The 72,089-nt window shown below is 41.4% G+C and overlaps 1 protein-coding gene across 1 annotated transcript; it reads right to left on the reverse strand.

The window, feature by feature from the left end:
- Positions 1-23,231: 23,231 nt before the first annotated feature.
- LOC134620598 (interferon-induced protein 44-like) lies at positions 23,232-30,595 on the reverse strand. The gene is made up of 8 exons (XM_063466820.1): positions 30,592-30,595; positions 26,888-26,908; positions 26,748-26,781; positions 26,012-26,213; positions 25,731-25,889; positions 25,284-25,452; positions 23,541-23,641; positions 23,232-23,393 (listed from the first exon to the last, which is right to left on the reverse strand). Exons 1-8 carry the CDS (start codon positions 30,593-30,595, stop codon positions 23,232-23,234), a joined length of 852 nt encoding a protein of 283 aa, XP_063322890.1.
- Between the last annotated feature and the right edge of the window lie 41,494 nt (positions 30,596-72,089).

Below are 72,089 nucleotides of genomic sequence, written 5' to 3' on the forward strand. Positions count from 1 at the left end.
AAAACCATCTGAAAAATCAGTAAGAGTGTGGACCACGGAAGCCACCATGGCCCTACAAGACTGTTTCAATAACACGAATTGGAGTGTATTTGCAGAAGGATCAGACTTCGAGGGCCACACATCTGCTGTACTCTCATACATCAGCTTCTGTACTGAGAGCCTAACAACAACAAAGACTGTTAAAGTGTTCCCGAACCAGAAGCCATGGCTCAAAAGTGAGGTGAAAGCCCTACTAAGAGCACATGACAGCGCCTTCAAATCAGGAGACCAACAAGTCTACAAAGAGGCACGCCAGTCTCTGGTTAAAGGCATAAAAAAAGCCAAGCGCAAATACAAACAGCGCATCGAGGAGCACTTTAACACAAAGAACTCCAGAAACATGTGGCAGGGGATCAAGACACTCACGGGCTACAAAGACAGTTGCACACAGACCAACTCCCCAGACATCACCTTACCTGACACCCAAACCATTTCTTCGCACGCTTTGACCAAGAAAACAGGGACACCACCACCCATCTTGCCATTACAGAGAGGGACGACACTCCCATCCAGCTGGAGCAGCACCAGGTCAGAGCCACACTGCGCAGAGTCAACCCAAGGAAAGCAGCTGGTCCTGACTGTGTAGCTGGTAGAGTGTTTAAAGCATGTGCAGACCAACTAGCAGAGGTTTTCACCACCATCTTCAACCTCTCACTGCTACAGTCTGTAGTACCATCCTGCCTTAAGTCAGCCACCATCGTTCCAGTGCCCAAGAAGAACACAGTGAGCTGCTTGAATGACTATCGTCCAGTTGCTTTAACACCCATAATTGCCAAATGTTTTGAACAGCTCATCATGTCCCACATTAAAGCTGCCATCCCTGCAAACCTCGATCCATACCAGTTTGCATACAGGGCAAACGGGTCGACAGAGGATGCCATAATAACAGCTCTTCACACAGCCCTCACACACCTGGACTGTAGTAACACCTATGTGAGAATGCTATTTGTGGACTTCAGCTCTGCCTTCAATACAGTTCAACCCCACAAACTGGTTAATAAACTAAGCAACTTAGAACTCAGCAGCTGATGACAGGCGGCACAGAAACCTCTCCCACCAACTTATCAAGTTCACGACATCTGGTTCGTAGCTCCAGTTAAGAGCTAGTCCGCCGTCCGCGTTTCCTCATTCCCGCTGTTAAAAAAAAACGCTGCTGCTGATGATGTGAAGGTCACATTCCTTGCCTTCCATCTCACCTTTAGTGTGGCCAGGAACGACAGGGTGTAACGCGCGTTGTGTTTAGAGGTGACAGGGCTTTCTCCATTGCCACCCCGAAACTTTGGAACAGTCTTCCCCCTTTCATAAAACCGTCCTCATCCTTGTATTAAACCCCGATTCTTTTGTCCCCATGATAGAACAGAGAAAACCGACTCATAGTGTGTTAAAACATTTATATTTCATTTTATTCAACTATCTTCCGGAAAAGAGAGAGACCCCTGCACAGCTCAAACGCCAGTTGCAGGATCTCTAACATTAGAATCATAAGCTGTGCCTCATATAGGTGTTATTTTGGTACTTTACACGTCACACAGTCTCAAACATTGCTTCTGTGGAAAGTTCCTCTTTTCTGTGTCTTATCAATTAATATGCCTGTGCACTACAACTCCCTGTTTTTCAGTCTGGCTGAGCACTTAGTTTGTGAGTCAAAAGTGGCCTTGCACTACAAGCCTTCATTATTAAAGTACATAAAACAATATAATAGAATATATAATAATATAATAAAATAAGGATACTAAGGATATTGATTTCATGACAGTTCTCCCCCTTTTTGTGTTTTGTAAGAAACACAACATAATTCCTAATTTATCACATTAAGTTTACTGCAATGTAATCCAATTGAATTTTATTTATATAGTGCCAAATCACAACAAAAGTCGCCTCAAGGCGCTTCATAGATACAGAGAAAAACCCAACAATCATATGACCCCCTATGAGCAAGCACTAAGGGAGGATTTTTTTGGCGACAGTGGGAAGGAAAAACTCCCTTTTAACAGGAAGAAACCTCCGGCAGAACCAGGCTCAGGGAGGGGCGGCCATCTGCTGCGACCGGTTGGGATGAGAGAAGGAAAACATGAAAAACACATGCTGTGGAAGAGAGACAGAGATTAATAACAAGTACGATTCAATGCAGAGAGGTCTATTAACACATAGTGAGTGAGAAAGGTGACTGGAAACAAAAAAGTCAGTGCACCATGGGAATCCCCCGGCAGCCTAAGTCTATTGCAGCAAAACTAAGGGAGGATTCAGGGTTACCTGGTCCAAAAGTAGAGATAGTGTCTGTCTCCCGAATCCAAACTGGAAGCAGGTTCCTTAGAAGAGGGGCCTAAAACTAAAGACTCTTCCTCGCATTCTACTGTTAAATACTCTAGAAACAACAAGTAGGCCTGCAGTGCAAGAGCGAAGTGCTCTAATGGGGTTATATAGTACTACAAGTTCATTAAGATAAGATGGGACCTGATTATTTAATACGTTTATGTGAGGAGCAGGATTTTAGCCAAGACAGGAGAAATATCCTCTCTCTTTCTAGTCCCTGTCAGTACTGTTGCTGTAGCATTTTGGATAAATTGAAGGCTTTTCAGGGTGTTTTTAGGACTTCCTGATAATAATGAATGACAGTAGTCCAGCCTGGAAGTAATAAATGCATGAACGAGTTTTTCAGCATCAGTCTGAGACAGGATATTTTTAATTTTAGAGATGTTGCGCAAATGGAAAAAAAGCAGTCCTACATAGTTGTTTAATATGTACATTGAAGGACATATCCTGGTCAAAAATGACTCCAAGGTTCCTCACAATGTTTGTGGAGGCCAAGGTAATGCCATCCAGAGTAAGAATCTGGTTAGATACCATATTTCTAAGATTTTCAGGGCCGAGTAAAATAATCTCCTTTGTATCTTAATTAAGAAGCAGAAAGTTAGAGGCCATCCAGGTCTTTATGTCTTTAAGACATTCCCACAGGTTAGCTAATTTGTGTGTGTTATCTGGCTTCAAGGATAGATGCAGTTGGGTGTCATCTCCATAGCACTGAAAATGTATGCTTTGCCTTTTGATGATACTGCCTAAGGGAAGCATGTATAATGTAAACAGAATTGGTCCTAGCACTGAACCCTGTGCAACACCATAATTAACCTCAGCGTGTGAAGAAGACTCTCCATTTACATGAACAAATTGGAGTCTATTAGATAGATATGATACAAACCACTGCAGTGCAGTACCTGTAATACCTACAGCATGTTCTCATCGCTCTAATAGGATATTATGGTCAACAGTATCGAACGCTGCACTGAGGTCTACCAGCACAAGCACAGAGATGAGTCCACTGTCAGAGGCCATAAGAAGATCATTTGTAACCTTCACTAAAGCTGTTTCTGTGCTGTGATGAGCTCTGAAACCTGACTGAACCTCTCTAAATAAGCCATTCCTCTCCAAATGATCTGTTAGGCAACTACCTTTTCAAGAACTTTTAAAATGAAAGGAAGGTTGGAGATTGGCCTATGATTAGCTAAGACAGTTGGGTCTAGGGATGGCTTTTTATGTAAAGGATTAACTACAGCCAGTTTGAGGGCCTGTGGTACATAGCCGATTATTAGAGAAAGGTTGATCATATTTAGGATTGAAGCATTGAAGCGGACGTCTTTGAGCAGTTTTGTAGGAATGGGGTCTAAATGACACGTTGATGGTTTGGTGGAAGTAACTATTGAAGTTAACTCAGAAAGATCAATTGGAGAAAAAGACTCTAAATGAATATCAGTGGTACTGAAAGTAGCTGTAGATAATATTACATCTGTGAGATGATTTTGAGTAATTTTTTTATTTAACGGTTATAATTTTGTTTGTAAAGAAATTCAAGAAGTTCTAAATTTCTGACACACACCATTTCCTCTCCAGCATACGAGTTATCTGCTTTAGGCTAAGTGTTCGAGAATTATACCACGGAGCCAAATGTTTCTAATTGCTTTTTTTTTTTTTTTTTTTTTGCCTATCCCGTTTGGATCTTTGGCCATCATGTTGGCTGAAAGCTAAGAAAGATGCCAGGTGGCTTTACTTTACTAATTAAATCATCATGGCCTTGTCATATTGGTCCATTTGATTGACTTATTATAATTATGTATTTATTTGATTTGATTTTCGGTTGTTACAGACGGGACAGACATGACTGGGGGATAGAACAGGGAGAAAGAATGAAAGAAAGAGAGGGAGAGAATGAAAAATAGAGGGGAGAAGCGATGGTGAGAAAGGGGGGAATGAAAAAAAAGAAAAACAAACGAAACACCTGGATCACCTGTATGGAGAAAAGAAGAAACAAGAAAACAAACATCAAAGAGCAACATTATAAATACAACACCATGACAATAAACTAGCTAACAGTAGATAACAGAAGATACTAAATATTACATGTTATTGTGCAGTACGCAAGATCGACAAAGCACAATCTGCTTTGAGGTAGCAGCCAAGAGAGGTGCAGTTTGTGTCTGTGAACATCTGTGTGTAAACCTGTGTGCACACCTGTGTGGATCGGCACGCATGTATTCAAAAGGATTCTACATGTAACGATCTGCTCGGGAGTGTGGGGAGCCATAGCCCCGTCCCCCAGGGCATGAAGCAGGTATGTAGGAGATCCAGGCCCAAAACATCCAGAGGCCCCAGAATACGAGGACCCAAGGAGGACCACCAGGGGGCAACTGTGCCACCCTCCTGGGAAGAGCTGAGGAGAGCCCCAAAGGAGAGGTCACCCAGCAGCCAAAGAGCAGAGGCCAGAGGGGGTTGCAGTGACGTACCCGCGGGCTCTGCCGGCAGCCAGCTGTGCCAGAGTGACCGATTTTATTCAGGTTTGGGAAGCAGGGGTGGGGTTTTGTTTTGTTTTTTTCTTCTTTTCTCCCGTGTAGTGAAACTTCTTTTGGCTACACTGGTCTTGTAATACCACCCAGTGGGTGGCTTTTTTTGTTTTTGTTTTCCCGTGTTTTTTTTGTTTTGTTTTGTTTTGTTGTGTTTGTTTCTGGTTTGTGATATTTTGACGTTTATCCTAATTCTTATATTCTCATGCAGTTTGTTGTGTGTGTAAAGGTTCCTTTGCCATTCGTTTACGATGGTTTTGTTTATGTCAGCACGGCCAGTCCAGGCCATGGGTTAAATCTTTTACAGTGTGTTTATTATGATGGGTCTTTTTGTTTGCTTCGGGTTGACGATTTTTGTCCAATGACTGACAACTTTTACAGTGAGTAACATTAAAATTATAACTCTCAATGTCAAGGGAATTAATCACCTTATTAAGAGACGCAAAATACTTTCCTCACTCAAAAAAGATAGAGTGCAGATTGCATTACTGCAAGAGACTCATTTCACAGATTCTGAACACTTAAAACTCAAGCGTGATTGGGTGGGACAAATTCACTATTCCTCTTTTAACTCTAAAAGCAGAGGCGTTGCAATATTGATCCATAAAAATCTACCATTCATTCTAAATACTATTGTAAGGGATACGGACGGACGATTTATTCTGATTACTGGGCTTTTATATCGGGAACAAATTCTGTTAGGAAGTGTTTATGCACCAAATACTTTGGATAGATTGTTTTATTCAAACCTTCTGGCAAAAACCTCTTCTGTGTGTCCGAATCACATAATAATTGGTGGGGATTTTAACTGTGGTTTGAGTCCTGAAACTGATTATAGTCCACCAAAATCTCAACCACCTTCAAAAATGGCAAAGGCTACAATGGACTTCTGTTCAGATCTTGGTCTTTTTGATGCCTGGAGAGTTTGTAATCCACATGTGAAAGACTTTACATTTTTTCTCACGCCCCCATTTTTCTTTTTCCAGAATTGATTACATGTTTGTTTCTAGATCTGTGCTTGACAGAACTCGGGATTGTTTGATCAACACATGCGCTCTCTCAGACCACTCATCAGTCTCAATGGAGTTATTACCACCTTATTATGATCCCTTGTCTAGACACTGGCGGCTAAACCCAGCTCTCCTTAGTGACCCTCAATTTGCAAAATATTTAGAAGATCAGTGGGAACTTTTTCTTTCTACAAATGACTTCCCGGGGGTTAGTGCTTCTACTCTATGGGAGGCGGGTAAGGCATTTCTCAGGGGTCTATTATCTCTTTCACCTTAGCGAAAAAGAAGAGCACCTTAGCCAAACAATTAGTACTTGAACGCGACATTACTAACTTGGAGAGGGAGTTTAAGAAATCCTCGTCTGTTTCTGTGCTTAACCTCCTAGGACCTGGCGTCCACATATGTGGACATCACATTTTGGGTCATTTAGATCAAAATACTCAATTTTGCTCTACAAGGGCCTGATATACACTTATGAGGACATTATACTGCTATTGTTCTATCAAAATTTTAAATGAATATCCTCATATGTGGCTCTTATTTTTCTTAAAAACAAAAATAAGGTAAAAAAAAATCTGGTAATTCTTTGTTTTTACATTCATCGGGCCCCAATATGCCTAAATATCAAAGAGAAATTAAAAATGCATGCCGTGGAAGAGTTCGGGTCTTAGGAGGTTAAAAAACTGGATGCAGTCAGATCAGCCCTGGACCAACTACTAACTCAGAAAGCAGAAACTGCAATATTCTATGCAAAACATAGAATATTTGAGTCGGGCAACAAACCTGGATGCTTACTTGCCCGACTTGCCCAGGGCAAAAAAGGCTCTTATGCAATACCCTCTCTGAAAGATAAGAAAGGTGTTTTACAATTCGAGGCTAAACTTATCAGCAAAATAATGAAAGAGTTCTATCAGGACTTATATTCCCCCGAGTGTCAAAATACTGCAGATGCTAGGAAATTGTTTCTTGATTATGTTAATCTCCCTATACTATCAGAGGAAAGTCGATTAGATCTTTGCAGTCCTATTAGGGCGTAGGAGGTCTTAGATGCAATCAAATCCTTACAGAGTGGAAAAGCTCCAGGCCCTGATGGGTTTGGGCCAGAGTTTTATAAAAAATGGCCAAACACATTGTGGGTCCTTTATTAAAAATGTATGTAGAATCTCTTGAGAGGGGCACATTTCCACCCACCTTAAACCTTGCCCATATATCCCTGATCTTAAAGAAGGATAAACCTGCAGATCTGTGTACATCTTACAGACCTATAAGTTTACTCGGTGTAGATTGAAAGATTCTGTCCAAAATTTTATCTAGATGATTGGAGGAGGTTCTACCAGTTCTAATAAAGCCTGACCAAACAGGTTTTGTCAAGAATAGATACTCCCGCTCCAATGTACGCCAACTCATAAATGTTGTGCAGTTCTCTCAGAACACCAATTATAGGGCTCTTGCAATTTCATTGGATGCTGAGAAAGCATTTGATCGGGTGGAGTGGGAGTATCTATTTGATGTTTTGGAAAGATTTGGTGTGGGATCTAAATTTGTCAAGTGGGTCAAACTGTTGTATGGGGCTCCAGCTGCAAGGGTATTGGTTAACGGCTCGGTCTCAGATGTTTTCCCACCTGGTAGAGGAACGCGTCAGGGATGCCCCCTTTCTCCCCTACTGTTTGCACTTGCATTGGAGCCACTGGCAGAGGCTGTAAGAACTGACCCTGAGATATGTGGGGTAACCTTGTTGAATACTGAATACAGAATTTCCCTTTACGCGGATGACGTGTTGCTCTTTCTCACGAAGCCAGAAACATCTATTCCTGCACTGACACATATCATTGATCAGTTTGGCCTTTTTTCAGGGTATAAAATAAATTATGATAAATCTGAAGCTTTGCCACTGGGTGATGGGGGGAGGTGGGACACTCCTCCTAATTTTCCTTTCAGGTGGTCGACCACTGGGTTTACATATTTAGGTATTAGGGTGTCCACAGACACAACAGAGTTGTACAAATTGAACTTTCAACGAATTGTGGCCTCAATCAAGAATGACCTCAATAGGTGGTTTGACCTCCCCCTATCTTGGATGGGTAGAATAAGTTTAATCAAAATGAATGTTTTACCCAGAATATTATATCCCATACAAATGTTACCTCTCAGGATCAACAGAAAAACATTCTCAGAGATTGAGGGATATCGTTCTAAATTTATATGGCACGGGAAGAAATCTAGCCTAAAGATACAGATTTTACAACTACCTACAGATGAGGGGGGGGCAGGCACTTCCTAACCTTTTATATTATTACTGGGCTTGCCACGCACAAATAATCTCAGGGTGGTTACATTCCTTTCTATACCAAGGCGAGCCACCGGTAGATACTTGGTGCTGTGACCCTCTTTCGCCTCTTAGTCTTTTATCTATTGATCTGGCTGACCTTCCTCTTGGTGTCAGAAATAATTTCATTTTGATGCCTACACTTAAGGTTTGGCATAATATTGCTGCCCACGTCAGAAGAAGAGGTTTTTCTAGTGCACTACAACCTCTAATTAGGAATAAAGCTTTCCCCCCAGGTATTGGCATTAGTATATTTAATGATTGGCATTCTAAAAATATAAGATTTATTTGCGATCTGTTTGAAAGGGGTAGTTTTATGGCCTTTAATCAAGTTCACTTCTTTGGGCTCCTACAAGTAAGGCACTTTGTAAATTCCCTTAAATTTCCAGCCAATAAACCAGTTTTGAATCCTATTGAAAACTTTCTTCTTAAATTTAATGAGGAAATAATCACAAAAAAGAAATTTATCTCTCTTTGTTATGGGAAATTATTGTCTTTGAATTTTGTAACTACTGATAAAGCCAGGGTTCCGTGGGAAACCGACCTCGAAGATCAGCTTAGTGCAGAAGCATGGTCCAAAACTTTTAGATCTGCCAAGAAATTGTTTTCCTGTAACAGACTCCAGGAAAGCCATTACAGAATCTTACATAGACTGCAGCGTACGCCAGAGTTTCTAAATAAAATTCATCCTCAGATTTCTCCTCTTTGTGTAAAGTGCAATACGGATGTGGGGACCTACTACCATTGCATATGGCAAAGTCCTTTAATCACTAGATTTTGGAAAAATATTGCTATAGAGCTTCGCTCAATCTTTCTCCAGGCGATCCCACTGAACCCTGTGCTGTTCATTCTGGGTCTATCTATAGAAGGGCTCTCTCTGTCTTCTGTACAGATGCTTTTGTTAGGTAAACTTTTACATTTAGCGAGGCGATGTGTACTGTTTCAATGGATTCAGAGACAGCCCCCCACTGTTACACAATGGTACAGAGAAATGTTCAAGGTGCTGCCAATGGAGCTTAGTGCCATCATAAAGGGCAATTGTAATGCATTCTGTAGGATATGGCAGCCATTGCTTAATCACCTACCTCGTGACCTTGCTGTGCTATTACATAAAGGGTGATCACATTTTGTTTTTAAACACAATAATTAATGTCTGTATTTCCTTTTTTTTCTCTCCCTTTTTTTCCTTTTTTCTTTCACTTGACTTCAAATGTGAAACGATGTACATGTATATCTGTAACTCATGTACCTGTATGTGTTTTTTTCCTTCTCGTTTTCTTATTTGTATTTGGCTGTGCTGATTTGTTGCTGTTTGTGTTTTTCAAAAAATCAATAAATCATTGTTTAAAAAAAAAACAAAAAAACAGGTGAATCAAACAGACCATTACGGCAAGGCTGGGATGGTCCATTTGGTAAAGTAAATCCGTTGGGCATCTTTCTTCGCCTTTAGACAATAATTCTGATGGCAAAAGAGCCAAACAGGACAGGGAAAAAAAAAAGGACCCAAGCTAACATATACAGGGAGTGTAGAATTATTAGACAAATGAGTATTTTGTCCACATCATCCTCTTCATGCATGTTGTCTTACTCCAAGCTGTATAGGCTCGAAAGCCTACTACCAATTAAGCATATTAGGTGATGTGCATCTCTGTAATAAGAAGGGGTGTGGTCTAATGACATCAACACCCTATATAAGGTGTGCATAATTATTAGGCAACTTCCTTTCCTTTGGCAAAATGGGTCAAAAGAAGGACTTGACAGGCTCAGAAAAGTCAAAAATAGTGAGATATCTTGCAGAGGGATGCAGCAGTCTTAAAATTGCAAAGCTTCTGAAGCGTGATCATCGAACAATCAAGCGTTTCATCCAAAATAGTCAACAGGGTCCCAAGAAGCGTGTGGAAAAACAAAGGCACAAAATAACTGCCCATGAACTGAGAAAAGTCAAGCGTGCAGCTGCCAAGATGCCACTTGCCACCAGTTTGGCCATATTTCAGAGCTGCAACATCACTGGAGTGCCCAAAAGCACAAGGTGTGCAATACTCAGAGACATGGCCAAGGTAAGAAAGGCTGAAAGACGACCACCACTGAACAAGACACACAAGCTGAAACGTCAAGACTGGGCCAAGAAATATCTCAAGACTGATTTTTCTAAGGTTTTATGGACTGATGAAATGAGAGTGAGTCTTGATGGGCCCGTGGCTGGATTGGTAAAGGGCAGAGAGCTCCCACCAGTGCAAGGGGGGCCCACGCCCACGCCCACCCGCACCTGGGCCCACGGCAGCAGCACCACCCGGCCCCACAGAGTCTGGGGCAGCCCGCCAGACCACACTGCAGAAAAAACTGCACTCACCCCATCATCCAATCTTCTCCCAGACTACACAAGACAATAGACACCGAGGTTGAGTCATTCTCCACCTCTCCAATATCTCTTCCCCACATGCAGAGTGTGCTTTTTTAGAGAGGAGACCTCTTGCAAATACTTCTGATTTGAGGCCTTATTTTTTACTGGAGCTACAGTATCCAGAGTCATAAGTAGTGAAGTGGCAAAATTATTTACAAGATAATCGACCTCTGTTGGAGTAGTGTTAAGGTAGCTGCTTTGCTCTGTGTTGGCACTAGACGTTGAAGATGACAACAGTGGGTGGATATATATTCTTAAACTTAGTTACAGCACTTGCAGAAAGACATCTACTGTGATGAAGTCTACTTCCCACTGCTGTGTAATCAATTATTGTAAATGTAAATGTTATCAGGAAATGATCAGACAGAGAGGGTTTTCAGGAAACACTGTTAAATGTTCAGTTTCTATGCAATATGTCAAAACAACATCTAGAGTGTGATTAAAGGGGGTGGGTTCTTTTACATTTTGAGAGAAGCCAATTGAGTCTAATAATAGATTCAATGCTGAATTGAATTGAATCGACATGAGCTTGTAGTCTCTGTGTTGTCCACAGTCCACAGTTACCACAGAAGTCAGTGCAACGGGCCTGTAGTCATTAAAGAATGAGGGCTTGTTGTTCTTCGGCACAGTGATGATGGTGGATCTCTTGAAGCATGTGGTCACCACAGACTTAGCCCAGGACTCGTTGAAAGTGGCATAGCAACGTAGATAACTCCCGGCGATGGCGTCTGGCCCTGACGCTTTACTTGTGCTCACTCTCCTCAGCGCCACTCGGACGTAGTGCTCCACGATGCTGATTGCCGGTCCCTCGTAGATGACATCACCGTGCTCAGTCAGGCAGCAATTAGCATTAGCCACCTAGCTAACTTCAACGGCTGGAGGTTTCTTTCTGTTAAAAGAGAGTTTTTCCTAACCACTGTCGCCAAAGTGCTTTCTCATGAGTGGTCATATGATTGTTGGTGTTAGAGTTAAGTCTTTTGAAATTGTCATATGTGTATACATAACCACTGCTTGTATGAAAAATGTTTCTTCCTTATTAGATTGCAGCTTCTGTTTCATGCATAAGAAGAAGGAAGCTGTGGCTTCACTGTAATTTTCCGTTGAACATTTAGAGACCACAAGTTCCTGTTTGTATAAGTTTAGTAGGACTGCTCACATTTGTTTTGTAAATGTTGGTTGTTAAAAGGTCATGCCCTATGTAGAACGGCTGGAGATGTTGAGAAGTAGTTGTTCCCTATATGGTGTAACAGGAAGTGTCACACACTCATATGCTATTTTTGTGTGAACTGCTTTTGCTTAATAAAAGGACTGTGGAGGGGAGACTGGGGTCTAAAGTCCACTGACTTTGGGTGAGGAACTTACAACTCTGAGACCCCAACCTGGCTTCCCTTGCAAGTTATTAAATCCCAGTCCTTTAGTATTCTTTATACAGCCAAGAAAGACACGGCTCAAAAGTGGTCTTTTTACTTTAAAAATGATCTTTATTTTACGTATCCGGGATATGGAGACCTGAACACAAAACACACAACCCCAGGTCTGAAGCACAAAAGGAAGCCTAGTTGTTTATATACTTGCTCTGCGTCACACCCCACACAAGTTTTGATCAAACAGCCTAGTTGGTTTCACTTTCTGGTCCTATGCTCTGCAAAAGTATGCAGTTTCCTGTCAGCACTTTTGGCACAGAGTGTTCTCACAGTTGGGCCTTTCTTATAAAGCAATATAATCAGCATATAAGCATTTAATATTATAAATTTAAACCTCAACAAAGTAAAACCAGTTGAGCTCTTAGTGTCTTGCTTTGTTCGCAGTGATTGGTCTATGAGACAGCGAAGGCTGTGAGTTTAGATCTAACAGTTGGGTTTTACTCTGACTGTATTATTGTAGGGTCTACCCTACTTACAATATAAAGTGCCTTGAGGTGACTGTTGTTATGATTTGGAGCTATATAAATAAAACTGAATTGAAATTAAATTTAATTGAAAGGAATGTCAAACGCATTCAGCTCATTGGTGAAGGCAGATTTGATCGGCATAGGGTCCCTGGTTTTATAATCTGTGATTGTGCATAGTCCATGCCAAATGCTCTGTGTGTCTCTAGTAGAAGCAAGACCCCATGCGCTCCTGATACCGGTGTTTGGCATCCCTCACCACATGCTGCGCGCCGTATGAAGCAGCTTTGTAGGCGCTCATATCCCGAGTGGCAAGACCGGCTGTGTAAGTGGCAGTCTTGGTGTTCCCTGCAGCACGGATCGACACAATAAAACTATCAAGAAGAAAAGAAGAAGCTAGTTTGGCGAACTGAAGTTTGAACCTGCTGTCTGTTGCAGTTAGGAATAAAAGGTTCTAAAGTTGATTGCATGATCGTGTTACATACTAATTTTATTAGTCCTTTATTTATCCAGTTAAAAAAAAATCTAATTGAGATTAAAAATCTCATTTCCAAGAGAGACCTGGCAGAGACCTAATACCTGATTAATAACAGGTGGAATTCAGCTGTATATTTCTGATGCTGGTAACCTCACAGTATTTTGATATGTATAAAAGAACAAATATTAAAACAATTTAAATAAACACAACACAGTTTTTTATCCATTGTTTATTCATTAACAGTTTAAATTATCTACAGAGCGAGTGTAATGATCATTATACGACCATCAGTCTTTGATCAGCAAACATTTTTTTCTATAATTTTTAATTTCATTTATCCTGTTGAGCATTTGTCCAAAGCAGGTATTAAAACCAGTAACTGGCCCCAGATTGAAGAGTTGGTGAAGCTAGGTGAAGAAGAGAGGTGATGCTCAGTGAGCAGCAGTGTGGCTTCATGCTGAGAAAGAGTACTATGTGATGTCATGCTGGCTTTGAGAATGTTGATGGAGAAGTTTAGAGAAGGTCAGAAGGAGCTTCACTGTGTCTTTGTGGATCACACAAAGCAGATGATTGGCTGCTAAGAGAGGAATTGGAGTACTGCATATTTGAGGGTGGTGCAGGACATGTATGAGGACAGGGTGTTTAAGGCGGGGGTGTGTACATCAGGGATCTGCTCTGAGACCCTCCTTGTTTGCAGTAGTGATGGACAGACTGACAGATGAGGTCCAGCAGGAATAGGGAGCAGGTAGAAGAGAGCCCGGAGGAGAAGAGGAAGACTTCAGAGAAGATTCATGAATATAGATGGTTGGTGCGGCAAGGGAGAATGCTTAGGACGGGAAGATTATCTGCTGTGTAGACCCCATATGAGTAAAGCTGAAAGAACAATTAGAACAAGACCAAGAGAAGTAAAAAAAAGAAATGTAGACAGAATCCATCCAGATTTTCTGTGAAGCTCTTTCTGTATTTTTTTGACAGCCTGCTTGTTTGTGTCACACTGCAGTAATCCCCCCTGAGTCTCATGGAAAAGAACATCAACCTGCAGCTTAATGTTTGGATACTTTTCAGCCAAGTTGCTTACTCCAGTTGAGTACTCGACATTTCGGGTGTGATGCATCAGAACCAAAATGATGGGTTTATCACTTGATGTCACTAAAGGAAAAACAGGAGAGATGAAACCAGGTTTATGTACTGCTTTTTTTTTTTAGCATATTCAGGTAAAAATATTGTTTCACTTAAAGTATAAACATTAGATGGTTTCTGCCCAAAATTTTATAAAAAACTAAGTCATCTTCTTGCTGGACCACTGACCGATATGTTTTTTGACTCTTTTAAGAACGGATATCTGCCCCCAACATTTAGACAGGCTAAAGAAAAATAAATTACCAGATAGGTGTGAATCATACAGGCTAATCAGCCTCATCAATGTCGACGCTAAATTTCTCTAAAGGTTTTTAGAGAGGAGACTGGATCACATTCTCCCATTGCTTATAAACCCTGATGAAACAAGCTTTATCCAAAATAGTTTCTCATTTACAAATATTAGATGATTATTAAATATTATACATATCTCGAATCAGACAAATTATAAAGCCTATGTTATATCTTTAGATGCTGAAAAGGCTTTTGGCAGGATCGAATGGACATACTTATTTAATATGTTAGAAAGATTTGGCTTAGGCAACAGTTTTATTGGATTGATTAAAACTATCTACAAACTTCAAGTAGCTTGTGTTATAGCTAATCATTAGCCTTTCCACTGCAAAGAGGTATGAGGAAACCTGTCCTTTGTCCACTCTCCTCTTTGCATTAGCACTTGAAACTCTAGCTGAGGCCATTCGCCAGTACCAAGATGTGCATGGTACAACAGTGGGTGGAGCAAATCATAACATAGCATTGTATGCTGACAATATTTTGTTGTTCCTATCAAAAGCAGAACTCTCAATATCAGTTATATATGAGTTCAGCTCATTATCTGGTTACAGAATTCATTTTGAGAAATCAGTGGTCTTGCCGCTGGGTGACCAGATTATCTCTTTGCCAGATATTTGTAATCCCTTTCAAGGGTCCTCCAGCAGCTTCACATACATTGGGCTAAAAATTCCACCAGTCCTTAAAGACTTATGGAAACTGAACTCATCCCCAGTTTTGATAAAAATGTAAAAAGATTTAGATAGATGGCAACAATTGCTGCTTTCTCTTATGGGGCCCATGAGCCTAATTAAAATGAATATTCTCCCGAGTTTAATATATGGATAACCCAGATAGTTTCTTGTGATATAGAAAAAACCTTTTCAACATTTTTCTGATGTGACAAGAAACCTAGATTAGTAATAAGAATTTAACAATTGCCTACAGATAGGGGGCATAGGGTTGCCAAATCTATAATTGGGCATGTCATAGCCGTTTTTTTATGGGAGTGGCTACATGCTTATTGCAATTCTTCTCCCACCTAGACTCTTGGTCTGCTTCACCTTCTTCTCTTTGGAGCCTAGTTGTCTGTGACAAAAATAAACTACTAAGAGAGATTAAGAATAACCCAATTATTTATAATACAATAAGAGTTTGGAGGGAAATGCGTAAAAGATTGGGTAGAGAAGACCGCACTTCATTTCTGACTCCTTTATTGAGAAACAAAGACTTTGTTCCAGGAATGTCTCGCAGTATGTTCAACATGTGGCATAACAACGGATTAATGGTAATTGGCGACTTGTTTCAAAACAACACACTGATGAACTTTCAGCAACTGCAGTCAAATTTTAACATCACTAGAAACCATTGTTTGGCTTTCTCCAGGTTCATAATTTTATTTATTCCAAAATTTCTTCAGAAATAGTTTTAGAGACTTAGAGCTTTTTATTGTCATTGTGCAGTTTCTTGCAAAGCGAAATTGGGTAATTGGGTTTTATATGATGAATTGGAGATATTTCTTATTAAGCGAAAAGACAGAACTCATTTTCTTTCTGCCTTTTCTTTACTTCCTTTTCTCTACTTTATACTTTCAGAAGCAGCACATTGCGTACTATTCATAAATGGGAGAGAGATCTTGACCCTTTAAGACCTACCATAGAACCAAGTCCGCCAGAGCTTATCTCTATATTTTTACATGCTGTAGTGCCATTTTGGGAGCATTTCAAGTTGCTATACATCAATACAACCATTATAGCCCAAATTTTAATAATATGTGTGCATTAAGTCCATAGTAACTACATAAATTGCAAAAAAGTGCAATAAACTACTTTTTTTTGTTGTAGTTTTTTTTTTTACATATAGTTCTAGTTAGAGAAATTTAAGAGGTTTATCCCTCAAAGCTGTAAATACAAAAAAGTTGCATAAAATATTTTCCAACCACAGGAATTTTTTTTCGAGTGTCTTCATAGTTTTATTTTTCAGATACACCAATTTTTATATACTGCAGCAAAAATGAAAGTAAATAGCATAATGCAATATTGCAAATAAAGAGCATGTGCATCTGTTAGGAGAATTTTGAGTTTTCATTATTGTTTCATTATTGTTGATCTTAATGAAAGGTTGCCGGTTCAAGCCCCGGCTTGGACAGTCTCTGTCGTTGTGTCCTTGGGCAAGACACTTCACCCGTTGCCTACTGGTTGTGGTCAAAGGGCCCGTTTGTTCCAGTGTCTGGCAGCCTCGCCTTTGTCAGTGCGCCCTTGGCTACAGTATAGCTTGCTATCACCAGTGTGTAAATGTGTATGTGAATGGGTGGATGACTGGTTGTGTAAAGCGCCTTTGCGTCCTTAGGAACTAGAAAAGCGCTATACAAATACAGGCCATTTACCATTTATCATGAAAGAATTGCTGCTATCTTAGGAGGAAATGAGGATCTCTTTCTCAGTGTTTGGTCCCCTCTGCTTATTGCCAAATGGTCTGTCCCAACTGTTGACGGGGTGGTGGTTGTTCTTAAGATGTCGTCCGGTAATTATGAAGTGAGAACAAAGGATGACAGTTCACTCTTGTAAAATATTTATTTTTTTCTAAATCTGTGGGTAACGGGTGTAAAATATTTTCTTTTCTTTTTTGTCTTGTTCTTTATTTTGTTTCTTTGTTCTCCTTCCAGAGTTTTTCTTCCTTTCTTATTTCCCCTATATGTGTATTTGTAAATGTATGTAATGACTTTAAATTATATGATTTCCTTTTTTCTTTTTTTCTTCTTGTTTGCCTTTTTATGCTTGTATGCTTATCCTGATAATGATTAAAAACTGTAAAAATTGAAGATCATTTTCTTTCAGTTTGATCACTTTTGGCACAAAAACGACTTATACATAACAGATCCCTGGAATTAGAATGAGAACAGCTGGAAGAACATCTCTACTAACAGAAGTCAGTACATCCTCCTTCAGAGAGTCAACTGGATGTACACAATCTAACATCTTTTCTTACCTTCCTCTCTGCTCAAGGCTGCTTCCCCATCTGATTGAATACGGGATGTGATTGGACAGAAGACCATGATGATGTTACATTCGTCCGGGTTAGTGATCTGCACTGCAGATGATGTTATCCACTTTTTGTTCTTCACTTGTTCCAGTATGGCTTCATCAGCACCAAAGGTAGAACCAGCAACGATAACATAAACCTTCACCTTGGGTTGCCACCAAGAGCATGATGACGAGGTTGGTTGGATATTTGCTGAGAGAGATTATTAGTTTTTTATTCATTCATTATTTATCACTGTTAATCTGCTGTACATTTAAGACTTAGAGGAACCTGGTAATAAATGCCTCACCTCTGACAATAGAATCTATAGCCTTTGGTAATTGTTTAGATGGTTTCCTTCCTGATAAGACATAGATTTTCTTAGACTGATCACAAAAAATAACATTTCATTCTGCAGCTGCAGCTGCAATTTTGATTTATTTTTACTTGTCTCTGTACCAAAATCATTAGTTCATTGTGAGTAGGTAGTTCATTTCTTCGCCAAATCTTTATCGAAAAAATCACACATATATAATTAATAACCTTTATATAATGATGCTATTTTTCGAAAATGTTAAAAACAGAACAGGAGATTTTCTTTTAACTCTACAAATATGAATAACTGTACATACGGTGAGAACATCCTGAAGTTGGAAAGTCTTCCGCCAGTTTTTTATATTCCATATCTCGAACCACCTGCATTTAAAACACATGATTACATGCATGTTAAATCAGAAACAAGCAGAAAGCACTTGCAACTATGCCTGCAGTATAGTGGAATACTTTCATTTGTTAGTTTTATTGGTGAAGTTTGAGAGACTCACGATGCTTGACCCTGACTAGTCCTTATTACTCAACCCTGAGTCCAAACTATGGAACAGTTAAACTCTAACTTTCCATGTTTCAGTTCCTTCCAAAGATGCTCAATAGGATTGAGGTCAGGGATCATAAAAGGCCACTTTAAAGTCCAATGTTTTCCTCTTAGCCATTCTTTGGTGTTTTTAGCTGTGTGTTTTGGGTCATTATCCTGTTGTAAGACCCATGACCTGCAACTGAGACCAAGCTTTCTGACACTGGCCAGCACATTTCTCTCTAGAATCCCTTGATAGTCTTGAGATTTCATTGTACCCTGCACAGATTTGAGACACCCTGTGCCAGATGCAGCAAAGCAGCCCCAGAACATAATCGAGCCTCCCCCATGTTTCACAGTTGGGAAAGTGTTCTTTTCCTGATATGCTTCATTTTTCCGTCTGTGAACACAGAGCTGATGTTCCTTGGCAAAGAGTTTAATTTTTGTCTGATCTGTCCACAGGACATTCTCCCAGAAGCTTTATGCCTTATCAACATGTATTTTGGCATATTCCAGTCTGGCTTTTTTATGGTTTGTTTTCAACAATGGTGTCCTCCCTTGTCGTCTCCGATATAGCCCACTTTGGCTCAAACAACGACGGGGTGGTGCAATCTGACACTGATGTTCCTTGAGCATGAAGTTCAGCTTGGATCTCTTTTGAAGTCGTTCTGGGCTCTTTTGTTACCATTCGGATTATCCGACTCTTTGATCTGTCATCAATTTTCCTCTTGCAGCCATGTCCAGGGAGGTTGACTACAGTCCCATGGATCTTAAATTTCTGAATAACATGTGAAAGTGTAGTCACAGGAACATCTAGCTGCTTGGAGATGGTCTTATAGCCTTTACCTTTAACATGCTTGTCTATGATTTTCTTTCTAATCTCCTGAGACAACTCTTTTCTTTGCTTCCTCTGGTTGACTGTGGTACACACCATGTTACCAAACAACACAGTGGCTACCTAATCACACAATTTGGATTAACGTGTCCCTTTAGTCACATTATTTTCATTCTTTTCTAGCGATACCATCATTTTTGTCCAGGCTTGTTTCATGCATTTTTTTTTTTAAATAATTCAGTTGAAGCATGGTTGAAAAGCCATGTCTGACATTCATTGGTTAGGATTTATAGAATTTTAATTTATTATTACTTTTGTCAGATTAAAGTTATTTATGTGATCATTGTGAGTTTTTCTTTCATTGACCAAAGGGTACCAACAATTTTTTCCACGTCTGTATTTTGGGATCTTCACGTTTTTTCTAAGGAGGAAACTAAAACTAACACAGATTTGCCAGTTCATGGGCCCAGCTATGAAGAGACTGTTCATGTTCACGAAGTAAATAAGATTGAGAATTTGCCTGCCAACTCTCCCATGGACTGTTTAATCCCTCTGCACAGTTACTTAGCATCTCTGTGTATCTATCATGCTACGAACTATTTTTCCAAGAAGCCAGGTTATCAGACTGTTTGTACTGGAGATGCTAGCCATGAGGCTCAGCTAAGCCCCTGTGGGACTGATACCCAGGCCAGGTTGGATCCAGAGGCTGGGGTAGAGGACTAAGTTTGCTCTGGAACCCCCGAAGAGCCTGTTGCAGCTTCCATGGGGGTCACTGGGCAGTTTATTCAGCCTGGAGGTTCAGGTGAACCACTCCAGCACTCTGCGGCTCCCACTCCACCATCAGTTTATGCCGAGTGCTATGGAGAGCCCGCCCAGCCGTCTGCGGTTGCCGCACCGCCACCTGCTTTGTCTCTCAGCCAGAGGTCTCCGCACCTACTGGCTGTGCTTCATCTCAGTTCGGCCGAGCCCGTCCAGCATCCTGCCACGCCAGCTGGAGGTTAAGCCAAGCCTGTCCAGCATCCTCCTACATCTGCTGCAACTTCACCACCTGCTGCGTCGGCTGATGGCTCTGGTGAGTTCATTCAGCTACCACCCACTCCATCATCTGCAACTTCCACGCTGTCATCTCCAGTGCAACCACCTGCTCCATCGCCTGTAGCCGCCATGCTGCCACTAGGTTCCTTGGCCGCTGGCCGTTAGCCAAGCTCTCCAAGTGTAGTCAGCCGTGCCCACTTCGCCACTGCAACTTGCCACCTGGCTGGCCCCCAATCTGCTCCGTTGCCACCGTTGGACTTGTGGCGGGCCCCCTGAACATTTCAACTATGGAGTGTTTATCCATAGTTCCTGAATGCAATTGAGGTTGTCAGTTGCATTTAGGGACCAGTTGATCAAATCCATAATTCGTCTTTTAGGTTTTAGAGAACAGACTGTGGGAGAGTATTCCAGGGAAAGAGAGAGAAAATACATAAGACAGGGACACAAGGCACTAAGCATGGAAGATAAGGGAAGGGAGAGGAGAAAAGTGCGACCGTCTTCGCAAAGAGTATACTGTCCATACTAGACATGAATGCAAATATGCAGGAAGTGCAGGCCGTGCAAATGCCTGAAGGCTCAGGGACAGCTTGGCAGAAAGCTGGCATGCAAAACCAGATGAGGTAGTACCAGAGGATGCACTGAACTCTGGCGGAGATACAGCTGGACCAGACAGCAGCATGACAGTTGTAGGTAGTTCAAATGGTGGTGGCATGGCAGCCGTAGATGATTGAGATGGTGGGTGGACCGGTAGTTAACCCTCTGGGGTCGCTGGACGCGCCGGCGCGTCAAAATCACATGACCAATTTAAGACGACACAGCTACAAGATGCAGCACGTCAGAGTCTCCATTTCAACTTGGGTCGAACGTGCGGACTTCAAACTACATACCAGTTTTTGAATTGTGTCGATGGACCACGTAAAACCAGAGTTATGATAAAAAATACACGCGGTGTTTTTTTCTGAACAAAACAGTGGTGTTTACAGCGGGAAGAACGGTAAAAACGGTGTTTTCTACAGACAGCGCTAGCAAACACTCTCCCTTTGAGAGTGAAAAAAGAAAAAGAAAAAACACCCCTTCCCTATTGGTGTTAGAGTTTACCATGTCAGCCAATCAAAAAATGATATGGCAACATGTGGCACTCGGTTGTTTAGGGAGAAGGGGAAGTTTTTAGGAGTGACACCCGCGAAGGAAAGCGGGCGAGTGAAAGAAAGAGAGAGAGCGATGGAGGGGGGTTGGCTCTGATGTTCTTTGGCAATTGGTCCATCAATCACAAGCTCATGTAAACTTCATTTTTAACTTAATATAAACCCAAATGACTGATTGAGCCCATCACCTCAACATTGACTTCATTTTTCCCATAAGGAAACTACATCCATGTTTTACACTGTCTGCAATGATGGCCAAAACAGTAAACAGTGCGTTTACAAACCTCATTTAACTGAGGCACCTCTCAATCTGCTAAACTAATGTTTTAATAGTCTGAGATCACAGGAAAGCTTCAATTCCTAAAATGTAAACACCACAAAAGAGACAGACTGATGGGCACTGCGTCGCTACCATAGGTGAGAAGTGAATAACTGCTCTACTCTCCTATAAAATCACATGAATGAAGTTAAAGAGTAACATGAAATGAGCAGATCTCTGCAGATAGATATGATCTGACAGCATGCACGTTCATATACAGCCAGTACAGAGGTGAAGGTGAGGACAGAAAGATTTACCTGCAGCCTTCAGAAGCTATGCTCTTCTACTTTTGTGGTTTTCCAACCGCTGATCTTTTTCTGTTCAAAGTTACTCAAATTATCTTCCTATACAAATAAACCTGACTCCACCCCCACACACGTCTACCACATGATTTACAGTAAATCCTGTACTTCTCAGCAGCACTGTTTACTTTCACTTTCAGTGTGTGTGTGTGTGTGAGAGAGAGAGAGTGTGTGTGAGTGTACATGTGTGTGTGAGCGTGTGTGTGTGTGAGTGAGTGTGTGTGAAAGAGTGTGTGTACATGTGTGTGTGTGTGTGTGTGTGTGTGTGTGAGGGAGAGAGAGAGAGAGAGATTTCCAGCGCTTATTCTCTGCCAATCACCACCTCAGCTGTTTGGGTAATATGCCCAAGCCCTCAGTCCCCTCAGTCCATCAGTCCCCCAGCCCCCCTTAACAGTGTGACGTGACAATTAAGTGCTACAATTCTTTTGTGTTTCATTCATTCCCACAGTCGCTCTGAAGCACTAATTCTCTTCTTTCGCCTTCAGATTTTCCCAGATAAACCCGTATCATTCCTCTCTGGTTAATTAATTTGCCTCTGTAAATAAAGTTTGCATTCATTTAAATTCTGTGTTTTTGAGGCTTCTCCTTGGGTTCACCCTTTGCCTCCAACTGATACTCTGTATTATTGTAGGGTCTTTGCCTTACAGTATAAAGTGCCTTGAGGCAACTGTTGTTGGGATTTGGTGTTGTGTAAATAAAATTGAACTGAAGAACTGGGAACATATGCAAATTCCACACAGGATGAACCCAGCTAGGCTTCAAACCAGGAAACCTCTTTCTGTGAGGTGGTAGTGCTAACCACTGTACCACTGTGCTACCCCAGTGAAGCAAGAAAACGATCAAACACTGTAAGCACAGACAAACAATGCTACACTCAACTGAAAGTGTTTACATACAGTTTATTATGTTTTAATTGTCCCATATCCTGAAAAAGTTGTGAAAATATAAGTCACTGGTACAGGCAGTTAAAGGAGATGTTTTAATCGTACCAGCATTCATGAAAATAGTCAATGTGTCAAATGTTAAATACAACTTTATCCAAAGACCATTCATAATAATAAGCCATGTCCCCAATCACAAATGTCAGACATGTCTCTCCACCTCATTCTCATATTTTGCTCTAATTCAGAACTGTGTTCTGAATTGTTGTGGAGGACATTAAAATGGAATATTGAACTCATATTGTAGGTGAATGGTGTTTCTCTGTTTTCTGTTATATCTGAGGGTAGGTGTGTTTTTTAGACAAGCTCACATGATCTCTTTTTCCATATATTATATTGTTAGACAGTGAAGAAGGGAGTAAAATTTGTAGTTTAAGCTGCAAAGCTTCCAAAATTAGACCTTTACAGTTTCTCAATGAAATCATCTCCAAAGTCAATAATGTATTTGAGCGCGCTCAGAATCAGTGTGTCAACATCCAGCTTCAAGTTGATTTCACTGTGGTAGTTCTTCACGGGAAAGATGCAGTTTACTGGGATTCCCACCTCTGAGCTGTACTCTTCCATCTGAGAATCAAAGAAACACTACATCATGTTCAGGGTTTCAATTCAATTCAATTCAATTTTTATTTATATAGCACCAATTCACAACAACAGTTGCCTCAAGGTGCTTCTGCTTTGTCATCATATTCCTGTACAGTCACAGATGCTCACCTTCTTCTTCAGGTATTTGCTCTTATACACATTCTTCAGGTCCTTTTCAGTTTCAGGACAAGCCTCATCAATTTTGGTAACTATCATCACATGAGGAATCCCTGCAGGTGAAAACATTTTGTCAACCATTGAAAATCTTTATGTTCCTGTTTCCTTTCTGCTGTTTGTTTCCTTATTCCTGCCTGTTTGAGACTTAAACATGCTAATCATTTTATTTTTAACCATGTTTGGAGACATGTGTGCCATTTCTTTGGAATTGTTGGTTTTGCATGAGTGTGTTTGAATAGCAGTATAAAGTCTCAAACTTGGTGGGCTTTTTATCCCATACCACAAACCTCTAGAGGTACTTCACATATTTATGTGAAAAAATGTCTAAGAAATCAATATCATGTGGTATTGAATAAGCTAACTAATATTTCACATAACTCAGGCCCAAATCTTGCAAACCATGAGGTTTACAGAGAGACTTATCGTTAATGCCACTGAAGAGCCACAGGAGAGACTACAAGCACAATATCATTATTGGAGATCCAGTGGAGATGGTGCAGTCCTTCAAGTATCTCTGTGTCCACATCTCCTCAGACCTGACATGGTCTTCCCACATTCAGGTCTAGTACAAAAAGGCTAGGCAGTGGCTGTACCACCTACGTCAACTCAAGAGTCTCTCCACTGATCCTCAGGACTTTCTATACCGGCACTGTGGATAGCATCCTCACACAGAACATCACATCCTGGTATGGGAACAGCTGTGTGAGGGATAAAAAAGCTCTTCAGAGAGTGATCTGTACAGCAGAACGCTGCTGCAGGGCTGCTCTCCCCTTCCTACAGGACATCTACACCAGGAGATGCTGGACTAGAGCAGCTAGGATATTGAAGGATCCGTCCCATCCCAGCAACACACTGTTCCAGCTTCTGAAATCAGGCACAAGGTCCCTCACCATCCAAGCAAAAACAGAGAGGCTCAAGAGGAGTTTTTATCCTCAGGCCATCTGTGTGCTGAATCACATACACAAAAGACCCATTACTATCAAATACTGTTCACAAATCTGTCTAAATCTGTGTTAGTGAGAACTTCTCGTTTGCCAAGATAATCCATCCTACCTCACAGCTGTGGCATGTCAACATGCTGATTAGACAGCATGAATATTGCAGAGGTGTGCCTTCGACTGCCCACAATAAAGGCCACACAGATTTCTGGACAATAACTGATAGTAATGGGTCCTTTGTGTATGTAGAAAATGTTTCAGCTCAAAATGGGAGCAAAAACAAAAGTGTTGCGTTTATATTTTTGTTCAGTGTATTTTATCTTTATTCATATAATGTACATAACTCACCCACTTGCTGCACATAATGTCCTCTATATATATACTCATTCACTGTATATAAAGTTCTGTCTCTCTCTTTTTTGCAGTTGAGCAGTGTATCAAGTCTGACTGCGTGTTATATCTGTCTGCGTGTTATATCTGTATAAACATGGACGTGACAAATAAAGAATCTTGAATCTTGAATGTATATCTTATTCACATAACTCCCACTTATTTTTAGGCCCCTGATTTATCACAGTCTTCAGTAAACTCAGAACATGCCATGTTTGGTCTGAACTTTGGCCAAATATTTGACTAAATATTTCACATCTTTTTCCACAATTGACCAAGAAATCTTTTCCTATACTTGCTATAACTCTTGGTTCTCTCCAGATTCGTGAGTGGAAAGCTCTGAGAGAACATGCTGATGAGCTCTTACCAAGGTCACTGGCCATCTGTCTGACTCTGTACATCTTCTTCAGAACTGAGTCCTTAATTTCTGACGCATTGGCAGAAAGCACACAGACCAGAACATGAACTTTATCTTCTGCCGAGGGGGTCGGGTTGTATTCGGGATGTTTTTCTGACAGTGGAGCCACTGGGTTGAACTAGAAAACCAGTAAAAAACATTAAAAAATAGCCAGGAGTTTTTCTGTCTCATGGATGTTTGAAGTTACAGATAAAAGCTGTTTATTCATCTTATTCATACTTTAATGTTTAAAGCAGTTAATTCATGAAGCTGTTAGAGTTTAACTGTACCACAGGACTCCTTCCAGTCTGTTACTGAAGGTAAGTACTATCACTAGTCTACTGAAAACTCCTAATGTACATAGATCACAGCTCTCACAGCTTGTCATTGAATGAAATAAAGAAAAGGCAGATGTACCAAGTGACCCTCCTTCACGTGTCCCTCCATGGCCAGTTTGATGTCATCAGGATGAACACCAGAGTCAGTCCCCTCCTCCAGACCCATGACATCATTGAAGACCACAGGGTAAACTGTAGCTGAGTTTCCTCTTCCTTCTTTTATTTTATGAGTTTGATACTAAATGAGAAACAGATTAGATGTTGGTTTCTTGACAGTGAAATCTATTGTTTCTCCCTCTGCAACAAAAGTAAAGGAACAGTTTGAAGAAGCAGTGAGCTGAAGCTTTGAAGTTTTCTTACCCTTGTAGTGAAACTTCTGTCAGAAGTCATTGCACTGGCTGCAGCAGGAATCGCAATTCTGCCTCGCAGGACACTGCTGACAGAGCTGATGAAACTGGACTTTCCAGATCCAACGGGCCCGTACAGAAGAACTCGGAGGTGTTTGACGCTGTTGTCTTCAGGCTTGTATTCCTGCACATACTGTAGCGCTTCCTGGTTATTTCTGTTCAAAAGAACAAAATAACATGATGTAATCTGGTTGTGGTGTGGTTTTTAGCTCAGCTGCAGGGGAGGGGTGGAGCAACGCTGCCAGCCATCATCTAATTGTGCCTCTCCTATTTCACACGGTAGCTAGCTGGGACAGAGGTGTCTGTTTTTCACTTATTCTGGAGACATATAAGGGAAGCAATGTTGGCGTGTTACAAAAAGTAAAGTGGGAAGCTGCAAAGCAAAGAAAAATTAAACCTGTTTGAACTACAATGAACTCTGTCAGCCTGCTCATGCGCTGGGATGTCTACAGTAGCATACAGTGTTCTCTAGGAATACAACATGAAGGCTTCAAGTTTTAATGGCTGCCTAGTAAAACATGCTATGCACTGCTGTGTGAAACCCCTGAGAGTTAATGCTGGAACACTTTTCTCTGTGCTGCATTGAAAGAGGATGAGGAGTAAGTGATATTATTAACTAGTCCTCAGCTGATTCCAGCTGCTCATTCTGCATTAACGATGTATTCAGTTATGTGTGAAAAGAAACTCACCCCCAAGAAACTGTTCTCCATGGTTCATCCAGAGCTAAGGGGAAGCCAAAAGAAAAAAGAGACAAATTAATTCATATTATTGTTGAGCGAGAATAATAAGAGTATTTTATCTGAATACTGTCAGAAATCATCTCACTCACCGAGAGAGGGTGCAGTCTCAACTTTAGGTGAGAGAAAAACATTAAGTCAACATTCTTGCATACAAACTCTGCATGTTAATGAAACTTATCCCAGCCATGAAAGTACTGCCCGCTTGCAAGCAGAAACACCCCCCCCCTTTCCTATTGGTGGAAAAATGTGCCATGTCAACATATCAAAAAATGATATTGCAACATGTGACATTTGGTTGCTTAGGAAGAGGAGGAAGTTTTAGGAGGCGGTGAGAGAGCAAAAGAGAGAGAGAGTTTTGAGAAGTGAGAGATTTGTGAGGTTTAGTGTGTTTGGAGTGTAGTTAGTGTGTTGTCTTGTGTTGTTAGTGTGTAGTGTAGTCCTTAGTTTTTTTGTGTTTGTCAGAACAATGAGGCGAGGGATGAAGAATGATACACCTGTTGTCAGGCCTGCTTCTTTGTCTTATAGTGGACAGAAATACTTTTGCAGTGGCACAGATAATTTGTTTGGCATCTTATTTGATGCCGAACACTTGATTGTTCTCCAAATAGTTTGAAATGGTTACAAAACCCTCCACCTTGCCTGCATTTTAGGGTAAATAACTGCATATAACTTTGTTGTTTGCAAAACTTGTGCCTAAGTTTTTAAAATATACAATTTATATTTGAATTTCAGTTATGAAAATCATTTGTTAAACATGTTTGTTGTTTTTTGTCTGATTTTAGATCAATCGTGCTAATACAGAATGTCAAAATAAAAAGTAACAGTAAACTGAGACATGTGAGGTTGTGCTGAAAATAAGGATACCTAACAAGGAAAGGTAAATAGATTTAAAGGTCAAACGTAGGGGTAAAATCAAAAGTAGTCAAAAACAACCAATTTTACCCTGGACTCCAGAGGGTTAAATGTTTTTTTAAAGTAATGCAACAGTTACTTTTCACAGTAAGTAGTTACTTTTTTAATATTGTAACTCAGTTACTAACTCAGTTACTCTTTTTGAAGAAATAACTAGTAACTAATTACTTTTTCAAAGTAACTTGTCCAACACTGCTCATGTATAGTGTCACGGTCCTGGGTCTGTGACTCAGTGTTTTGACTTTGTATTATTATTGTTAATCTGTGATTTCATGCCAGTTTACGATCACTAGTGTTTTGGTTTCTGTTTTGTATTTCGAGCATGCTAGTTAGGGATGGGAATAGATAAGATTTTCACGATTCCGATTCCATTTTCGATTCTGTTTAACGATTCGATTCTTTATCGATTCTCTTATTGATTCTTATTTTTAAAAAAGGAGAACACTAAGGTCGATTAGCTTAGAACTTTGTTTTATATATTCTCTTTGAACAAGATAGAAATTTAGGAGTAACATGGCCTTACAAACCCAACAGTGAGATCTTAAGAGATCCACAGCCTACGGCTCTTCGATGGGGTGTCAAAGGGTCCCCAGAAAAAAACAATTGTGAATGTAAAATATTAATAAAATAAATATTCTTCTGTAGCAGTAACAAAGTATAACATAAATTATTCTGTAGCAATTACTCAAGAATATCCAGTAACCTATAATTAAACACATTCACTTACTGAAAATCGGGGGCATCTGCTGTGGCAAATGGGTGCATGCCTTTGACCACAAACTTAGTCACTGCTCGGTGACATTCGTCTATCCTGGACTAAAAGGAGACAGTAACGGTAGACTGCAGCGAGAACTGCCAGCATCTGAGCCAGCCAGACTCTGTCTGTCTCTCTCATCATGGTCACCTAAATGCACAGTAATGGCAGGTTTTCTAATAAGGCAGATAGCGCTAACATAATAGGAAATGTTAGCTGATTATTTACCTGTCGTATTAACGGAAGAGGACGTGCAAACGTTACCGCTGCTGCTGGGTAAGTGAGATTCACTAGTCCGGAGCGGAATGAAAAACATGACATTCATTTAAGGTTATCACGTGTTTTGTGAGCAAATGCTTTTGCATATTCATAGTGTTTCCTCCTTTAAATGAAATATCTATTTTGCAAGTATTGCAAGTTGCCCTGTTGTCATCTGTTCTCGTAAAGTATGACCAAAGTTTTGAGTGTTTCAGCCACTTAGGCACCATGTTTCCTTCCAGGTAAATGACACTCCGCAACGTGGTGACGTCGAGGCGTCTGGAATCGGTAGGGGAATCGTTTGCAAAAATGACAAAAAATTCCAATTAATTGAAACAGTGAGAACCGGTTCTCAACAAGAACCGTTTTTTTTTATTCCCATCCCTAATGCTAGTTCTTCTTTACTCTATAAATTCTTGTTCTTAGGGTTTTTTCCTGTGTCCTCATGTTTAGTGTAGTGTTAGTTCAGTCTTCATGTTCATTATTTTGTTCCCCAGTCAGTCATGTCTCATATCACGCCTGTCTCTGTGCTCCATGTTCCCTTTGTTCACTGTCAAGTCTGTGCCTCTGTCGTGTGTCTAGTTTTTCTTCCCCTTGTCTTGTTATGTCCAATTACTCCCAGCTGTGTTCTCCTCCTGTGTCTCATTCCCTTGTTTTTCCCTTAGTGTATTTATGCCCTGTGTTTCTCTCTGTCAGTGTCACATCGTACCCTCTCAGTGCTTTGTATCTCCTCAGTGCTCCTTGTATTTTCCCTAGTTCTCAATCCCAGTTTAGGTTCCTAGTTTTCATGTTCCTAGTGTCTTGTGTGACAATCCAAACATAAGAGCCATGTGCTCTTATGTTCTGATTGTCTGTGCTACAGCAATAAAGCTGGCGTCCTAAGTTCACTCCTAGTTTCCTGTGATTCCTGCTGTTGGGTCGAATCCTGCCTGCCAAAAAGCATAACATGACATGTAGTTGGCTTACTGAAGGAAAGGGACACAGCACCATTATTAACTTATTGATTGAAGATTCAATAAACTGAGGAAAATTGATACTGTGAGCTCATTGGTCTTTTCACATACGAAGAACCTTAAAATGTTTAACTCCTACTTCCTTGTTTTCTACTGGCCTGTGTTTTTTGCATTTTTGAGTTTCTGAGCATCTTCTTACAGCAAGTGAAGCCGCCTCCTCTAGTTAATGTCTTTGTCTCAGAGTCCTGCATTTGGGTCCCGCATTACTGACCATACAGCCGTGTATGACATATAGTCAAACTCAGAGGTTCAAAATGCACAGATTTGCACTTTTCAGGTACAAAAAAGCTGATTTCATTTCTTTTAACCAGCCTAACTAAAGACAAATAAAAATGTCTTATAATCTGAATTCTATTTGTTTTTGTCAGTTTGCAAAATAAAAGTGAAACTGTATGTATATCATTGAGACTGAGAAAATGTCACTTTGTGCCAAAGGAGTTTGCAAAGAAACTTGTGCCACTTACCAGAAGAAGTACCCCCTGTAGAGAAAATGTCAGATGATCAAATGATTCAATTCAATTCAGTTTTATTTATACAGCACAACAGCTGGCTCAAGGGACTTTATATAGCAAGTTAAAGACCCTACAATAATCAGGCCCAACATGAACTGTCCTGACTGCTGTTTATAAAGCAACAATTACTCCAATTACAACAAATATATCCATAAATGTACAATGACATTAGTTTCACTTAATCATGGTGAAATGTCTGTGATAAACTGCAGATAGTTAAATACAGGAAGTACAGAGTTCAACTACCACTGCTGATGGTCTCAGCGATGCCACTGTCAGCAGCAGAAGACTCAGTACTGGAAAAAATCCACAAATGATGCCAAAAGCAAACTGATTTGACTCACCCATAGTCCTGTGGTAGCAGTTAAAACTTTAAACAGTGTCCTATGAAGGATAGCAAGAGAGTGGGGAGATAACTGTAAGTCCACACAATCACTCTCTATCTTACTCTCACACACACACACTTTCTCTAAAAGTGAAAGCAAGCAGTGCTGCTGAGAAGTACAGGATTTACTGTAAATCACGTGGTAGACAGGCTCCGGGAAAATATTTCTGTCCTCTCTCTAAACTGCTTTACTGAATGTATATGAACTGTTTTAATACATGCTGCTGATTTGGAAAACACACATGTTAACCCAGTGACAGTTGCAGTTCAGGAGCAGTCTCCTCAAGATAACCAAACATCATCACATTATTTTGTGTAAAATAAGCAAACATGCCCAATCTTGACCTCAGACACAGCCGTGCTGCTGATGCTTGTGTTCTCCTCAGAATGTTCAAATTTTTTCAGGAGGAAGTACAGGAGAAATATCTGTCATTTAAAAAGATTTATTTTGCTTCAGCAGTTGGAATTAAGTTACAATGCTGGACATCAATGTGAACACAGCCATCTGTCATCACACCAAGGATAACCCTGAATCGAGCCTTAAACTTTTATACCGCAGACCTGAGTGATGTTGCAGGAGTGTACCAATTTAAAAGATCCGAGAGGTATGAGGGCGCTAAGCCCCAATTAACAGAAAAGCCTTGGAGTAGTTCAAATCTTACCTGTCCAACCAATGTAGTCCCTTTTGTATTCGACACAGTGTTCAAGCCGACAGATAAGAATCCTGTGATCTATGGTATCAAAGACAGCAGTGAGGTCTAATAGTATGAAAATGGTAGAATCTCCCAAGTCAGTAAAAAACAAAAGGTCATTAAAAAACTTTTAAAAGAGCAGATTCAATGCTGTGGTGCGCTTTAAGACCAGACTGAAATATTTCACTAATGCCATTTTTATGTAGAAAGGTCTCGAGCTGAAGAAGGTCAACTTTCTCAAGGACTTTAGAAAGAAAGGGCACTCTAGAAATTGGTCTGTAGTTGGATAAAACTGATGGATCCAGGTCTTGCTTTTAAAGAAGAGGTTCCACCACAGCATGTTTAAAGTCGGCTGGGACACACCCAGACTTAAGCCTGCTAATGACAATGGTGTAAGGAGGAAGATATTTTTATTGCTATTTTTATAATCAGTATTACCATTCCATTAATTATTAATAGTGATATTGCATTCAGATGTTCAAATATATTGGTATCATGTTAGTCTTTATTACAGGTCCAGTAAGAACCACTTTAAACTGTTGAGTTGAATCTATAATTTTAAAGGCTTTTTGAATGTGTTTATATTCTTACACTGAATCTGCACAGACTTCAGTGGTTGAGAAACTGAGTTGCAGGCTGACAGGAAACGCCATGCTTTGCAGAAGTGAAACTGAAAGCAGAGTCAGATTGTAAGGTGTTTTGAGCAGGCTGTTTAATTATGCATTAATATCTCTGATTAAGCTTTGATTAAGTTTTAAGTAGTTGTATTAGAGTGAAACAGTTGTTTTATACATTTTATATATCCGTCAAGATTATTACACACATACACACACATACAGACACATATAGTTTCAGCTGTGTACGGGCGGGCCTTATGTCTGAAGATGACTAGAGGTGTGAGGTGAGCCGGGGTGCAGCAGAGGTCATGAAACGTACACAGCACACAGCACAACACACACACACACACACACACACACACACACACACACACACACACACACAGTATTAGACTCATTTTAGTAGGTAGGAGGTTGAGATGTGTTTTGCTGTAATTGCAAAGTTTGGGTGCGTACGTGTTAGTCTGTTCCAGGAAGTACACCAGATGTCCCAGAGATAAGCAACACCGAAGCTGGGGGAAGCACCTGGGTTCGAGCCGAAGACGATGTTCTTTTTAAACTATGTCAAAGTTAACTGAACATCTGTGGTGTTGAATTGACGTATGCTGTATTGTGTCTGAGAGGAGGGGGCTGTACTATCTTACCCCTGTAAAGCCTTTGTTCTGACGGTTGTAAGACAGTTCAATACTGAATCTGCACAGAATTGGCTCCACGCGGCGTGTATTCATTAAAATGTCGTCTAATTGCATCTGGCCGAATCAGTGGTCATTATTTTGGTATTCCTCCTCAATTTCTGAACCCTAACAATAGACAGCAAACTCATACCCACAGTGTCAAAAACATCTTTCAATAAACAAGATGGAACAATATCCAGAGTACATCTTGTGGGTATCAAGTTACTGACCACTTTACTCAGTAATGAAAAGGACAAGCTCAAAATGGTCAAATCCACCTGAAGTTGGTGTATGAACAGATGGGTCGGCAGTAGGAGGGATGAAATGAGACCTGGTATCCACAATCCTATTAATGAAGACGTCTTGATGCATGCTCAATTATCCAGATCTCCAAAGGTTGATTCTGCAAAGGACTATTAATGAAGAATTTCACATGTTGCTTTCGATGCTACATTGGGAGCAGCAGTAGGTGGATTAAGAAGAGTTAAGAGTTAACAATGCTGAATGAGGTTTTGTACAATCATTAAATGGTAAAAATGGTAAATGGCCTGCATTTGTAAAGGGCTTTCCTAGTCCCTAAGGACCCCAAAGCGCTTTACACATTCAGTCATCCACATCCACCTATTCACAAACACATTCACACACTAGTGACGGCAAGCTACATTGTAGCCACAGCCACCCTGGGGCACACTGACAGAGGCGAGGCTGCTGGACACTTTTCGCTGCTCTTGTGGCTTTCTGATAATTTAACAACGATTCTCTAAGTACATCATACAATACCTGAAGTCTTTCTTTCTTACATTTTCGCTCAGTTTTTCTACACACCTGTCTGAGTTCTCTGGTGGCATTATTCAACCAGGGCTGGATTTTAGGTTTTAGACACCTGGTTGTGAGCAGAGCAATGGAATTCAGTATTTCCAAGCAGGTTGAATTAAACAAAGAATCATGCCTAAGGCAGAAAACACTGGTGGGGGTCTTAGCAACAGGGGGAGCAGGCTTGGGGTATGTCCCAAAGGCCCAGGTCAACAGGGCACAGGGAAAGAAGAGACACCAGCTAATCCAGGAAGAGGTCCGAGCAGGTGTGGAGGAGGAGTGAGTAAGCAGAGCTGTAGGCCTTAAATGGTAGGGAGCATGGACTAGGTGGGAGAGTACCTTGCAGCGTAAGGTCACCTGGGCGAACATCGTGCAGGCAGACTTCCACCGCATCCGATTCCTTGTGCAGGCAGTATATGACACTCTGCCAAGCCCAGCAAACTATCTGTCTATCTGTGGGGGAAGAGCGAGACACCTGCCTTTTTCCTGTGCTTTGAAAGAGGGACCAGGCCCTGGCCAATGGTCGGTATCGTTGGTGACATGACCGGGTGCACAGAGTAATTGCTGAAATGATTGTCTCAGCAATCAGCATCAGCAAGCACCAGCATGCTCAGAGGAAGGCGATCTCTTTCATTAAGGCTGGAGAGAAACCCCAGGTGTGCCCACACTTAACAACCGGCGTCCTCAACACAGCCTCTGATTGGCAGCTGCAGGTTGACCTGGGTAAACAGCTTAAGTTCCCACAGCACATTGTAAAAACATCCCTCCAGCCAGATATGATCATTATTTCTGAGGCGCGAAGTCACAGTGCCCTGGGAGGAGCGGATCGAGGAGGCCAACAAGAGGAAACGCGCAAAGAACTAGTGCAGGAGTGCAGGGGAAGGTGCTGGAAGATTATCTATGAGCCCATAGAAGTGTTTTGTAGGGGCTTTGCAGGACGATCACTCTGCAAAGTCCTGGACTGGCTGGGTGTAGCTGAGGCAGCCAAGAAGAGGGCCATTCAAGCTGTGAGCGAAGCAGCAGAGAAAGCCACAAGGTGGTTGTCAAATAAGAGGGCTAATCCGTGGGTAGCTACTGGTATGCACGTCGGGGCCTGATCACCCCCAGCTGGGTCGCCTGGGCCAGGGTGTATGACGTTGCAAGACCTGAAACACCTGATGACCCCAGATACATCACTGAAGATGCGTGCCAGTGCACCCAGCAGATGTGTCTTGCGTAGAGAAATACCTCTCATTTAAAAATATTTATTTGCTTCAGCAGTTGGAATTATAAGTTACAATGCTGGACGTCAATGTGAACACATCCGGATGGGTTCTGGAAGTAGATAGTCATAATAATAATAATAGTGTATTATTGTTGGGGTATAAAAGTTTACGGCTTGATTCAGAGTTATCCTTGGTGTGAAGACAGATGGCTATCTCTGTTGGAGACACTCACTCCCCATTCAATCCGACCTTGTTATGGTAAATGGACTGAGTCTTATATAGCGCTTTCTACTCTCCCGGAGTACTCAAAGCGCTCTGTACAACGTGAGTGCAAACTGGGGTTAGTATCTTGCCCAAGGATACTTGACAGTAACATGGAGGAGCCAGGGATCAAACCACCAACCTTCTGCATAGTACATACTAATAATCGTAGCATATTAATAACATACCTTTGACATGTACATTGTAACATACCCATAATAGACCTCATCCCTACAACAGACCCATTTATGTAATATATATCTATATATAAAACACCCAGCACGCCCCTGCGGGCGGTTTCTCCTTCAAGCTCGGGTCCTCTACCAGAGGCCTGAGAGTTTGAGGGTCCTGCGCAGTATCTTAGCTGTTCCCAGGACTGTGCTCTTCTGGACAGAGATCTCCGATTTGTTCCCAGGATCTGCTGGAGCCACTCGCCTAGCTTGGGAGTCACCGCACCTAGTGCTCCGATTACCACGGGGACCACCGTTACCTTCATCCTCCACATCCTCTCGAGCTCTTCTCTGAGCCCTTGGTATTTCTCCAGCTTCTAGTGTTCCTTCTTTCTGATGTTGCTGTCATTCGGAACCGCTACATCGATCACTACGGCCGTCTTCTTCTGTTTGTCTACCACCACTATGTCCGGTTGGTTAGCCAGCACCATTTTGTCTGTCTGTATCTGGAAGTCCCACAGGATCTTAGCTCGGTCATTCTCCACCACCCTTGAGGGCGTCTCCCATTTTGACCTCAGAACTTTCAGGCCATATTCGGCACAGATGTTTCTGTATACTATGCCGGTCACTTGGTTATGGCGTTCCATGTATGCCCTGCCTGCCAGCATCTTGGACCCTGGTGTTATGTGCTGAATTGTCTCAGGGGCATCTTTACACAGCCTGAACCTGGGGTCTTGCCTGGTGTGATAGACCCCAGCCTCTACGGATCTTGTACTCAGAGCTTGTTCTTGTGCTGCCATGATTAGTACCACTGTGCTGTCTTTCAGTCCAGCTTTGTCCAGCCAATGGTAGGATTTCTGGATATCAGCCACCTCCTCTATCTGCCGGTGGTACATACCATTCAGGGGCCCGTCCTTCCATGATGGTTCCTCGTCTCCCTCCTCTTTCATGGGTTTCTGCTGCCTGAGGTATTCACTGAGCACTCGGTCAGTTGAGGCCATCTTCCCAATGTATTCTTGGATGTTCGTTGTCTCATCCAGGACTGTGGTGCTGACACTCACCAGTCCCCGGCCCCCTTCCTTCCACTCAGCGTACAGCCTCAGGGTGCTGGACTTGGGGTGAAACCCTCTGTTACGGCTGCGGCCATATGAACACTGTGTGCTGTCTTGTCCTGTCTCTCTACTGTGCTTGAGACTCTTTGCAGGTCCATCCCCTAATGAAGAGCAGCGAGCAGCTGATTGGCCCGTGGAGCACGTGCCCACGTTCAAAAAGCCACTCTGACAGCTCCCCAGAGGGAGAGAGAGAAGCGAGCGAGCAAGCAGTTTGACAGCCGACGCGGTCCTGGCCCTGGTTTCCAGCCCATACCTTTTGTTGTGTGTTTGTGTGAGTCTGTTCTGTGAGAGCAGCTCCTAGTGTGTTAACTTTGTGCTTAGGCACCCATAGGCTGAAGCGGAAGGGGTGAGCCGCCTTTTTCTTTGGAACAGTTTTCTCCTGTTTTCTGGGTTAGGGAGCGAGGGTTAGTATTGTCGTTTGTTTGTTTTGTTTCTTTCGTAGGGTTTAGTTAGTTTTCTCCGGTGGGATTTAGTTGGTTTTGTTTATTATTTTGGCCTGGGTTCACCCTGGAGCTATGCTTCATTACCTTTAATAAAATCACTTTTTTACTCACAACTGGTTTTGGATGTTTGGCTTGGGAACCAGGGCGGGTATTTGTCTCTCTCTCTTCCAACCTTTATGTGCGTCTCTGCCCGCCTAGACTAGGGGCGTAACATAAATGGGGGCTCGTCCCTTTTCGTTCGTGTGATTGGTTCGTTTCCTTTTTGCGTTTGCAGTGGGGGGGAAGCGTCATTTGGGGTGTGGGGAGACGGAGAGTTTCATTCTTCTGAGCGTTAGGCGCGGGTTTTTGCGGCCCTTGAGTGAGCGGCTGTAGATGCGGTTAGTAGTCTGCAGAGTTGTGTTTTTCCTTGTTGCTTTGTTCATGATGACGTTTGACATGGATGATTTTGCGCAACAGCCCTCTGTTGACAAATTGGAGCGGTGCACAAAAGCAGATTTGTTAGTTGTGGCTAATTTGTTCAATGTGGATGTTCCGTTGCATTCTAAGAAGGCTGAAATTAAACAATGTTTGATAGAGAAACTGGTGGATAGGGGAGTGTTTGGGAGGCTGAAAACTTCGCCGAGGGGGTTAGGGAGTTTGGAGACGGCAGTGGGGGCGAAAGCTGCTGGGGCCGTCCCGAAACCTTCCAAGGGGCGAACGACGTCGGAGGCGGAAGCTCCTGTCGCCGTTCAATCTCCTAAATTGGACCCGATTGGCCATGTTGCGGCGGGTTTGGTGACGGAGGATCTTAAGCTTGCCCTTCGCTTGAAGGAGGTGGAGCTGCAGGCTAAGGCTAAGGAAGTCGAGCTCATGCATCTTCGCATTCGAGCTATGGAGCTGGATCCTTCTCGAGCGAGAGACGCTGCTCCCATCCCTGTAAGTACACTCCCCGACGCTTCCACTGTTGACCAGTTTAACGCTAGCAAGCAAATTGTTTTGGTACCTCCTTTTAGGGAGGGAGAGTTTGATTCGTATTTCACTGCTTTTGAGCGCATCGCAACCACTTTAAAATGGCCAAAGGATGTCTGGAGTCTGTTGTTGCAATGCAAATTAATAGGAAGAGCGCAGGAGGTTTGTGCGAGTCTCTCCATTGCTGACAGTCTGGATTATGAGGTTGTCAAATCCACTATTTTGCGGGCTTGGTCCCGGAGGCTTATCGGCAAAAGTTTCGTGCCTGTAGCAAGTCCGACAGACAAACATTTGTGGAGTTTGCACGTGAGAAAGCTGTCTTATTTGATAAGTGGTTGGCTGCCAGTAAAGTAAAGAACTTTACTGAGCTGAAAGAGTTGATCCTGTTGGAGGAGTTTAAGACATGTCTCCCTGAAAGTATTGTGGTGTACCTTAATGAACAGAAGGTGGAGTTACTGTCTAAAGCCGCGGTTCTTGCCGATGAATTTGTGTTAACCCATCGCGCAGCACTTTCGACAGCACGCCGTGAGTACGTTTCCCCGACACATCATGCCAAAAGTTATAGGGTTTCTCCTAAGCGACAGACGCGTTCTGCTGCTATTCCTGTGTCAGACCGCAAATGTTTTTATTGTCATGAAATCGGTCACCTCGTCGCTGCTTGTCCATCACTACAGCGCAAGGAGCAGGCTCACACTGTAAGGAAGCCGAAAGGGGTTGGTTTTGTCCGCTCTATGTCTGCTTCCACTTCACCTGACAATGAAGTGAGAAGTGACAGTCTTGATGACAGCTACCATCCCTTTGTGTCAGAAGGATTTGTTTCTTTGAACGGGAAAAAAAAGGATCGGGTGCCGATTACGATTTTGCGTGACACCGGAGCCGCGCAGACACTCATTTTGAGGGGAGTTTTACCTTTTTCTGGTGACTCTTTTTGTGGTTCGGATGCTCTTGTCTGGGGAGTGAAAATGGATGTGTTGCGAGTACCGCTACACAAGGTGTTTCTTCAATCGCCGCTCGTTTCGGGTCCGGTAACGGTTGGAGAGCGCGAGCATCTGCCAGTGCCCGGTGTTGCGATGATTTTGGGGAATGACTTAGCAAATGGGAAAGTGTTTTTTACCCCGAGAGTGGTTGAAAATCCTGTGCCTGATACTTTGTTATCTGACCCTGCTGCTGAGCGCTCTCACTCTGTTTTTCCTACCTGTGCGGTAACTTGCGCGCACAAGCGCAGGTATGGCGACGTTGATTTGTCGGATTCTTTTCTCTGCGCTGGTGGTGAGCCGGAGTCTGAATCTAGAACCTGTGACCCGCTAATGGGCGACTCGGAGGCGAAGCTGTCTATTAGCTCATCAGTGACAACTCAACTGCCTTTGGGAGTTAACAAAAAGGATTTTGTTTTGGCCCAGCACAGTGACCCGACTCTGGTGGGTTGCTTTTCAGCTGCCGACTCTAGCGACCAGTACCCCCGTGTGTATAGTGTTGAGGATGATGTGTTGATGCGTACCTGGTATCCGCCTGCAGCTGGTGATCTGGGCTGGAATGTGTTTAAGCAGGTTCTGGTGCCTCAACAGTACCGACACAAAGTGCTTAGTCTTGCCCATGACAACTTTTCTGGACATATAGGTATTAGGAAAACCTACCACCGCATTCTGCGCCATTTCTTTTGGCCAGGACTGAAGAGTGACGTTGCTAGGTATTGTCGTTCTTGTCACACCTGTCAGATCAGCGGTAAGCCTAACCAAGTCATTCCACCCGCTCCATTACACCCTATTCCAGTTTTAGGGGAACCTTTTGAACACATACTCATTGACTGTGTTGGTCCACTTCCTAAAACAAAATCGGGCCACCAGTACCTCTTGACTTTGATGTGCGTTGCTACACGTTTTCCTGAAGCGATTCCATTGCGCACCCTTAAGGTTAAATCAGTTGTTAGGGCGTTGGTGAATTTCTTTTCTACGTTCGGGTTACCAAAAGTTGTCCAAACTGACCAAGGCTCTAATTTCATGTCTAGGATTTTTGCTCAAGTTTTGCAGTCACTTGGTGTTAGACATCAAAAATCCAGTGCCTACCATCCAGAGTCTCAAGGTGCACTTGAGCGGTTTCACCAGACATTGAAGTCTATGATGTGAAAATTTTGCCTTGAGTCTGAAAAGGAATGGGATGAGGGGTTGCCGCTGCTCCTTTTCGCGGTGAGGGAAAGCGTGCAGGAATCCCTGGGATTTAGCCCTGCTGAGCTGGTGTTTGGTCACACGGTGCGTGGCCCGCTGCGACTGCTCAGGGAGAGCTTCCTGTCCGACACAGATGCTCCTAAGGAAAATGTGTTGGATTATGTGAGTTCTTTTAGAGAGCGTTTGCATAAAGCATGTGCAATCGCACGTGATGCTCTCGTGGCAGCGCAGGGCAAGATGAAGAAAAAGTTTGATAAGAAAGCTGTACAAAGGAAATTTGAGGTCGGTGATAAGGTTTTAACCCTTCTACCAGTCCCTGGTTCTTCTCTCCAGGCAAAGTTCAGTGGTCCGTATACAGTGCAGGCCAAATTGAGTGATACGGATTATGTCATCGACACCCCAGAGCGAAGGAAAAAGTGTCGTGTGTGTCATATTAATATGATGAAGCCCTACTTTGCTGGTGGTGTGTCAACAGTTGCGACTGTGGGGGTGCCAGGTTTAGAAGCCCGGTATGACCCCGTAAATGATGATTTAGTTTTCGGTTGTGCGGAGGGCTGCGCACGTCTCAGAAACTCTGAAATCCTAAGTGACCTCAGGTCACATCTAACAGATCTAGATGATGATGTTCGAGATGACGTGTGTCAGTTGATTGAGAATCATCCTGATCTTTTCTCGGACACTCCATCCTGTACTACTGTGCTGGAGCATGACATCGATGTGGGGGGCCATCCTCCAATCAAACAGCATGCCTACCGGGTGAATCCCACTAAACGTGCTCTTTTCCAGACAGAGGTCTCTTATCTGTTGGAAAATGGTCTTGCTGTTCCTAGCTCTAGCGCGTGGAGTTCCCCGTGTCTCCTAGTGCCTAAAGCGGACAAGACCCCACGGTTTTGTACGGATTTTCGGAAGGTGAACAGCATGACCAAGCCTGACTCATATCCTCTTCCCAGAATGGAGGATTGTGTTGATAGGGTCGGTTCTGCGAAGTTTGTCACTAAGCTGGACTTGTTAAAGGGCTATTGGCAAGTTCCTCTAACATCACGTGCAGCCGAAATCTCTGCTTTTGTCACTCCTGACCATTTTCTGCAGTACACTGTCATGCCATTCGGGTTGCGCAACGCCCCCGCCACATTCCAACGACTCATGAACATTGTGCTGGGAAGCGTTCGCAAGTGTGAAGTGTACCTAGATGATATTGTCGTCTACTCAGACACCTGGTCAGAGCATATTGAAACACTCACTGACATGTTCCATCGCTTGGGAAGGGCATCTCTTACCCTCAATCTCGCCAAGTGTGATTTCGGTAAAGCCATGGTGACATATCTGGGGAAGCAGGTGGGTCAGGGCCAGGTGCGCCCTCTTCTGGACAAAATCCAGGCCATACTAGACTTCCCTGCCCCTCGTACTAGGCGTGAGCTGCGCCGTTTTCTCGGCATGGTGGGCTACTACCGGGGTTTCTGTCGAAATTTCGCGGAAGTGGTCGCACCCCTCACTAGCCTCACTAGCGTGTTGAAACCTTTTGTGTGGTCCTCTGTGTGTCAGAGTGCGTTCCTGGCTGTTAAGACTCTCCTGTGCAGTGCGCCAGTGCTGGCTGCCCCTGATTTTGCACGCCCTTTTAAATTAGAGGTAGATGCCAGAGCAAACGGAGCAGGTGCCGTATTGCTACAGGAAGACCAATATGGTGTGGATCACCCAATCGGCTGTTTCTCAAAGAAATTCAATGTCCATCAGCGAAGGTATAGCACGATTGAAAAAGAGGCCCTCTCTCTGCTGTTCGCATTGCAGCATTTTGAGGTGTATGTCGGTTCCAGCCCCTCGCCTGTGATCGTCTATACCGACCACAATCCCCTGGTGTTCCTAATGCGTATGCAGAACTCGAACCAAAGGCTTATGAGATGGTCTCTTCTGGTGCAAGATTTCAATTTGGACATCCGCCATAAAAAGGGGACAGAGAATGTGTTGGCGGATGCACTGTCCCGTACCTTCCTTTAAACGTGAATGTCAAAACATCTACAAGGGCGATGTCTTTGATTTTGGGAAGGGGGGTGTTACGGCTGCGGCCATATGAACACTGTGTGCTGTCTTGTCCTGTCTCTCTACTGTGCTTGAGACTCTTTGCAGGTCCATCCCCTAATGAAGAGCAGCGAGCAGCTGATTGGCCCTGTTACGGGTTCGAAATTGAGGACGAGAGTAAAACAATGATGGTCCAGAAGAGGTCGTTCAAACAATTGATTTTTAATGAATACACGCAGCGTGGGGAGACGTACAATGGAACCCATCAGTTGTAAATCCCCAACCAAAAATACACTTCAGATTGCTTTTATAACATCAGGGTATTATGACGCCCCCTCATGCGTTTACAAGCACATAATTTGCATCTTAAGAACATTATTTGCCTCTTCTACAGACACTGATCAATCTTAAAAGATAACTGCAGAGACAGGAGTTCCCCTTTCTGGCATCCATCCAAATATGGTGGTGAGGTCCCCATGGACTTGTCCTCCTCTTTGCGTCACCTGTTGCTAGGCAAACTCAAATGCAACAAGAAGCTGAATACATTCAGGCCTTTGCTCAGCTACCATTTTACTGTAACAATATACTCAGCATATAAGCTTTTAAGATTATAGATTTAACTCAACGATTGAAGTGGTTCTAACTGCACCTGTAATAAACATGTTAATATTTGATTATGATAACCCCTGTAATACAAATTATAACATAATGCCAGCAACTTCAATAAATGCTTGGATGAAATGATAATTAATGCAATGATAAAGATGATGGTTATGTAAAATAATCCCTGTAATTCCACAATTCCCTCTCTTGACGTCTCTTCCAGAGACGTCACTACAGGTCCACTGCCTTCGCTCTGACCCTCTCTTGCCGTCCCCTGACTCCGCAAATCAGACAATAACCTCATGTCATCTAGGTGGTCCAATAATAAAAAACGCCAGCTCCCACTTGAAAACACTTCATGCTTAAGTGGTCTCTGCTCCTTTCCTGGGTCCCTCTCTAGTGGAAATCTAGTGGAATGGACCCTCGTCATCAATCACTAAGTAAACTGAATTGGCGCAGGTCTCAAATAAGAAGTAGAAGACACTTGGGCCCTCGCTCAGGCCTGCTACTAGATTTATGTGTATTGTAAGCATGCATGCAATTAACCTGCTATGTTCTCATCTTCCCTCAACATGTATCACCTGGACACTCTCACCAGTGAAGCTTAAAACCCTCTTGGATAGAACATCAACTCTAAGCAAGCACAGATATGCATTGTGTATAAAATGAACTCAACCTGTAAATAGAGACATCACTGTTATGACCAACATCGACCTCTGCACAGCTCAGACGCCAGTTGCAAGAGCTCTCTAAGATTAGAATCATCAACTGTGACTTATATAGTGTTATTTCGGTACTTTATACTTCACACATTTTTGAACGTTGTTTATATGGGGAGTTCCTCTTTTTGTGTCTATATTTATTAATATGCCTTGTGCACTAAAGCTTCCTGTTTTTCAGTCTGGCTGAGCACTTGTTTGTGAGTAAAGACTGGCCTCTACAAGCCTTCATAGCAGATACACATTACAAATGCTTCATATATACAGAGAAAAACCCAATACTCTACATTTCACTATTTTGTTCTTTGGTTCAGATTTGGATTCTGTATTGTTCTTTATTTGTTATTATTTATATTCAGATTGTTTTTTGCTAGTCTTGGTTTGTTGTTGTCTGTTTGGGAGCTGACATAGTCACTAAAATATAACAAAAGAGATCTCCTCAACGTGTTGTATATTTTTAATATTTCCTTATTATTTTGTCATAAAATAAATCAACCAAATAACTTAAGCTGTGTGACAGCACCTTGCGTTTACGCCAGGCTGTGAACTGCCCTGAAGCTACACCCCTTTTACCCCATTTACTTTCTCAATCTTAGTTTAAACTATTCCTGACCTTCTCCTTCTCTCGTCTGATCATCTCAAGTACGTCCTGTACCAAATTTGCTTCCTCTTTTCAAGTTCCACATTTAATTACAAGCTCCAACACATTTGCCCTATATGGCTGTCTCGACGTGTTTCCTGTCAACTTAACAGAGTTATTCTCAAAACTCAGAGCTGAAGTTCCCCTTTTCTAAGTCTGTATGTTCTACAAGAGAGCAAGTCGGTAAACAAGTTTATCATCACAAAGGTTATTAGGTAAAGGTCACGTAGACATTTGCTTAGTAACCCTAAAAGAGCACATTTCATGTAGCTAATCGCATATATTAACACCCCCTTTTTGTGACACATCTCATGTGTTACAAACTCAAAATCCTTCACTCAGGTTAGGCAATTAAAAGAAAAATTTAGTCCTATCACATTATGTATAAATGCTCCGGAGCCTCAAACCTGTGTTTAAGGAATGAAATCAAATTAATCATCATGTCAAATCCTTTCTTGGCTCCATCCACAGCCTGCATCCTTGGAACGTCCTAAAAACAAAAGCCTGTGTGTTAACCAGAACATCACCTTTTATACTCAGTTTCTCCACTTATGATCCAACCTGTGTTATAACCCAAAATAAACTTACACAGAACAGTTATTAATCATGTGTCCCCTCCGTTCATGGTAACTTAAGTTACATCAATGTTTCCCTTTTAGCATTTAGCATTCTATAATGTAATAACATAATCCAACCCCAGTAAATAATTTTCTCAACGCACACATCAATATCCCAAAATCAGCATCCCCAGATTTAAGTCTCCCACTTGTCCGGTTTGTCAACCTTTTATTTATTTCCCCTCTTGGTCCCATCACTCACATTCACTCCCATGCATTCACACATGATATTTTTGCTGATACTGCAGCCTTCAGCGCACGTCATCAGATGCTCCACATCAGCAAAATGAGCTCAATCATTTGTTTTATTTCGTTTTCCTTTTTAGGAAAATAGTTCTCTATATTTTTGACTGGATTGACACGCTGCAATCATTTTTAGACAGAGACTCGCCGCCACTCAGTCTCTGATTGTAATCAATTATAATTCTGTAATGCCCACCTGATTTTCGTACTTGGTAATTTTGTCAACGCCGTCCGTTCACTCTCTTCCAGGCCTGCTTAGAACAAAAATGAAAAAAAAAGAGAGCTGATTATTAGCTCATCAAAGTACAAAACAAAATCACCTGACAGGTTTTTTCCTGAGTGCACTTACTACTACAAAAATTTTTGGGGCCCCTCTCAGACATATCCACGTCTAATCAAACACCCTCTCTGGAAATAAAACAACAGCCTCAAAAATCTGAAACAATCTTAAATTTCACCCGTTCAACACACCGAAAACCTCGTCAAAAGATCAAAGACCGTTTGCACAATGTCACCCTTCCCCACTTTACCATGTGTTCATTCAGCACAAGATAAAAACCAATTTCAACCACATATCATCCTTAAATTATAAATTTCCTGTCCAAATCTGCCCCTCTGAACAGACCTGACCACCGTAATCAAATATCCTGATACTTTACCATTATATTTCTCCAAATACTCTTCAACAGCCACTGCTCTCTCTTGAACTGAACTGAAAGCCTCCGACACACACGCACACAGGAAGTGTCTCTGCTCCAGCTAATTTGCATAAACCCACAGCTCAACAGCCAACTTAACAAGAGGAATACATGTTTAAACCTTATCACATTATTGAATTATTTTCATTTTCTTTCTATAATAATCACTGATTTTGATCACTCAGTACGAGAGCACTCCTGAGTCACTCTTATAGACACTTTTCTTTTGTTTTTTCCATCTATTTTAAATCTTTCCATCTATTCTATTAACCATTCACACCATTCTCTCACTCATACAAGCAGCAAACTGATCTTCATTGCATATGCTTGTATTCTTAGCCAGGTTTTAATCAATGTCTCTATGCATTAAGCTTTGATTAGACAAGCTTCATGAGCTTGTCTTTGTACGGTTAATACATTTTCTGTTTGTGTGTGTATGGGTATATATTATTTTGCATCTATGGCTTCACAGTCTCCCAGACTTCTTCCCAACTCTCCAGTTAAGCAGTCAGTTTTCTTTTCCCCCGAATTACTAACCCACATTTTGATTTCCCACCTTAAATAAAGCACTCCTAGTCTTCAGCCAGGAGCTAGGGCCTGTTTTCCCGGTTCATGGACACATGATTCTGTGAACAATTCAACCAGAAACTTGCCTTAACTTATCCAGTGATGTTAACTTCTAACTTTCTTCCGACTGCTGCTGTAGAGAGTTGGTACGGTTCTGCTTTACCCCTGAAAATAACAAAACTAAGACATTTTCATTATTATCACCAGTGGTTAAATAACCCATTTCTCTATCTCTGATCAGAAACACCAATTATGCCAGGCATGTAAGCGTGTTCTTCCCTGCATTTTATGTTAATTGGGTGTAAACTGCTTCTTCATTAAATTAATTCATTGAGTTCTTCGTTGCCTTGCGATATATTCATGTTAATGTACACTACGTGTAAGCTGTTTCTTCATTGCATCCTATATATTCATATTTAATTTATGCATTTCACCACTGAGCTTTAGATTCAAACTATCTCACTTCTGATTCATTTCAAAAATAATCTCACATGTAACAATTTGTATATGTGTGTTTTCTATTCATTAATATAATTGTCAGTTATTTTGATTATCTTTACCTTTTGTATTGTTTACCTCTTTGTTGCGATGTGGTGGACATCCCTAAACAATTCATGAGTTCAGGCTTCAATTTTCAATTCAATTATATCCTATATTCTCGCAGTCAAACTCGTCCAGCTTCATCTCTCACCGGTCTCTTTTTCATTCACAGTGTCCTGTTCGTGCTTCAAAGCTCCAGCAAACACAGTCTCAACTCAGCTGTTGTCTTCTTCTCTGTTTCTTTACAGTCTTTCTTTTAAGTTAAATCCCAGCATGGCAAAATATCACTCAATGTCCAGTGCTCTTCCACAATTCTTTATCCCACTGTTCAACTGCCCAGCCTGTATTTTCACAGTACATGTTACCTTACTCTTACATGCTGCTGCTGGTCGTCAGTCGTCATCAGTGTTAATGGATCAGTGGCACTGCCGTTTGCCTGCTGTATTCAAGTCCACGATGTTCTGTCGGTCTTCATCAGGCGATTGACTGTCCTTTGAACTTCTTCTCCGCTTCAGGGACAAAGTGAGAGATCCAGCCGCACAATTTCGAGCCAAAGACTGGCTTATTCTCCCAATTCTTTTAATCTACTTTTCTGCTGCTGAACTCAAGGTTGCAAAGTTGAGAGAGTCCACCTGTATTGGCACACTAAAGCATACAATTAGTATTATATTCATTTTTTTTATCTTAAAACCTCGATTTGCTTCATCTTCTTAGAATTTAACTCTGTCCATTTCTCTGGGTGCTCCCCTGACATCATCAGTCACACACACACCTTCCTGTCACACACACAGCAACACAGTATTTCCTATTTCTCTTTCCTGTTTCTACAGATTAATCAAACACTTGTTTTTTCATATTTACAGACTACAAACCCTCTTTAGTTTTACTAAGTCTTGGTGTAAAAACAATACACCTTCCTTTCATACACACTTTTAAATAGAGCTCTTTCAAACATAAAAATAAACTCAACCTCTCATACCATCACTCATGCATTTCTTGAATTAAAAGCACCTTCAAACTTTAAAACATCCTACTTTACATCACAAAAGAAATATATTTCATACACACTTTTAAATGTTCTAACCTCTTTCAGACGCCCTAAATCGTCTCACACACACTGCCTTTTCTCTCAAACTTCTCCCTTTTTCACTCACTCAGACAAATCATACAATCACTCAAATCTAATACTGACAGCATTCACACAATTAAAATCACTCGAAATACGCTTTCATACGAGTATTTTGGACATGCCTTCCATGATCAGAAAGAGCAAGTCAAAAGAAAAAAGAAAAAGAAAACTGAAACCTCTCATAACATCACTGAAGGTCAAATATCTTCATAGACCCAAAAGTAAGCATATTATTTCCCTAGTCAAAAGTCAAACCGTTACTCACAGTAATTTTTAATGTCACAGCCTTTGTGTTTTGAGTCATGGTCAGTGGCCCCTATTTCACAGCAAACACGCACCTCTGTTTCAACCAGCCCTGTCTGACCATCCGTTATTGGAGTCAACACAAGACTAAACGTAAAGCCAGTCATATCTCTGCTATGTTCTTCCAAAACTCCATGGTCTGTTTCCTCCATGGAGTGTACAGGTTACATTACAAAACTACATTTGAAAGCCAATCACACACATGCAAAATGAGACAGCAATTTATCCCGTCCACTGGAACTGAATTTCAAAATCCCTGAATGCACTTGCACAGAAGTCCGGAAAGTCCCGTTCGGCGTCAGTGGGATTTCTATCCTGCCTACAGTATAATTCCAGGGCCCGAAATATAACAATACTACTACATGCAAAATCTAATAATGATAAAATGTTAGTCAAAAAACACGGTGTCAGTACAAAGAGTCAATAAAACACAAGTCCTATTACTTTCAGCAAGTATTACGTCGTTCAAGGACGTGTAAGCAAAACCCATACTCCAATTCTACATGTATCATAAAGTAGTCATCGTATTTAACAACCGTAATGCCAACAAAGTAGAAATAAAAGCAATTCTTCCCTTAAAACACCAATATAAGTCGTCCTTCACCCAGGCTCTGCAGTCAGTCATTAGTTACTCATTAGTAAACAGGAAATGTCACTCTAAATAAGTCACAGGCATCTCATTTACATAGACACAGACACACTCTCAAAATAACCAGCCTGCTGCAGCGCCCGTGGCAGACAGAGCCTATATACAAACATAGAAATTATAACACAGAGACGTCTGATAAATTAAATAATATTTACAAGGCCTTAAATTGCATAACCTACCGAATTTAGACAAAATTTTAACTTAACCCTCCAAGGGACAAACTCCCTGAGTTTTTTGTGATCAATTTAACCAGTCTCGGCCCCGGACCGTGGTCACATATCTAATGCCCTAACACAATTTAAAAGCGTCAACCAACTCAACCCCTGCCGAAAAGCTCTGTTTTGGGGACACTTCACATCCCAGGCTTCCCCGAAGTTTCAAGTTAAAAGTTACACGCCCGAAACCCGGTTTCTACTGACCAAAAAAGTGCAAACCACCGTCCCGGACGGTAAAGTGGTCCAACCACTAGTTATTCTGGAGTGCCCCAAGCTCCACAGTGACCAACTGACTATCCCTCAACTGAGGACAAGGTCTAAGCGTCCTTGACCTTGGCAACCGTTACGTCTGAGCAATGCACTTGTTAGACTCCCAGAGTCCCGTTCTATACAATTTAATTATTTTGAAGACACCCCAAAACTCACCAACCCACCATATCGGTGTCCAAGCCCGGCTTTATATTCAATTGAGACTTTAATGTCACAAACTTCACCAATTACCTATTATTCTAAATTCTCTTTATTCTTATTCCTTTGGGACTTTAACCCGGTACCTTTAGTGAGACTCTAACTCACTTTTACTCTTTTTCTTATTCCTTTGGGACTTTAACCCGGTACCTTTAGTGAGACTCTAACTCACTTTTACTTATAACTTATCATTACTTCAACTTCAACTTCTCATGAGATTTTCACCAAAATCAAAAGAGACATTTACCAGTAATTTCAGTGAGTAGACTTTAATTTCTCATGTCCAATCTGGCACATTTTGGAAATAATTCAACAGGTAGTGCCTTACCTTTGAATAAGCCGGCTTATGTCCACTCACTTCGACCACTGACTCGTGTCTGCTTGTTCGAGCGCCTCGGACCCTCTCGGTCTCAATCTCCAAGTCTCTCCCCTCAACCCTCGGCCAATGCACCAAATGTTACGGGTTCGAAATTGAGGACGAGAGTAAAACAATGATGGTCCAGAAGAGGTCGTTCAAACAATTGATTTTTAATGAATACACGCAGCGTGGGGAGACGTACAATGGAACCCATCAGTTGTAAATCCCCAACCAAAAATACACTTCAGATTGCTTTTATAACATCAGGGTATTATGACGCCCCCTCATGCGTTTACAAGCACATAATTTGCATCTTAAGAACATTATTTGCCTCTTCTACAGACACTGATCAATCTTAACTGCAGAGACAGGAGTTCCCCTTTCTGGCATCCATCCAAATATGGTGGTGAGGTCCCCATGGACTTGTCCTCCTCTTTGCGTCACCTGTTGCTAGGCAAACTCAAATGCAACAAGAAGCTGAATACATTCAGGCCTTTGCTCAGCTACCATTTTACTGTAACAATATACTCAGCATATAAGCTTTTAAGATTATAGATTTAACTCAACGATTTAAGTGGTTCTAACTGCACCTGTAATAAACATGTTAATATTTGATTATGATAACCCTTGTAATACAAATTATAACATAATGCCAGCAACTTCAATAAATGCTTGGATGAAATGATAATTAATGCAATGATAAAGATGATGGTTATGTAAAATAATCCCTGTAATTCCACAGCCCGTGGAGCACGTGCCCACGTTCAAAAAGCCGCTCTGACAGCTCCCCAGAGGGAGAGAGAGAAGCGAGCGAGCAAGCAGTTTGACAGCCGACGCGGTCCTGGCCCTGGTTTCCAGCCCATACCTGTTGTTGTGTGTTTGTGTGAGTCTGTTCTGTGAGAGCAGCTCCTAGTGTGTTAACTTTGTGCTTAGGCACCCATAGGCTGAAGCGGAAGGGGTGAGCCGCCTTTTTCTTTGGAACAGTTTTCTCCTGTTTTCCGGGTTAGGGAGCGAGGGTTAGTATTGTCATTTGTTTGTTTTGTTTCTTTCATAGGGTTTAGTTAGTTTTCTCCGGTGGGATTTAGTTGGTTTTGTTTATTATTTTGGCCTGGGTTCACCCTGGAGCTATGCTTCATTACCTTTAATAAAATCACTTTTTTACTCACAACTGGTTTTGGATGTTTGGCTTGGGAACCAGGGCGGGTATTTGTCTCTCTCTCTTCCAACCTTTATGTGCGTCTCTGCCCGCCTAGACTAGGGGCGTAACACCCTCCATGCATGGTCAGGAGCTTTCTTGTCTTTATGTCAGTGGCTTCTATCTCCTCCTTTTGGCCAACTTATTATACCAGGCCGTCCTCATTTCTGTTGTCAATCTCTTTTCCTTGATATTTGTTTATTATTTGCTATCTTTCTGGCACTATGCCCCCCAGATGGTTATGCATTAATCACCTATGACCGTGATACTCTGTTAAGCCTTCGTATTCCCCCCTATGCTGGGTTGGATCAAGGCTGAAATTTGGGAGACGCTACCTTTCCACGTATTATCTCTTCCACTGGCTCACACGGTTCCCCTTTCTTCCCCCCGCATAAGAAGCGTTATAGGAAGCGGGGCAAACAGAGTGGGTTTCGTGTTCGCTTCAAGGCTTACTTTAAAACATTTGCTGCAGCTAATTCCCTCACCACCACGGGGATTATACAACTTCCATCCGCTTGGGATCCATTATCCTTCAGGCTGCTCAGCCATCGCTGGATCTGTCCGGTCAGTAAACAAGCCTGTCCGGCTTCTAAGGTAGTCTCTCTGCCTGATCGTGGTTGGATTGGGTCCCCCAGAGATGGTGTACAGCACAGGTATTTAAGCCAACTACAATGTGCTTCCAGCAGAGATAAAATGCCTATCTCTCGGATGGCTTTATGAAACGCAAGATCGCTGGCGAATAAAACCTTCATCTTTTTTTCTTTTTTTTTGCTTGCCTGTCGCGTTTGGATCTTTAGCCATCAGAATTGTTGTCTGAAGGCCAAGAAAGATGCCAAGTGGATTTGCTTTACCAAGTGGATCATCATGGCCTTGCCATATTGGTCCATTTGATTGACCTTTATTATAATTATGTATTTATTTTATTTACGTTTTTTAAAGACGGGAAAGACATGACTGGGGGATAGGACAGGGAGAAAGAATGAAAAAAAGAGAGGGAGAGAAAGAAAAATAGAGGGGAGAAGAGATGGTGAGAAAGGAGGGAAGGAGAAAAAAGAAAAACAAACAAAACACCTGGATCACCTGTATGGAGATAAAAAACCAGAAGAGAAAAGAAACAACAAAGAGCAACATAATAAAAACAACACCATCACAATAAACTAGCTAACAATAGATAACAGTAGATACTTTTTTAATTTCACCTGTTGAGAATGAAAAAAGAAAATAAGCAGAAGAAAACGAGAGCAATAGATTAAACAACATCACGATGATATCAATCAATCAATCAATCAATATAGTTTATTAATCCTAAGGGAAATTAGGGAATATAACTGTAAATACTAAATATTAAACATTATTGTGCGCTGTAAGATCGACAGCGCACAGTGTGCTTTGAGGTAGGAGCCAAAAAAGGTGTAGTTTGTGTGTGTGATCACCCGTGTGTACACCTGTGAACATGATCGCGCTTGTTTTTGAAAAGGTTCCTTCATGTAATGATCTGCTAAAGGGTGTGGGGGGCCACAGCCCCGTCCACCAGGGCATGAAGCAGGTATGGAGGAGATCAAAACTCCAGACATCCAGAGGCCCTCAGAACACAAGAGACCAAGGAAGACCAACGGAGGGGCAGTCGCACCACTATCCCAGAAAGAGCTGACGAGAGTCCCAGATGAGAGGTCACTCAGCAGCCACAGAGCAGAAGCCAGGGGAGGTTGCAATGACGTGCCGTGAGCTCAGCCAGCAGCCAGCTGTGCCAGAGTGACCGAGCCCCAGGCCGAGAGGCCGAGGGCACCCCACCCCCGAAGTGGCCCGAGCGAGCCCCAGGCTCCAGGCCCCGATAAGCAGCCACCAAGGAGTGAGCCGGTGTGTACCTGGACGCCCATCCCCAGACACAAAGAACCACCAAAGCACCGATGTCTGAGGGCGTCTGCCACTGGTAGGGGAAGTGGTGGGGGAGATAGGCCTCCATACCTTGGAGGACCTGGGATGTCCCCAGAGAGGTGGCGTCTGATACCCGACCTGACATATGGACACAGACAAACAGGCACACACAGATACAAACATCCATTCCCACCCTCATGCTCTCATATGCAATTACTCAACACTCACCCAACGTGGAGACAGACATAGAGAGACACTGTACACACAATCACACTCCCCAAGTGTACTCTAAGCCCCGGGTCTAGGTACCCTTGCCCCTGGAGGGGGAAAATGCACCAAGACCCAGGTGGTGTTACCCTTTTCCCTGGGGTGGGGAGAAGCAGACCGTCCCGGGGAAACCTTCATCTTAAATGACCTCTTCCTCACCTCTCGGCTTGATGCTCTGTTACTGACTGAAACTTGGATTTGTCCTGGTGAGTCCTCTTCCTTTCCAGAGCTACTTCCCCGAGATTGTGTGTTCTTCAGTTGACCGAGACCCTCAGGAAGAGGTGGAGGCATAGCCTCTGTTTTAAAAAAACAAACTTAAAGTTCGGCAACTGCCCTCTCCTACCTATTCTATTTTTGAGGTTCAATTTTTGGAGCTTGCTGGACCCCCGACGATTCTATGTGCTGTGATTTATCGACCACCCAAATATAATAAGTCTTTAATTTGTGTATTTGCTGACTTCTTAAGTTCATTTTTATTAAGTTATGACCAAACTCTTATTACTGGAGATTTTAACATACATATTTGTTGTGCTGATGAACCGCTAACCAAGGATTTCCTTGCCCTAATTGACTCTTTTAATAAACTTACACAGTGGGTCAGGGAACCAACTCATCTTAAAAACCATACCTGGGATTTGGTCCTCTTATATGCTTTGGATATTTGTACTATGGACATCGATAATGCTGGTATTTCTGACCATTTTTTGGTCATGTTTGATGTTGAGCTACATGCAACTGAATTAAATTCTAAAGGCTGTCATCGCCCTGTACGTATCATTAACTCTGAGACTGTGGCTAACTTCATTACGGCCTTTTTAAACTGCCTTTTTTGATCCAGATTGTACGGATACTAACTGTTATACACCTCCCTTGGTTGACGATTTTGCCAATGCTATGTTATCCACCTGTTGCTCCATCATAGATACTGTGGCCCCTATAAAGATGAAACGTCCCAGAACTTCTCATCAACCATGGCTAAATGACACTATACGAGCCTTACGACGTTTCTGCCATCAATCTGAAAGGAGGTGGAAAAAAGACAGGCTTCAGATATCCTATGACATTCTTTGTAGGAGCCGCTTTCTATACCAGAACTCTGTTAAGGCAGCTAAAGCAGCTTTCCTATCAGACATTATTGAGACTAATAGCCACAACCCCCGAATGTTATTCCAAATTTTTAATTCAACGATAAATCCCTGTCCTGGATCTTCGAGCTCGGCCTCCCAGCCTCTCTGTGAGCAAGTTCTTTATCATTTTATTGGAAAAGTTTTAATACTGAAGGCTTCACACTCTCACTCTCTTGTGTTGAATCCTGTTCCGGTTTTAGGATGCATGTCGACCTTTTCTCACTTTGAGCTGTTATCAATTCCCAATCTTAAGGGATTAATTGAACGATTGAGAAGCTCAAATTCTATGCATGATATCCTTCCATCCCATATTATCAAGGAAGGTTTTGAGGAAATTGGGCCTTGCATCTAATTTTTAATGAATTTATCATTGTTAGTGGGCTGTGTCCCGACTGCTTTTAAACATGCGGTAGTGCACCCTGTTCTTAAAAAAAGTAATTTTGACCAGAAAGACCCTGCAAATTATAGGCCAATCTCAAAACTTCCGTTTTTATCAAAAATTTTAGAGAAAGCCGTCTTTCTCCAAATTCAGGCCTACTTAGTTGCAAATAATATTACTGACAAATACCAGTCTGGCTTTAAGCCAAACCATAGTACTGAAACGTCCCTGCTAAGAGTCTATAATGATCTTCTTGTATTTGCTGACTCTGGTTGCCCTGCCGTTTTAGTTTTATTGGATCTGTCATCAGCCTTTGACATGGTTGATCATAATATTCTCTTGATATCCACGCCATCCCTGCAATATATCAGTTCAGACAGTCACGCTAAATGAAGCTTAAGACCTTCTTAAAGCTGAGTGCTTAACAACTCTTTATGAGCACATTTGCAATGTGTGTATGAAAAATGATTATAAACGCTTATTTATTTTACTTATTTACTTAATCTTAATTTACTTAATCTCAATGCTCTTTATGTGTGTGAGCGACACTTTTCATTTTATTACACACACCCAGGGTAAGATATACACCATCCCCATATCAGCATAAATCTCCACTAGAAAGCACACTCCAAAAATTTTGTCTATCAGGATTTACGCCTCTTTTTGCTTCAAGCAGATACATAACATATAGATATGTAGTGAGAGGGGATATTTTACTGTTGTTTTATCATCGTATCAGAATCATATAATAAGCATTGCATTAAAGCATTTATTGAAGCTATTGACAGTACATTAAAGTTTGGATGACAGTGATTGTTAAAACCTCATGTTAATCTTCTATTTACAGGTGTTAGTATAATCATATAATCTTTTGTTGCAGGTGTAACCATGATCATCTTTAAACATATTGTCGCTTGGTGCTTATTATGGAGTTGTGCTCAAGTTAATAAGGGTTAAAAGCTACAGTCAGCGGGATGTCTGGCTGATCTATTGTGTGAAGCGACTTCGAGCTGGAAGGCCGCACATGCTTACAAGACACTTACCATCATGTTATCTTATGATCTTTTATTTAGTTATATCTTTTGTTAACCTTTAAGTAGTGTGTATTGGCAATAATTAATCATTATTTCATTTAATCATCATCATTAATTGTTAGCTCATTAAAGAATTTCTTTAGGCTGTCGGTCTTATGTTACAACTACTATTACAGGTATCGTCATAATCCCATATTAACATTTTCTATTACAGGAGCAGTGATAATCATTTTTATATACATGCATTGTATTTTTGTGCTTGCCAAAGAGGGGCTCGATCAACTAGTGGAGGGTCGGAAACTTTGTTCGGCGTGAGGACCGAACAATCTATTGTGTTAAGGACCTTGAGCTATGGAAAGAACACGCTTACAAAACACATATACCATGTTATTCACCATTATCCTTTATTCATTTATGTTCTTTTTATTAAGCTTTGAATGGTGGAATTTGATTGGAACATTTATTCAACATATCACATGTGTGGTTTCAGTTAGGTTATTGCACACATGACGGGTTGGCCTCTGTCCTTATAGACAGAGTGAAGGCTGAGGCCTAGGCACACGCACACACACAAGCAGTAGTTAAACTCATGTGAAGGGAAGAGTTCAAATATTTAGAAAACAGTTTGCAAGGCCTTGTAGCTGTTTGAATATGCTTGCAGGAGAGACGGTTTGCTCCAGGGGATAAGCAGAGTGGAAGATTACTGGGAAGGATCTGGCCTCGGGAAGAAGAAGATGTTCTTCCAATGGGTTGAAAGTTGTCAACATTGATTGTATTGTACCTACTTTACGCATGAGGGGGCGTGCTAATACCCTGATTTCATATATAAACTATTGTTGTGTGGTTTTCGGGGAGAGAGTTTTGCTGTCTGCGTGCAGTCTTTGTCTCCCACACGTGTGCATTAAAATCATCGTTTGACTTGACCCGGCCGAACCAGTTTTGTTATTTTGGTTTTCCTCTTGTATCCATCCCCAATATTTTGAACCCGTAACAGTTTTGGGGGCTCGTCCTGTGGTATTGGGGTGGAAATTGAATCTGGAGGCTTGGATGGTCCGAGGTGGTCGAACGGACAGGCGCGAGCCAGTGAGCTGAAGTGAGTGGGCAGACCGGTCACATCTAAAAGGTGAGGCACTACCTGTTGAATTATTCCAAAGTGTGCCAAATTGGACATTGACAAAATTAAAAGTCTGCTCACTGAAGTTACTGGAGAAGGCCTGTTTTGATTTTGGTGAAAATGTCATGAGAATTGAAGTTAAAGCAGTTGGACTGCTAAGTAAAGTTAAAGCAGTTGGACTGCTAATTAAAGTTAAAGCAGTTGGACTGCTAAGTAAAGTTAAAGCAGTTGGACTGCTAAGTAAAGTTAAAGCAGTTGGACTGCTAAGTGAATTTAGCGTGATAGGTAATTGGTTATTTTTTGGGTTTGAGTCCCAAAGTGCTTCGACAGGTCATACCCGTTTCTGGGGTGTTGACTGATGTTTCAAAGTATTATAAATTTTTCTAGAACGGCAGTTGGACTGCTTAGAAGCGCAGAGCCCGGAGGTTGTGCTCCCTCTTTGGTTCGGACGCGGGCCATCGACCTATCTTCTAATAGGGATAACACAGTTTGGCTTAACTGCAGATTACAGGGCAGCCTGGAATAAGCTAAGAGTTTGAGTCTCTTTGTTTGCGCTTTTTTGGGTAGCAAAGGTTGGACCTTGGGTGTTGGACACTTTTAAATTGAGTTAGGGATTTTAGAGATGAGGCCAAAAACTGTTGGACAGATACTGGTTAATTGATCACAAAAAAGTTGGACTTTATCGGTTGGACCGTTAACTTAAATTTGTCAAAATTGTTTAGGCGCTAAAGCTGTCAGGCCTGAGAGTGATTGTATATATAAGACGTCTTTGTAATATAAATTGAGAGTTTGGTGTGAAAGGCGGCTCTGTGTGACAGAGGGCTGGTACTTCCTGTTTAGCGTATTACTGAGTTTTATAATCATGATTTGCAAATATTGTTAAAAGCCTGTAAATAAGACGCTGATTCTCTACACCATAATAGTATGAATGAGTTTTGATTCATTGTTGTGAATGTATGATTGAGGACTGCGGTTGGCATATTTTCCTTGTCGATGCAAAGCTGGGTGTTTTAAAGGTTGAAAATGATTTTGATTCAAGCAATGTATTTGTGATGCCATAAGACTCAGAATTTCTCTTTTCTTTCAGTCTGAAAACACGTAGATAGATATGATTAATAAATCCAGGTACCTTTTTGAGTTTAGTATAATGTATGGTGTATCACTATACTCTATGCTGAAGTTAGATGAGTGCTTACAATGTCGATTAACTACTATGAGTTAATTTGTAAGAAAATTTGAGGGTATTTAGAAAACCAGATAGATATTCCACAGTAGTAAGCTGTAATACAATACAATCAGCTGTAATACAATAATAAAAAAAGTTAAACAGTAATGAGCTGACAGAGAAGTTTGTCATCCTGAAAGGATTGAATGATGCTCTGCCTCTGTGGTCAAGTTCAGACACAGGCTTTAAGCAGTCATGAGCCACTAATAAGCGTGACAGAGCAATAAGCTTAAACAAAGTACATTTGGTGAATAACTCTGATAGAAGAAAATCTATGAGCACGCAATAAAGTGGACTTGTTAGGGCAGTTTAACATAAGTCTGGTGAAAAGTTTAAATTGATTTGTACTTACAGACAGACTTTAAAGAAAATGTTATTGGAAACTGATAAAATCATAAAATGATTTGGTTCATTTTTGTGGTGTGAAGCATGATTTTATAAGATCTTTAAGTGGTTATTCTTTCAGTTCAATAATATAAGCATTTACATTTAATTTACGTTACTCTTTGGTTCTATCATTATATAGGGTGGGATTAAGCACGAAGTTCACCACTATATGTGGTGTAGCAACTTCATTTTATGTAGATAAAAGGCATGCTTATTTCAGGGCTGTGCCGAATTGAAATTTCACATATAGGGGATCCTCTTTACATGAATTGCATTTGTCACAGTGAGTACGAATAAAGGATTAAATACAGTGAATTTTCTTGAGGGTGTGTGTGTTTCTAGGCATAATTACTACTGTTCGTCTGTTTTTGTTTTGTTTTTTCTCTTTATGTTTAATTACAGGCTGCTTAGCCGACCCTGGAAGCCGAGGCTGACCTGGACTCCTGCTCTCCCCTCTACCATCTTCGACGTGACCCTGACCAAATGCTGCAGCAGCTGGACCCATAACAACAACCTGAAAATGTAAACAGTGCTGCAGGAAAGCGATCTCATGCAGCAGAGACAGAGAGCGTTAAATCCAAGGCCCGTTTCACTACACGGGGGAAATTTCCAGACAGCTTCAGCTGACAGAGCTGTGACGAGACGCCCATTAAGCCCGGATGAAAGGTGAGGCCGAGCAACAGAATGCTGACCTTAACAACTCTGCATTAACACTGTGCAGGACAGTGATGGACCAACACGGCAGCAAAAAAGGCGTGCCAGAGACAGGAGGAGTAACTGAGGTCAGGAGGCACCTCAGAATGGACAAAAGCACGAGAAGAAAATAGGCTGAAGGCACAGGTGTCGGGGCTCGGCCAGGAGCTGACCTCTGAGAAGAGCCGGACAGCAGACCTGCAGAAGGCCTTGGGGCAAAGCAAGGAAAACATCAATAAGCGTCAATATGACGTGTACGGAAAAGACTCTGAGGTTTCTGCCCTCAGTAAGAGCTCAAGGCATCAGAGCAGAAACTGAGCATGGCTAAGGAGGAGCTGGCTGCTAATCGAACCCATCAGTCAGGCTTAGAGTGCCAGATCCAGGATTTGAAATCAGACCGGAGCTGGCTGGAGCGGGAGGTTGCCAAACGGGACGAGAAGCTCCAACAGCAGGAGCAAACCCTGAAGGAGCTACAGAAGCAAAAGGGTCAAGTTAAGGAGGAGCTGGACAAGGAGAAGATGCAGGTTTCACCTGCGATGAACATGGACACTGGAGAAAAGGACTGCCTGATTTGGGGCCAGAACCAGGACAGACTGAACTTTGAACAGCAGCAATGGTGGCAAACAGACTGAAATGGAGGAGGGCAGGACCCCAGGAGACGCTTCAGGCTGTGGTTTACCCAAAGCATCAGAACAGGAAAGCGATGAACCAAACACACACAAACACACACACACGTCTACATACACTGACTCAGAATGAAGAGAAATACACACATGAACAGATGTGCACTCGTTGATTGAGTGAGAAATGACATACACACATACACACACACACAACCACACACGCACACAAATCGAAATGCTGAGGCATTAGAAGTGATCCACACACGTACACATGCACATGCTTGTGCAATGAAGAGTCATACACACACGCGCTGATGCAATGAAGAATGCTTTGCTAACAAAAATGCTTATGCTGATACACAAAAATGCTGCACACAAACATTTAAATACATAATTTTTATAAGAAGCCATGGATTACTTAAATTGTGTTTCATGTCACCCAGAGGGCATTTGTGTAGATTTAGGGGACAGGGTCTAAAGCAGTTTGGTTATGAAAACAATGTCTGTGCGTGTTTTTGGCTCAGGGCCTGCACTGAATTGTTTACTGTGCTTCACACAGCCCTGGTGAGGAACAGTGGCACAGAGTGAAAATGATGAATTAACAGTGTAAATTTTATTTCGGAGCACCACATTTTTTGTGATTGAGACTTAATTGAAGGAGGAACACACGGGAAAAGAAAAAAAAAAGAAGAAAAAAAAGGCTTTGGGTTCATGTAAACATCTCACGTGTGTTTAACACAATTGCCTTAGTCTTTAAAGTTAAGTGTAACTATATAGTGTAGAAAGTACATGATATGCAGAAAATTGGGTCTAAAAAGTCTAACTTGTAATTTGAACACAATAATTTCATGTTTCTATGAACGTAATTAAACCACTTAGGATCTGTACAAAATTAAACAACTTTATTTTTTCGGGTTGAGATAACACGATACAATCTAGTAAGAGTGGTCAGTTGCTGAACTCATGGAATTCACAAGACCGCGGAAGATTTCAAACTGCAGGAAAATCACAGAAGTTATAAGAGGCAGACAACGGCACACACACCACATGCATGCTATTGTTATTTATTGTGGATTAACCTGTCAAGGGCAAGAACAAATGAATTCTGCATCAATACAGGAAATCATATCTTTCCTGTATTTCCTAGATGGTTGGCATGCTGGGTAGTGCTGTTGCTTAATAAAAAGAAGGTCCTGGGTTCAAGTCCACATTCTGGCTAGTTTGCAGTGGTTTCTCTCTGGGTATTCTGGTTTCCTGCCACAGTAAAAAGTCATGTAGTTATTAGAGCTAGGTTAATTGAGGATTCTAAATTACCAGTGAATGTAAGTGTAAATGGTTGTTTGTTTTTATGTGATAAACTGGCGAGCTGTCCCCGCCTATCTCTTCAGGGTTATTTCCCAGCCCTCCTGCAACCAGGATAAAGGTAGGGGGATGGTAGTTGTTGTAGACCCATTTAATTTTTATTAAACCAGGATCTAGACTTTGTTAAACAGCATGTAATATGAAGACAACTTGTAGTATTTAAGTGACCAAGTAGTATTTGGAAAAAGTTTTGATTAGTGTGAATAGTGTGAATTTAAATGACAGAAGTGTGAAGGATTAAAATATTCAAAGAACTCAACTTACTTAATCTGAACATGTTTTAATCGTGTTCATGAACAGAAAATGCACAGGTTTACTGAATATGAAAAGTTGTGTTGATTTAACTCGGTCGTTTAGGTTTCTGACAAAGCGAAACATTTGTGTACAACCAGAGTCCACTATTGAACCAAGTAAACCCAACATGTTTTTGTTTTTTTTCTCTCAGGGCAAAAAGGAGTTACGGTACCTGTATTCCTATACAATATTGTCCCGGGAGGGAGAAAAACTTTTTGGTGAAGTTTTGGTTGATTTTTGGGTTTTGCTTAACACTAGGTTGATTTTATCAGTGATGTTTGGGTTGTTTTCTTTCTCTAAGAGAGAGAGATGGTTTTATGTTTGGACATGTTTGCAACGGGCCCCAGTATTTGGTATTTCATTAGTATTTTTTGGTTATGTTTGTTTTTGCTTTTGTTACAGTGCACTGAAATAAGACAATCTGAGAGGGGTGATCCACCGGTGGTGATATTTTGGTATTTGGTGAGTTCCTGATTTAACAAATCAGCTCTTTAATCCAGGCCTGAGAAATTGAACTTTAAAGCGCTATAAAATATTCTTACTGAAAACAGTTGCAAAGTGTGCTTCTCCATGATTATAATGGGCTTTGGAGAAATTCACTTATATGGGACACTGATCACATGAGACGTCCTGAGTCTAGAAGGATTGCAGCGAGTCAATCCAGTCCCAAAAACAAGGAATTGTTTCCTTTAAAATGATGACGTCATCTTGCTGGTGATGGAAACTCGAATAGGTTGCGCGTGAGACTCCATTATCAGCAATATCTGGTGTGAAGGTGTGTGAATGTATGGAGGTAACTAGACTGTGATGGACTGACGACAAAAAGTTTTAACTGACCAGAGACTGAGATAAAGACTGCACCAACTTTAGGATTAATAAATTCCACAGACAAATCACCGAGCCTGTGAGGGAAAGAGTGGATGTTTTGTCTTGCCTTGTTTTTGTAGGAAGATAACAGAGACTGGAGGGGGAGAATGTAGCTTCACATGAGAGTGTGGAGCTGCAGACTTAACCCTTTGGTGGCTAATTCTGAGTTACTGATGTTTGCATTAAGAAAATTGTGTTTTAGTAGCTGTGTTTTGATTAAAGTCATTACATTATATCCACCTTAAAATGTTGGGAATGTCAAATGCTACAGTGAAGGAAAGGTTTGATTTTACTAATGACTGAACATGTTATTATTAACCATAACAGGCCACTGTAAAAAGTCAATTAACTTTTATAGAGAAAAAGCCAAAACTTTAATAATATGTATGAATAACAGGGAAATGGAAAACTTCACATTCAGAATGGAGATATGTAATAACAAACACTGGTCCATGTGAATTAGGTTCTTTCTTGAAACGGTCAGGAATTTAAAAAGTAGAATATAACCGACAGGGTCATGTGATAGGATGTAGTGCTGACCAAGAGCAAGCTGAAGAAAGAGAAAACTATCGTGTTTAGTTTTGATAAATTTGAATTAAACTGTACCATTACACTCAGAGGATCAATATGAAATCAAAATATATGCAAATTTTGTATGAAGAACATGACTGATAACTGTTCTGTCCTGAGCTTTTGTTTCTTATAGCACCCGCTTGACCACACCAACAGCCTTTCGCCACCGAAGGAGAGTAATTGCGAATATTTGAGGGAGAAATATTACCAGTGAGAAAGGTAAGCCCCGATGGGGGTGATAACACCATAGATTTCACTTAAATTCTTATAATCTGATACCAAACATAACATTTCTCCAAAACTCTGTTGTTGTTGTAAATCTAGTTTGTCTGGCATCTGAATTACGCAAACACAGAGGTCATCCCACATAGGGTCCACTCGTTAAAGGGGGACAGAGGGCCTTAGGACTGAGAAGCAGCAATGGACCTCGCAAAACTGGATTATGAGGTGTAGGTGATCTCTTTTTAAATAAAAAAAGGAGATCAAAGGGGGACGTTTAAGATTATTATATCGTTTATGCCACGTTATACCCCTAATTAAAGATTGTGAAACTATTATGTAGTTTTAGTTTGCATTCTTCTCCTGAATTAGAAGAAGGTGATAACTATTACACTTGTTAAACTGATTTGTATTACATTGGACTGCTGAGTTATTGTGAATGAATGATATTGTTTTATGATGCATTATACTGCGGAGATATAAGAAATACTGTTTTCAGAGAGTCATGACCTTATTGAAGGAATTGAATGAATTGAATTGAAATTTTATTTCAGTCTACAACAACAACAGATTATAATTTTACATAAAAGTACTCAAACAGTAACCGAAAAAGGAATAGGCTGAAGCCTTGTGGCTTATACTTATCCTATCCCTTACCCCCATAGAAATAATTAAATCCTTAACCAAGAATATAAATAGCATTGATAAATAAGTTGTATAACAGTTTGAAAAGAAATCAATGATAAATCAAGAAATTAAACCATCACAAAATTTTTAACTAACCAAATTTCTATAACCTTGTATAATACAAATTTTTAAAATCTTCCTGAAGAATGACAAAGGAAAACACATATTCAGTTCATCATTAAGTCCATTCCATAATTTCACTCCCAAAACTGACACACATCTATACTTAACATTGGTTCTCACTCTAGGTATTTTAAAATTATAAGACCCCTTCAAATCATATTTTCCATTTCTTAGTTGAAACATACTTAAAATACAAATTGGAACATTGTTTTTCATCACACGATATATCGTTTCTAAAGTTTTAGAATATATAATGTCCATGAATTTTAACATAGATGATCCTACAAAAACTGGTTGGTGAACTCCCTATATCCAACTTTATTTATTATTCTAATAGCTCTTTTTTGCAATTTAAATATTGAATCCAAATATGTTTTGTATGTGTTCCCCCAAATTTCTGCACAGTAGGTCATATAAGGCAAACAAAGGGAAGTATACAATAAATAAAGACAGTTGTTATTCAAAAAATCTCTTGTTTTATAAAGAATAGAAATAGACTTGGATGATTTCCGTTTCACATGTTCTATGTGGGGCTTCCAACAAAGTTCATCATCAATAATTACTCCTAAAAATTTTGTCTCATATACTCTTTCAATTTCAACATTATTTAAATTGAATTTTACTTTAATATTACTTTTACTACCTGCAAATAACATAAATTTTGTTTTACTTTCATTAAGTGATAGTTTATTAAATACAAACCTTATTTGTCTGATTAGAAGAGAGCAGAATATACCGGAGAGGTTTTCTGCCTCATCTCATCAGGAGGAGATAAAACGGGAGCCAAGGCCGCTACTTAGGTGCCGTGTGAGAGAAAGAATGTGCGCGTTTAGGCTTTTACGATGGTTTATGCTCAAAAGTGCTGAATTGTGGGGAATAACGTAATTGTTGATTGAGCATTTACACACCAAGCATTGTCTCTCCTTCAGCCCAAAGACCGAAAGAATTGGGAGAACTTAACAACTAAAGATTCATATAATCTTGACAACAAGCATAAAAATTCTCCAAAATTTAGAGACAGAACAGAGTTCTGGATAAACATAATTTAGCGAACCACAGAAGGATGATGTAAGTAGACACAATTTCGGGCTCCCACATTTTGTGGGAGCAACGTAAATAACAGTAAAAAACTTGTTAATGTACAACATTAACGAGTTTTTTAATATTATTCAAATGCAAACATGGAAATAACGAGTAGAAAAAAAATCATTCATTCTTACCTTATACTAATCATGGTGCAGGCCAGTGCAGTGCATGACCTGATGCCTTCTCCGGTCAATTCCGCTGAAAGTAATTCAAATGTCCCGCTCTACTGTAGAAGACAATGAATACCTGGGGGGATGTACCAATGTGAGAGGGGTGCTGCGGAATAGTCCAAGTGATCGCTGCTTTAATTTCGGTCAACTATACATAAATTGCACATAGACACGATTTTTTAAAGCTGGTGAACTAGACCAAGTCATTGATAACAAATGAACAATAAATCTACTTTCTCTGGTACTTTATACCCGATCAGTTGCAATGCAATTTAATGCTCAACTACAAATCGATGGTTTTTGATGGTGACCGGAGCCGAATGATCGTCAACTATAAATAGACGTTTTCTCGACGTTGTTGTTGTCACCTGGTCGACTACAAATAGATCAAATATCAATGACAAAAAAACAAGGTAAATCAACATTGTTACAACGTCCCTATAGTGAGACCGTCTGTTTACCACAGTATTTCAATGTTGTTACAACATTGGAATTTCAACCCCGACCATATACGACGGTTCGGATGAAAAATCAACATAGATTCAATGTCGTCTTGCTATCTGGGGTGAGACCTGAGTCTGGGAACCGCCCCTGGTGGGCAGAGCTCGTCTTTGCCCTTTCATAAGCTCAGGTGTGGGCAATTAGGTATTTTTCAGCAAACCTGAAGCTGCGAGTGCTCAGTCCAAGTTGGAGTTTTTAATTTCTTTCTATGAAAGTCTGATGCGGGTCCCCCTAAACTTCTGCTAGAACGGTAGGTTACACAAAAATGTACCACTTGAGCTCTGGCTGTTGGCAGAGGTTTACAGTTATTTGCACCCTTGTAGGTGGGAAACATTGCGTTCCTGTGAGAACAGTATAGTGGACTTCACTGCCACTGACCCACATTTATTAGGGTGTGACGTGAACTTGTGGACAGGTAACGAAAACAATACAGTTGAGGGATATTCCTGTGTTTCACTGTCCAGCATAAGTCATCTCCTGCCTTTTATTTACAGAGTACCGAGCTGGTGCTTTGCCAAGTTGATTTCTGGCTGCGGGCAAAGGACCCGACACATCAGTGTGTTTTAATTTGTTTTAAACTGGTGTAATTCGACCGACTGTGACTGCTGCGGCTGTCGATTTTGTTTGTTTTTTTTTGTTTTGTTTTTCTGTATCAGTAGGCACCAAAGATATTGATACTTTTAGTATTTTAACCTTTTTATTCTATTTGTGTGTGTGTGTGTGTGTGTGTGTGTGTGTTTGCTTGCCAAAATCGGGGCCTTCTATTAGCTCACACACCAGTCAATTGGGGACACCTCTCCCTTTGGGGACCAAAACCACTGTCCCCAATTAGATTTACCTCTTAACAGCATTCAGCATGCTCTAAAACATATTTTAATCCAAAAATCTCACCTGTCCCCAAAAGTGACATTTTTTTTTAGATTTTTTGTGTATGTGTATGACATTGCCCCCCAAATTTTTCGCAATCTGTGTATAACTCTGTAAAAGTGACATTTCTTGGATTTTTTTTGGGTGTGTGTGTATTACCTCTCCCTAACCCTTGTATTATTATAGTGTAAGATTTCTTTTAATATAATGATCTTTGTTGAAAATCTTATTCAACATTCTTTTGTGTGAATGGTTTTATATAAACAAACATTTGTTCTCTTGACTAAATAATAGAAATCAGTAGACTATTTGTTAGAAAGTAGATTATGTTTTCAAAAGGTAAAGAGGACACTAGAAAATACAAAAGAGTCATATTTCACGTAATTATGATATAAATAGCTTTGAGGGGATAGGTTAATTGGATAATCCAAATTGTCACTAGGTGTTAATGTGTGAGTGAATGTGAGCGTGAATGGTTGTCTGTCCCTGTGTGTTGGCCCTGCGACAGACTGGTGACCTGTCCAGGGTGTACCCCGTCTCTCGCCCTATGACAGCTGGGATAGGCTCCAGCGCCCCCCGCGACCCTGGAAAGGATAAGCGGAAGCGAATGGATGGATGGATGGATGGATGGATAGCTTTAATATTTTTTTAAAGAATTATTTGGCATGATGTGAAGCCGATGCATGAAATAATGGAGCACTTTAGGTTTATATTTGCTTTCTGAACTGCAGTGGAAGGAAGAAGACTCCCTTACTACATTTATTTATATTAAATAATTTGTATAGCACTTTAGAGCACACCTTTCACTTTATTAAAAGCACCTTATCAAGCACTTTATTTAGCATTGCACTTTAAGCATGGATTTGCACAGTAAAACATTTGCACAAAAAAGTTTAATTATTTATTGAATATTTATTGGGAATTTTAAAATCAGTTGGTAGCCTTGTTTTAGATCCTGCACAGCTGCTCCTCGTCAAGGAATGTGGTGGTTGTCTGTGAGGAGAAAAGAATGGTGATTGTGATTAAGGTTTACCAGTAAGGAAAACTAATGCAAATGTTTGTGTGAAATCTAGGAATAAAAGTGGTGCAAATAAGTGTTTGTAAGATAATGATTACTCACCTTTCTTGCCTGTGTCCTCTTCAAGGTATTTGGGCAAATGTTTTCCTGGGGGTCCAGACACCATTTAAAGGTTCCGGGAGAAACCATTGGAGTGGTGAATCTTTTTGTGCTTGGGTTTCTGGGTTTTTATAATATTGGGTTTGGTGTAAAATTAAAGTGTGAACTATTTATTAATATGAAAATGTGAAATGTATTTATTTATTCTAATTGATATATTGTATACCGTATTTTCACAACCATAAGGCGCACTTAAAAGTCTTAGATTTTCTTCAAAAAGTACGGCGCACCCTATAGTGCAGTGCGCCCCGTGTGTTGTAAAGAGGACGTAGTAGAGAACACCATGAGAACGCTAAAGGGTGAAGTGTGGGCGTTGACTGTACCGGTGTACAATCGCACATACCTGTATAAAAGAACAGGTATGTGCCTTATGTAGATGAGATAAGATGGCCTTTATTAGTCCCACAGGTGGGAAATTTGTTTTGTTACAGTAGAACATTGTTTTAACAACCCTGAAAATGGCAAAGAGACACACTTACGAAGCACAGTTTAAACTGAAGGCCATCAGCTACGCGGAGGAACATGGGAATCGAGCAGCCGCGAGAGAATTTAAGATTAATGAATCGATGGTTCGCAAGTGGAGGAAGCTAGAAAACAAGCTCCGGCAGGTCAAGAAAACGCAGCTGAGTTTCCGCGGACATAAGGCGAGGTGGCCTGAGTTGGAGGGAAGACTCGAGCGCTGGATCATCGAGCAAAGAACGAGTGGGAGAAGCGTTTCGACGGTCACCATTTGGCTAAAAGCAGTTTCACTTGCAGACGAAATGAACATTTCCAAGGAGGTCCGTCTTGGTGCTTTCGTTTTATGAAACGGTGCCATTTTTCCATCCGGACCAGGACTACGGTAGCGCAGCAACTTCCAACGGATTATAATGAAAAGCTGGCCATCTTCCGCTCCTACTGCAGCAAACACATCGGCGACAAAAGCATCCAGCCCAGCCACATCATGAACATGGACGAGGTGCCGCTCACTTTCGACATCCCGGTGAGTCACACTGTGGAGAAGAAGGGGACCAGCACGGTAGCAATACGCACAACGGGGCACGAAAAGTCTTCTTTTACTGTTGTGCTTGGCTGCCATGCTAATGGACAGAAACTGCCACCTATGGTGATTTTTAAGAGAAAGACTTTGCCTAAAGAGAAGTTTCCAGCAGGAATCATCATTAAGGCAAATGAAAAGGGCTGGATGGATGAGGAAATGATGAAAGAGTGGCTGAGGGAGGTGTATGTAAGGAGACCAGGTGGTTTTTTTCCACGCATCACCGTCGCTCTTGATCTGTGACTGTATGCGTGCCCATCTCAAACCCAATGTGAAAAAACAAGTGAAACAAATGAACTGTGAGCTTGCTGTCATTCCAGGAGGCCTGACAAAGGAACTCCAACCGCTGGACATCGGTGTGAACCGGCCGTTCAAAGTAAGGCTGCGAGCGGCGTGGGAGCGATGGATGACCAATGGAGACCACAGTTTCACCAAGAGTGGAAGGCAGCGCCGGGCGAGTTACGCCACAATTTGCGAATGGATTGTAGGTCCTTGGGCTAACATGTCTGCTGGCACTGTTGTTCGAGCTTTCGCAAAAGCCGGCATCATTTCCGGGGAGCCGCACGGCACAGAAAGTGACTCTGACAGTGAAGAAAGTGAACCTGGCATGTTTGATGGCAATTTAGCGCAGCTGTTCAATTCAGACACAGAGGATGAGGACTTCAATGGGTTTGATTGATGTCGATGTGAGTACCAAACTCAGTTTTGCTCCCGTTTTATTTTTAAATACGCACACTTGTATGTTTGTGTGTTGTTGCTGATGAAGATTACCGGTAATAAAAATGTGAGTACCAAACTCAGTTTTGCTCCCGCTTTATTTTAAATACGCATACTTGTATGCGCCCTATAATCAGGTGCGCCTTATGTGTGTTAAATACAGTAATCGCGCTCATAACTGAGACTGCGCCTTTTAGTAGAGTGCGTCTTATGGTCGTGAAAATGCGGTACTGTGGTGGAAGGTTGGGATTTAAGACTTTACCGGAGAGTGGAAGAATGGTTTAGTCTGTGACAGCTAAACATATTTAAGGCTGCCAGTTGTCATTAGAGAGGGTGGATTTGTGCTGTGAAGAAGCTCGATGAGCTAATTGTTGTAAGGACAGCTCTATATCAAATAAATTTGTTCCACTACACTTGCCTTGGTCCATCTCACTGTGTTTCCAGCCGCTAAGGGCCGCCTTGTTACATGCAGCTTGACATAAATTACTCTAAATTCTTGATACTTGTATTGCAACATATTTAAGATGTTTCTTGAATTTCTGTTGAATGGTGATACAACTTAATTCTCACCAAAGTCTCTTTAAGACCTGATCAAAAACTGTGTAAGACTATGGTCATTAGATATGGATCATGACAGAAAATTATATCCTGGATACAAGCGGGAAAGATTAGCTTCTGTAGCGTGGTTGGACTGGGCCTTAGAGATATGTACAGAGCTTGACTCAAGTCAAATTCAAAGTCAGCTTTATTGTGAAAACCCATATGTACAGATGATGTACACAGGAATTTTAAATTGTAATGCTCCCACGGTCTTCAGTGTACAGTGAACAACTTAACCCTCTGGGGTCGCGGGATGCGCCGGCGCGTCAAAATCACATGACCAATTTAAGACGACACAGCTACAAGAGTCTCCATTTCAACTTGGGTCGAAAGTGCGGACTTCAAACTATATACCAGTTTTTGAATTGTGTCGATAGGCCACGTAAAACCAGAGTTATGATAAAAAATACACGCGATGTTTTTTTCTGAAAAAAACACTGGTGTTTACAGCGGGAAGAACGGTAAAAACGGCGTTTTCTACAGACAGCTAGCAAACACTCTCCACTGCCAGTGAAAAAAGAAAAAGAAAAAACACCCCTTCCCTATTGGTGTTAGAGTTTACCATGTCAGCCAATCAAAAAAATGATAATGGCAACATGTGACATTTGGTTGTTTAGGGAGAAGGGGAAGTTTTTAGGAGTGACACCCGCGACGGAAAGCAGGCGATGTCTCTACAGTCGCCAGATCTCAATCCAAAAGAGGATCTCTATGATGGATCAGGTGATCACATTACATATTATGTAATGTGATCACCTGATCCATCATAGAGTTCATTTTTTATATATATGTGTGTGTGTGTGTGTGTCTGTGTGTGTGCGTGCGTGCGTGCGTGCATGCGTGCATGCATGTGTATATGTAATATATTTTATATGTATATATAATATATTTTAGAGAGGGAGAGAGAGATGTTCTCTTTAGGGGTCACAACACCAGAGGCCCTGCCTCTATGTCAACCCTGATCCCAGCTTTCTCCATTTTCACACCAACCCTCATCATGTCCTCCTCTGAGGTCATCCTGTTTCCTCCTGCCTTTGTCCAGTATAGCCACTATCCCTCTTCCGCATATGTCCGAAATCATCTCAGCCTTGTCTCTAACTTTCTCTCCATACCATTCAGCATGAGCTGTCCTTCTTGTATACTCATTTCTGTTTCCTGTCCCTCCTGCTGACTCCAGATCCCTGATGTAATCCCACCCTCACCTTGAACACATCTGTCACTCCTATTGCACACCTCACCACTGCCTCACTGTCCTCATACATGTCCTGCACCACCCTCACATCCTGACTGACCTCATGCAGTATCACAGTTCCTCTCTTAGCATCCCATCATTCTTTTGCCAGATCCACAAGGACACAGTGCAACTCTTTCTGACCTTCACTATACCTCTGCATGAACACACTCAAAGCAAACATCACATCTGCACTGCTCTTTTTCAGTGAGAAGAGAGAAGAGAGGTGATGCTCATTGATCATCACCTCTCTTCTTAACCTAGCTTCAACAACTCTTTCTTGGTGTGTCTCATCGACTTTATCCCTCTGTAGTTACTACAGCTCTGCATATCACCCTTGGTCTTGAAAACTGGTACCAGTACACTTATTCATTCCTCACTCTCCAAACTTGTGTTAAACAATCTGGTTAAAAAGTACTCTCTCCTCAACATCTCCATACTGCCACAGATATGTCATGTGGACCAACTGCCTTTCCTCTCTTCATAGCTTCCCTCACTTCCTCCTTACTAATCCCCTGCACTTCCTGATTCACTAATGTAGAAATGCTTAGCTTATTTTAGAGTTTAGAAATGTGTTAGATAGAATGTAGAATTATTATAGAGACACTGACACTGCCCTGGATATAAATAAAGGCCTGACTGTGTCATGAACTTAGGAGTAGATTTTAGGAGACCCTCCCCCAGTTTGAACTGTGAAACTAAGACAAAAAGGAGTTAATGTTAAGTGGAAATTCCTCAGGGCATACCTGGGTGGGGGTCTCAACATTTGTAACTGGATAACTGTGGTTTGGAAGGGAGATGGGTATTTATGACCCCAAGGAAGAGACACACACTCAGTGTTTTAACTGATATACTCCCACACTTATAGGCACACTCACTCACGTGCACTCTAACATACACACAGGTTTGCACATACATTCACTCACGTGCACTCACATAGGCATACAGGTATGCACACACACAGGCACTCACGTGCTCGTGCACATAGACGCAGACACCCAGAGTTTGCAGCACACCATGGGGGATTTATGATGGGGTCGCTTCTATAAAGCTGGGTGTAACCAACAAAGGGGTGAAGATTTTGCAGAGGGACACCGGCCTCGTCTTCCCTTCTAGAAGTGCATGCTTAAATGAAGATGAATAAAGATGAATAAAGATTTTGTAAAAATGAC

This window comes from Pelmatolapia mariae, linkage group LG3_W (genome assembly GCF_036321145.2).
Source record: "Pelmatolapia mariae isolate MD_Pm_ZW linkage group LG3_W, Pm_UMD_F_2, whole genome shotgun sequence".
Classification (NCBI taxonomy): domain Eukaryota; kingdom Metazoa; phylum Chordata; class Actinopteri; order Cichliformes; family Cichlidae; genus Pelmatolapia; species Pelmatolapia mariae.

What these genes read in the sequence shown, in the direction of transcription:
- LOC134620598 (XM_063466820.1), bottom strand. An exon ending in TGGAGAACAGTTTCTTGGGG is followed by an intron (nt 26,214 to 26,747) that starts GTGAGTTTCTTT and finishes TCTTTTGAACAG; the next exon opens with AAATAACCAGGAAGCGCTAC. An exon ending in ACAGATGGCCAGTGACCTTG is followed by an intron (nt 23,642 to 25,283) that starts GTAAGAGCTCAT and finishes TTTCACCTGCAG; the next exon opens with GGATTCCTCATGTGATGATA.